Source organism: Lichenostomus cassidix, chromosome 20, assembly GCF_008360975.1.
Source record: "Lichenostomus cassidix isolate B80296 chromosome 20, HeHo_3.0, whole genome shotgun sequence".
In the NCBI taxonomy this organism is placed as follows: Eukaryota; Metazoa; Chordata; class Aves; order Passeriformes; family Meliphagidae; genus Lichenostomus; species Lichenostomus cassidix.
Window position 1 is genome coordinate 2,655,570 of NC_139500.1, and position 59,345 is coordinate 2,714,914.

A 59,345-nucleotide genomic window follows, 5' to 3' on the forward strand; every position below is an offset into this window, starting at 1 on the left:
GTGGATTCCAGCACTAACAGCAGCCTTGGGAGACAATCCACTGCAGAATTTCATTTACAGACAGAGAACTGCCATGTGCAGAGAGTTTCTGAGGTCTTTAAGAGTCAAAACTAGTAGCACAGCTCAAGAGACCCTGGTTCTTGTCTGCGCACAGACCTGGTATGCACATCCTTTTCCTCTTGGCATTTTCATTCAATTATTTCCCAGTATGGACTCCTGCAAATTAAAGAACAAATAAAACTGCTAAGTGGAACACAAACACACTAAATCTTTTTAATTAAGAGATTGAATCTCTTAGTATAAATTCATTTCCTGAAACAAAACTCCAATTATGTAAGATTAATTCTTTCCTCTGAGATTGCAGGGATTTATTGACTAACAAAATCTTCTGTTGCGTAAATGGAAATGTGCTTTTTAATGCAGCCTGCTGCTCAGAGGCAAAACCATAGCATTAGCCTTTTCACCGGGCATTTTTGTTTCAGTTGCACTCTAATCTGCCAGGTTTCTTTCTGTTTGTAACAGGAAAAGGGTGAAATGGCTCACAGCTGAACATGTGCTAAATAACGCAAAACACCAAAGGAGTTTAAACAAGATGAGAAATTAAACTAAGCTCCTCAAAAGCCTGTTGTGATGGCAGGAGGAACTGTGAGGACAGAAATAAGAGTATCCTGCGTGCAGGGCAGTGTTGTGAGGAGCTGTGTGTGTCATTGATCACACAATAGTTTTTTCAAATCATTTAACAGAGATGCACAAAACCCACACAGTTTCAAGTGCAGGCATGTCCTGAGAAGAATCTCCTTCATTCCCTCAAGACACACCCAGCTCATTAAATCCATCAGTGCCTCGCACTAAGCCCCAGGGTTCAATCTTTTTTACTATCCAACCTTTTAGCTCATAGAGTGGGCAGCCAAGATTTCATGTCTATGCATATAGTAGGACTCATAGCCAATATTTCCTACAGTTGCCTCCTCTCCATCCCAATGTGCATATATATTGGTTTGGTTTTGTTGTTCGGGGGGTTTTTTGACTTTTTTTTTGGGGGGGTGTTGGTTTTTGTTGTTTGGGGTTTTTTTTATGGATAAAACTTCAATGTTGCTTTCAGATTACTTTCTTATATCCTGTTGCAATAGGCTATATGAGGGTGGCAGGTTAAAACGTAATAAAATCAGGAATCTGTGCTCCACGTAAATAGCTGGCCATGAGAAACTGCAGCAGAGATGGATATTGAATGACTTCAATCGTCCAGCCTGGTTTTATCAGAACAGGTCATCAACCTGCAGGCTGCCCAAACCTGTTCCACTGCTTCCCCATTGATTAAATATCTGGAAGGATTTACACGTATATCAAATTCTCCATAATCTATTTTATCTTAATGACACCCAAGTTCTTTGTCAAGCTAGGGCAAAAATATTCCCTCCAGTGGTGAGAAAAGATGGTGTATCTCCTTAGTGTATTTTAGAACACTGGATTTCCTTGAAGCCAAATGATCTCAGGTTCTCAAGGGCTGAAATATTAGTGGGACTGCAGGGATATAAAGGAAGTAAAACCTGCCTGTGTATGCTCAGATGTTTAGGAATTTAAAACTTTTTTTTTTCATTTGATTGCAACCAAATATATAGTGGGGGAAAGGAAGGAATAGAGGGAGTGTGTAGCTTCCAGCCAAGTTCTGATGGCCAAAATTCCTTCTGAATCTCAATACCTGTATCATCAAAACAAGACAGAGGGTCTTGCCTGGAGTTGTCACCTGTTCTTGCAATTTGGGGATTTCCACTCTCCTTCCTCTGTGTTTGGGCCCAGCCTGTTTTCCTGCCCTTACTCTCTGCCCCAGGCAGAGATGCAAACATCCTGAGCACTGCATTCCCTTCAGCTTGGTTCAGGCTCTTAAGTGGTTCTGTCTTTTTTCCCATTTTCACCCCCCTTTCATTCTTATTTTTTTCCGTTTTCTTCCTTCCCTTGTCCATGACAATAGGAGTCAGGGGAAGCAATGTGGAGATACGTTAAAAATCTCTTCTCATCATGTCCCGTACTCCCTGCTGTCAAAAGCAGAATATTAGTCTAGGTGGACTTTGGGTTAACAACTATAATAGGTCTTATGCTTTTTATTAAGAATAGAAGGCAGGATGCAATTTATCCCTTAGTTGTCAAACAGGACTATAAAGTGTTGTGGTGTTTGCTCTCCTCTTACTTTTTCATCCCTTAATCCAATCCAGGGAAGCGTGGTAGATGTTTCTTATATTTGGTTGCCAACTGCTCTGAGAAGTTCACACAAAAGCTTCTCTCACCAAGAAAATTTATGTGAGGATTCATGAGTCCTTGCAGCAGTATGTTGAAGCACAGAGACTTTGTTAAATCAGATCCAAACTGACGGATTCAGTACAACAGGGGTGAACTCTCAGGAATGGCTTTCAAAAAAGAAAAGTTTCAAATGCTAGTCAATGTGATAAAGCATAAATCTGTATTTATATACCTCCAGACATCACCACTGCACATTTTCTGTGGAGACAGCAATCAAATGGTCAGAAAGCCCTAGTTTGCCTGTAGGCAAATCTATGTCTTGAGTTTTAACACTGTAGAGATAATTATGTCACCCATGTAGTAAACATTTTGTGTTTTGTGAATTGAGTCTATTGAAAATATTAACCTCTGATCTGTAGAATCTGAGAAGTTGCAAAGGAAAGGAAACCAATTTTCTCAGTGGGTTCTGAACAGCTGAATGGTTGGAACTGTGTTTAGGAAGCACTAAAATTGCTAAAAGCCATCTGAAAAGTGCTAGTGGATTTAAAATCCTAAGGGAAAGGTGAAAACTTGCTGGTGTCACAAAGTGCTTTAAATAGAATATCAGCAGTTTGAGTGATCAAAATTAACCTCTTTACTCTCACACACGTGGTGTTCCAAATCAATGCTTTGATAAATATCACAGCTGATGTAGCAAATACCTGAAAGTGCATGTAATAAATACAAGAAAAAACCTGTCTTGATTATTCAAATAACTGCTGCTAGTTAATCAGCATGCTCATGGTGTTTGGGCCAATGGAGTTTTGCAGTTCCCTCTCAATAGAGTTTTTTTCCAATGTTTCTTTTTAATCCCATTGGACACAGTGATGCAAGAGTGCCCAAACAATTCAGTGAATTCATTATGAAGGACTAATTTTTGATTCTGAGATGACAGTCAATATTGCATTGCAAATTAAGCCCTATTGGGGTTTGACAATACAAAAACAATTCATTCCTCAACAAAAAATGACATTCTGTCAAGTACTAATTGCATACAAAGAATTTTAAACAGAACCAGGTAACAAATGCATGTAACATGCCTGTATGATTAAATGTGTTTAATACTGTAATTTGTGTAACATTAAAGGTAGGAGATATCTAAAACAGTAAGAAACCAGAGAATAGCAATTTTTTATGTTCTATTAGTTTTTTTTCAGCTCTACTCATACTTGGGTGTTGTTTTCATAGTTATTGAGGGGTTTTTGTTTTTGTTTCTCAAAGAATGCCTGAAAAATGAGTAACATTTTTTCCTAATTTTCAGTTGAGCCTCCCACGCTGTGATTTATGGCCACTGCTCCTTGTTCTGTGTTATGACACTACCTACCCAGAACTTGGCTGTCATCTCTGTAACTGCTGTGCAGGCACAGACCAGTCCCTGGCCTCTGCTTTGCCAGGACAAGTAAGCCCAGCACCTTCAGTCTCTCCACTTAGGTCCTGTGCTCTTGACCCAGAGTATCTCAGCACCTTCTGCTGCTCCTTCAGTCTCTCCATTTAGGTCCTGTGCTCTTGACCCAGAGTATCTCAGCACCTTCTGCTGAACCTCCTGTCTATTCACACTGCTTTTGGATTGGGAGAGCCAAAACTGGGCAGAGCGTAACCAGCCCCACCTATCTGAGTTTGTCCAACTCCACCACAAGGTCCTTGCATTGCTCCATCACTGCCCTTCTCCTTGCCAAATTGGTGCACAGAGATGTCTGGGAGCAGGTTGTGCCTGTTCATAGCAGTGTAAAAGAGGGTTTGAGATCTTCAGCCTTTTTCTCCTTGTAATCTTGAGGTCACCTTTCCAGCTACTGGCAAAGCCATGTTTTTCTGTTGTACTTGGCTTTGGAGACATTGGCTCCTGTGCAGGACATACCAGAGGCAGAAACTCCATCCCTCTATTACCACAGAGACAGAGGCATGACTAGAAAAAAGGAGAGTATGACAGGTTTTTCCATGGATGAATAACTTCTGTGCCCTGGGGACTGTAAATAGCTGGTATAAATCAATGCAAATTGGCTATTACTAATCTTGCCAGTAATGAAGTGAGAATGAATGGAGTACAAAGATGAACTTTACATATCGTTAGCACCAATCTGCCTCGCTGCATTTATGGGCAGAGCTCAACCTCGGAGGTCAGTTGGCAAAACTTACAGGTTTTTCTTTTGAAAATTATGATTACAAAAATGCGTTTGTGCTGCACAGAAATGTCTCTCAAATATCAAGTCCATTTGGGGATTTTACAGTAATGAAAACTTGAAAACAATTGTTCCATAAATTCTCAAGCACTCAGCAGCAAATACTTTTATTACAGTGCTTTAGCATCACAGTATATAATTTAATTTGTTTATTACCAGTGTGTCATATGAAACACTGAAGTGTATAATTTCAGAGTGAAGGTTTGCTTTCAGCTTAGCTCTCCAACAGAAAACTGAATGATCTGCAACACAGGAAAAAAATCAAGACTGTCATTGTTACCCCATAATAGCAGAAAATCAGCATGTTTCTTGGAAAGCAGACACTATAGAATTTATGAAATGAGACATTTTCCACTAGGATTGGAAATCTTTGTATCTCTGTAGTACCTGTATTCGAAAGTTTAAGTCTCTGTAAATAGTGGCTTTTGCACAATTTTTTTTAGTTTATTCTACATTATCAGTGACAACATGCCTCTGATAGGAGCACAGTGACCTCTCAGGTTTGTGTTGTGTTGTTTTCCTCTCCTCACAAGGAGAATGAGTGAAATATGAAAGGGAAACGTGTCCCTGAGAGATGCACACCACTGCAATGAAAATGTGGGAGTAGAGAGTTACAAAAAAGTGGTCAGCCACCTTTCTCCAGTCACTGAATTTGAAGGCTATGCCCTGGTTTTCGAAATGTATTCCAAAATTGAAGTTTTTGATGTATAGGCCATCACAATACAGCTGAAATACCTAGAAAATCAATTAATTTAAAACTTAAAGGAGCAGCTCTCTCCTGCTTGAATCTTTCAGAGAGAGGAGCCAATACAGTGTAAGAGCAGCTGGTCAGCAACACCTATTGTTTGCTCACATTTAATGACTAACAAGAGACACCCTGTCGTTAAAATGAGAGTTAGGAATTGGCTTTCCTGATTTGCTTTTTAGCATTCCATAATGTTGCTGAGGCTATGATCTCATCCAGCTCTCCACACCACCTAAGGATCTGGACTCCTTGATGAGCATGTTAATTTTCCTTCTGATGAAATATCAAACTTCACTAAAGGGCTGAAAGATAACCTTCAGTTTAATTTATAGAGAAAGCTCTAGATATTCTTTTCTTAGGACTAATGAATGGTTGACAGTATCTTCAGCAATTTCCATATTTTTTAATTCTTCTCCTTGACATGTTAGGTCTCAATCTTGCATTCCTGGCACTCAAAACTCCTCATGAATGGATCCAAACATGAGAGAATTCCAGTGCAATGAATGAGAGACCCTGGAACACTATAGAGTAGAGGACATGCAGAAAAATGTTGAAATAATGAATTAACACTGTATCAGATTTTTAGAAAGGAACTCTGCTAACGAGTGCTAGACCTTCTTGTCATCCACCTGTTCCTAAGGCACAAACAGGAATTCTTGACTTAGCAAAGGTACTGCTGGCAGCAAATGGCTATTTTTTGCTCATTTGTTACAAAAATAAATGTGCTAACACCAAAACAGCCTGGCTTTTGCAGAGGCACAGAATTGTTGTATATTTCTTTCTAACAAAGTGTATGATGTTATCAGAAGGCTGATGACTGAGATGTGAGATCCAACAATCACAGACTATAGCAACTAATTTTGTTAATATTTTTGCACTGACTTAATTAGATATGAGGGGTTTTTTTAATGATTTAGTTAAGCTGATGCAACATCCTGTAATGGACATAGCCTTGCAGATGTAGAGATGTTTTTAGTATGTAAGTAATCATAGTAAATTATAATAATATATCCTATATTAGTAAATTAAATAAAAAATCTTAATCAATTGCATAATGATCTGATTCAAAATTCCCTTTCTACTTTCTCATTTTGCCATATGTTATATATCAGACAAAAAGTATTTCTCTGTATAAAATAATCCAAGCTTACGACAGCTATGCATGGACACTGTGCATTTCTCTGTGTGGGAAAAGTGACCACAATAGCTATTTCTGAATAAACTATCTGTAATAGCTCCCTGTGTGGATATTCTAGTCTGGAAAAGTCATGGGTCAAATAAGTCATTGCAGAATAGCTGATCCTGCAATAGCAGTTCCAGTCCACTTTCCAGTGTAGAAAAGCCCTTAGTCAACAGCTCCAAACTCTGGTTTCTGCCAGAAGATTTTTCTCTGCAGAGAATAATATAAATTTGTTCTATTGAATTCTTTAAGGGCCAAATTCTGCACTGCAGTCCCCTTGGGAACAATACATGAGATCAGTCAGGGAGAACTTTATGTTACAGGAGTTTGTATTTATGTGCACAGACTGCAGAGTTTTATTAAACAGACATTTCATTAACACCTTCGTGGCGCTGTGAGCTGTACACACCTTTGGCTGTGGGACATCTGTGTGATTCTTCTGTTCCAGTACCTTCCAGATCCCTAAACCAGCAGGCAGAAAGTTGCCTGGAAGAAGATCCATCAAGCCAAACCCAAGGTGTTTGGAGCTGTCCTGGCCAGCAGCAGTGGGACAAGGCAAAACAGGGCAAAACGTCACCCTTTCCTCCATACCCAACTACAGGGGATGGGTCACAGCAGTGACATCCAGCTGACACTTAGAGTTTGCTCTGAGAACAGAGAAAAGAGTGGCCTGTAAATGTGCAGGAAGACTTGGAAAAATGTTTGAACGAGCTACAAGTGTATCATGGAAAGGCAGCACAGATTCTTCACTGAAGGCCAACCAGCAATCCCACTGCATCCAGAACTGCTTGTGCAGCAGCTCAGTAAAATATGTTTTGGCTGTATTATCATTAAAAAAAAAAAACAAAAAACCAAAAAAAAAACAAAACAAGAAACCAAGATAAGATATCTATGCTATTTTTTTATATGATATACTTTTTACTCAGCCTTAAGATATTCAAAAGCAAAGGTTGCCATTTATCCAAAATGACATCACAGTGCCCCTGGCATTTTTGTGGTATTGACCAATTAATGTTAGTAGCTTAATTAAAATCACCAAATGCATTTCAAAGGATGACATAAGGTTGATTTTAATCTAGACTTCCAAAAATGAAGTAGAATGTTAATCAAGCACCCCACCCATTATTTATAGGTCCCGTAGTAGTCAGTGTCAGAACTCCTACATCATCCTCTGACTTCATTTTCCCCAGGGATTATTAAATAGCTAATAACAACTGTCTAAAGTTCATCCCAAATTTTACCTGTTGGCACCAATCTGGGGTCATGACACCACCAGTGCAGCGTTCCCATAAATGCAGCAAATTTAGGTTCAAGTAGATTTAATGTACAGCAGGTGGCATTTTTGTGTTTAAAGAGTAAAATCACACCTGTGTGTTCATGCTTTCTAGGATTTTGCCAACAAAAGGAAAACTGAAAATCAACAAGATATTTTACTTTTTGAAAGCCAGAAGAAATGGTGCAGCTGTTTCCAAGACTGCTATTTTCAAGCTGTCATATGAGCATGGAATAAAAGACATTCTTGCTTTCCAGTTATATTTTAGCACAAATATCTTCCATTTGTTTCTTTCAACATATTTCCCCTTCAACACATTTTTTTAATCAGAATTTTTCCTAATAGGCTGGAGGAATGTCCTATCTTAGTGTGACACCAGTTCAGGAGAGAGGGAGGAATACTAAGATAGTACTTGGCAAGCTCAGACTTCTCAGCATGTAAAAATTATGTGTTCCAATGTTCAGTCCTACAGTGCTTCCTACTTGTAGCTTAATTACTATTGATGAGTGCACATGGAATTTATGCTAAATTAGGAAAAACTAGTATTTAATTTGCTTTGTCTCAAGTATTTCCTTCGCCCTGCCACCAAAAATACTTTAGTACACCTAAAAGAATTAGAAAATGTGGATCTGAAAATTGACAGATGTTTGATGAAAGGTACTTTTGCTTTTAAGAATGATCTGTGGAGTTTATTTCTGGCTGAAAGATAAAACACTGAAAGAAGGGATGGTAACAAAACCCCACTTCCTCTTACAGTGATTTGACTCACCACAGAATAAATATTTTGCAGGTGTTTCCCACTCTGGAGCCAGGTATTCTGCACACACACATATTAGTTTTGAGTTGCTCTTTTAACCACCCATGTTATTTGGAAGGAGATATCCCAGTTGAAGTTCGGAGCTGTTAGCAGTGAGTGACTTTTCATCTCCTATTTCTCTGGGCTTTGCTCATTAGAAAAAGATCAGTAACTTTTCATGTAATTGGCAGGTGACAGATCTGGCTCCTGTTTCATCACAGTGTTAAATTTAACAGTTTCTGAGTGGTAACACTTTTCTCTGGCATCTGTGGTGCCATCTACTGCACAGCTTGGTAGAGGCAGGATGAGAACTGCATCCCTCCACTGCTGCTTCCACTTCCTTCTTCCCATCTCAATACTTCGTGATGGTTCCTCATTTGCTCTCCTAGTAATATTCTTTCTTATACATATTTACAGCTGCATATGAATGCATATTAGAGTATATATTTATACACAGTTATCTGTAAAGGTATATATATATTTATTTATTTATGATTTTTTAAATATGCAGTTGATATTTGGAATTTAATTTTGGCAGGCTTTTTGACGAGCAGATTTTAAAAATGGAAAATAAATAAAGAAAGCAGAATCTAGAAAAAAATCCTGCTAGTTAATTTATTGGTTGTAGTTCACTTACTTATCATATTCTGGACACAAATTTATCTGGTTAGAAATATTTATATCTACAGATATGTGTGCAGTATTAAGTTTGAAGCATGGAAATTTTGTTACTGTTACTTGTTTTTCTTAACTCAGATATAAGCACTGAGTATTTTAGTTGTGTTTTTCCTGTGATTGCTGTTTGATGCTATGAAGAAGAAGTAAGTCATTAAACTGGCTTCTCATAAGTTGATGTATTTAGTTTTGTTTGAGATCTGTTGCTGGGGGCATGGTATAATTTTGGCAGTTCCATATCAAACAAAAATCTCTTGATTTTGATGTTGAGTTGTTGGAAAGAGCTACAGAGATTTTTACATAAATATTTCCGGAGTGATCTCAAGATAGCTGAAGGCCAAAGACTTAAGATGAAAGATCTGGAAATTTCAATGTATTAATTCCCCTTTCTTTGGCTTCCCTCTGTTAATTGAAGCACCTTGTGCTCACATCACCATAGCCTGAGGTTTTCCTTGAATAAATCAATGCATGAATTTTGTTAATTACCAACCCAGGCTGGATTTGGATGGCTCACTCATAGGAGTACCAAAGAAGAAAGGTTAAGTGGCAGTAGCTAATGAAGCAACATTTTAAAAACTACATCATCTAACTTGCTAACAAGTCTAAGCATCACAAGGTTTGAAATGCTGTTGGCTGTGAGCTGGATCAAGCACAGCTTCCAATATTGCTCACTGCTCTGCATAAAAGATGATGTTATCAACAGTGGGCTTTGAAATTTTTTTTCTAGAAAGGACAAACCTTAAGATGTTTATGTTCTGAGTAACTTCTAACACTCTCAGAGTGACTTCTGCAGGGTTTTTTCCTAAATTTACTGTCCATGTCTGGCTGTGTGATTCATTCTGCAAGGGATGCCACATGAAGGACAACCTCAGTTCAGCCATAAACCTTACAAAATATAGCATTTTTTTCTTAAATTCCAGCGTCTCCAGAAGCCAGTGATTCATGACCCTTAGAATTGAGCTTTATTGTTTCTTCAGAACACTAGACCTTAACAGCGTATTGAGAAAGATTTGAAAACATATCGCAAGACTGTCGTAAACCTTCAGAATGCTGAACGCAAATGATAAAAAATAACGTTCAATCTTTAATCTCAGTAAAAGTTGAATTCCACTTTGGGGAAGGAGGTTGATTTTTCAACAGCTGGAGTTGCGCTGGAGTTTCATCTCCCTCAGCTTCCCGCCAGTTGGGAACACTTGTGATTAAGGCAAAGAGGGAAATGGCTGGATGAGGAAATACTGACCAGCTATTTGGCCGCTTTCTAGCCAGCCTGGCTGGATTTATTCCAGAAAGCTGGGTGCTGTGGAATTTGTGGAATTATTTGTGGTCAGCCAGCAGCCCCACGGACAGGCCTGAGGGTCAGTGTCCAGCGCAGGCCTTGAGCGCGGCCTGGCGCGGTGGGCGGGGCCATAGCCTGTCAGTCAGCGAGGGCAGGGAATGCCATTGGTCAGGCAGAAAAAGGCGGGAAAAGCCCTCAGCGCATCCAAAGCAGCCCTGGGTCAGGCAGGAGAGGCGAAGAGCCCTTGGCTGGTCAGGAAGGGCGGGAAAAGCCCTCAGTCAATTAAAAATAGTGCAAAAAGCTCTCAGTTGGTCAGTGAGGACAGGTGGAAAGAACCTTTGGCTGGTCAGGAAGGGTTGGAAAAGCCCTAAATCAATTAAAAAGAGTGGGAAAAGCTCTCATTTGGTCAGTGAGGGCAGGAAAAGCACTCAGCTGGTCAGGAAGGGTGGAAAAACCATCAGCTGGTCAGAAAGGGTGGGAAAAGCTCTGAGTTGATCAGTGAGGAAAAGTGGGAAGAGCTCTTGGCTGGTCAGGAAGGGTGGGAAAAGCCCCAGATCAATTAAAAAGAGTGTGAAAAGCTCTCAGTGGGTCAGTGAGGACAGGAAAAGCCCTCAGCTGGTCAGGAAGGGTGGGAAAACCGTCAGCTGGTCAGAAAGGGTGGGAAAAGCCCTCAGTCAAGTAAAAAGAACAGGAAAAGCTCTGAGTTGGTCAGTGAGGACAGGAAAAGCCCTCAGAAGGTAAGGAAGGGCGGGAAAACCGTCAGCTGGTCAGAAAGGCTGGAAAAACCCCTTGATCATTCTGGAAGGGCAGGAAAAGTCCTCAGTCATTTAGGAAGAGTGGGAGAATCCATTGGTTGGTCAGGAACAGCAAGAAAAGCCCTTAGTCTGCTAGGAAGGGTGGGAGAAGCCCTCAGTCAGGAAGGGCGGGAAAACCTTGACTTTGGTTTCTGGAGACAATTTCTGCCTTTTCTCTCTTCCTCTGTGGTTTGAGCTCAGATCATGAGTTTTCCATTCACCAGAATGGAAGAAGAGAAGTTTCTAATTTCTGTGGTGACCTCTTCTGTTTCTTTTTAACAAGGCTTTTTCCCTATCCAGAGAAGCTGGACTGACCTGCACCAGCCTTCATGGAGGAGAATGGTCTGTGCTCGACTGAAGTGCCAGCTGGGAACAAGGCCAGCTGCAAGGAAACAAATCTGTCTGGTCAGGAGAGCCATGTCCCCAGGTAAAAGATGTGAAAAATATCACCTGTACTCTCTTTCTGTCGTAATGCTTAAGCAGGGAGACTGCCATTGCACCAAACAGGCTCATGCTAAAGCAGAAATATAATCCAACACAAAAACAAATGTGCTCTCAGATTGCAAACGGCAGCTTCATTCCATCAGACTTCTCCAAAAAGTCTGTGGCTACAGACAGAAATACAGAAAACGGTGACAAAACGAGCATACTGGATTACACCAACAAAAAACCCTCTTCAATTTTTAAAGAGTCATTCTGCACACAGTATATCAGCCTCAGTGGCTGGGACAGTCTGGGAGCATCATGAAGGTATTTTAAAAGGAAAAGGAAATTTGTAACTTTATTATTTGGAGAGTTCTTGGTCTCTGGCTCATGACTTCAGTGATACACAGTTTTAAGTTTTGGAGGGTGTTGTTTTATTACATTGCAGATTTTCATTTGTAACTGTTTCTTCCATGCATCTTGTTAGCTTGCTAAGGGTGCTATGAAATGAATATTTTATGCAAGTTATGTTGAAGATCAGTTCTCCTTCTATATAGAAACAAGTATCCACTCATGCTGCAACCTGTTAAAAATGATCAGGCAAACCCTGTGAGCTGTGCAGCACCTTCCCCTTCTGTGCTCAGATGTCACTGTCAACTAAACCACAGTGAATTTTAAGTAAGCATACTTGGCCAGTGTGACATGTTTGCTTATTAAAATTCAGATAATCTCTGCAAAGAGAGACTGAGTATCACCAGGGGGTACATGTAGACTTCCTATCCTCTTCATCCTATTTTGCATTTTACATATTACATTTCCAGTTTCTGTTGGCTAACCAATGGGGGAATTGGGATTGGAACAGAAATCCGGACTTGCAAATTCTGCAGCAAACTTTGAAGTACATCTAAAATATTAATATAACTACAGTGGACAGAATCAAATAATTAAGTAAAATATTTATGAGTATCAAAGCAATGACACGATTTAGAATTCTTACCTACCCATCTATTCTTTCATCCATCTGCCCATACAGATTATTGTTGTCTTTAACAGTAATTTTTGTTGTGCTAGAGCTTTAAATTGCTCTAAAAAAAATTATAATCTAGTTTTAGCAAAGTGGGAAGAGTGTGGAAGCTGATAGACTTAGGATAGTGTAGATTACACTTGTGATTTTAAGGACATCTGAAATGCTGGAGTCAGATTGCTTATGAAAATAAAAAGCATCTGTCATAACACTCAAACCAGCCTGGAGTTTTGCTGCAAGGGAACTGCTGCAAGGCTATTTTGTCTTTTTAGGTGAAAGATACAGACTTTATTCTTTTCACAGTGCGTATGTCGAGACTGAGCCTTCATGTAATTAAAATCCTTAACAGTTTGTTAGGGCAACAGATCAAAAGGTTAATGTGCAGTGGTACAACAGGAAGTATTTGCATCCTTGAACAATTTTTAAATTTATAGCATTTAAAAACAACTTTGCCAAAATCACGGCCAAAGCCAATATTACCTCATTTATAGTAAAACATTAATCATTAGTCACAAACCAGCCAGTTGGTCTAAAAGTTCAGCTGGTGAAAAATTTGATGGTTACAGGATTGAATAGAAATACACTTTAACTTGTGCCCTCTAGTCATGCATCTGGAATGGAAAGGCAAAGATTTCAGGGAAACTGAGCAAAACAAAACTAAAAACCAAAAGTATTCCTCCACATTTCTGAACCTAATGTATGCTGTAAGCAGTTTTGGCTTACATGATTTTTGTAAGAGTGGGGAGAGTTGATCAAAACTTAAAGTAGAACTAGATTTTATCATATTTTCTGTGTCATTTATTGTCTTTGTTTCAGTTCTCAAGTTCTTGAAGCAATAGAAAATGTTATTCAAGGTGTATTCCAAAGCTTGGCCCAAAAAAAAGCACCTGTCCTCACGCTGGCTAAGAGAACAGACTGGAGGAACATAGAGTAAGTAGTAAATATTTAAAAGTCCTGCCTCCTAGTAATATAAATGCCATGAATATGAACTTAATTATTTAACTTCCAGAAAATGTTATTAATACATAATCATTCTATGAGTATTAGAATCAATAAATAATTTTTTTAAGTAATGGACAAATAAAAAGTAATGCTTAGTAACCACTCTGAACAGGCATCATATATTAAGTAATAGCAGACCATAGCATAAAGGGAAATGTAAAACTACTGTAAGAGGGGATGGAAAGGAAAGGGAGGTCCTGTAAACAATCCTTTTCTGGAAGCAGTAGAAACCAGAAATGATAGGTTGTGTTAGAGAGAAAAAACCTGTTTTAGGCTGGAAGAAATTACTGGCAATTCTGTCCTCCAAACCCTTTCAGTGCTTCCTCTTCTCTTTTTTTCTGCTTTTCCTCATGGTATCTTATTTCTTAAAATGATAGTGATAAACTTACCCTTTTATTCTTCTGTGAAGATGCATCTCACCTCTCCCTGCTGTGTTTCTCACCTGTGTGTTGTGTTCTTAGTTCATTACCAGCAAAACAAAGCAAATCAAGTTTGAAATATGTTATATAAATTTCAGATCTTATGCCAGCTTATCTAGACAGGATCAGAGGAAAAGAAACCTGTCCTCATTTGTAGCACACTCCGTGATTTGTAGAATTTGCTTGTGCAACAGTATTTCCCCAAGAAGCTCATTTCAACTGAAAATCCCCAAAACTGAGAGATTAGCTGTTTTCTACAATACATAAGCAAAAGAATAAAGGAAGACACCAATTTATCTCTGACCATGTAAAAGCTTTGGATGTCAGAGGGTTAAAGGATATTCAGATTGATAAGATTGCAGAGGTGCATGTAGGTGGACACAATACAAACATTTAAGGTTGAGGAAGCACAGCAAACTTTCCAGACATAACATTTTGGTGGAATACTCATTTAATGAGAGCAATAAACTTCTGCCAATCAAAAAACCTGAGGGGCCTGAAGGTAATCAGTTAACTGAAAGGCTTGTATGTTCCAGGGAATTTAATGGTTTGTGTCTTGAAAGTTGGACAAAAATGTTTCACTCAGATGTCTGTAAAATTAAAATACTATAACAAAGTTTTGCAATTTTTGGCAGTCTTTGGGGAACTGGCATTCCATGCTAGAAAAACAAATGTGAGCTGTTAGTTACCATCCGAACACATATGGGGGAAAATGTTCAAATTAAAACGAGTTAAGATCACAGTATGTGAAAAATAAGAGTCATCAATCACGTTAAAAAGAGCAGAACCATTATTTCTGGTGGAGAAGTGTAATCTCAAATATGTGTTAGAGAAAACTACTCTGCTGGAGTAAGCACAGTCCTGGGAAGGATTGCAGTGATGCAGGCTTAGCCGGAGAGCGATTCAGGGGAGTCTTAATTACAGTTTTCCTCCTTTTTGGTTACAATGTTGGGAGCAGGCAAGGGAAAAGCGCAAATAACTTTTAAATGTTGCAACACGAAGGCAAAAAAGTTACTTTAAAGCTGGCGGGCAGATGCTACATTGGGCTGTCCCTGCGGATTTGTGCAGCGGGAGTGCTCTGCCACCCAAAGGAAGCACTGAGCAAAATCTTGGACAAACGAATTGGAGAAAACGATGTGGGTTTAGATCAAATTAAAGCCACGCCACCGCCAGTACTTTTTAAAAGTACACACGAAACTCTGAAGTAAAAAAGAACTCTTTAAAGATAGGACTGCCATATCATAAGGCACCAATAGAATTTTGAGTAAAATAATGAGGTGTCCCTAAGAAAACAGCTGATTCTTTTGGTGAAATGTGCCCCTTCAGATGAGAAATGGTGAAGCATGAAATGGTGGAGCTCATTTAGGTTTAGCAACTGTTTAAAGAACAGGATGAACCACCTTTTTGTTTCCAAAAGTTAATAAAAGAATCCAGTTGAGTTATTCTGATAATAATTCAAGGGCATAAATTAGATCATATTATTGTATTCTGAAATAGTAACACTTTTTTGTACATTCTACATCAGGAAGTCATTTGTATCAGACTTGATTTTTATTTTAATAATGATTCACATTTTTTCCTCTCATTTATTCCTTTGTTTTCATACCAAGTAATAATTGGTGCTGATATATTAACAGTTCAAAACATGTCTAAAATACTTTTCTTGTCTCCTTTTGTCTGGAAACTCATCTACTTTATGCTTTAATTCAGTCTTGAAGCATCTTCTTGAGAAACTCTTCCCTGCCTTTTTCCTTTGGCCGCTCCAGCCCCACCCAAGCTGCTGGTTTCTGTGCTGAGTCTGAAAATAGCATTGATGTATTTGATTATAAAGGGGTTTCTAAGTCTGAGTTACCTTGCAGAGAACAACTTAGGTGCACTCAGTGTGTTTGCAGTTTATTGTATTTGTTTGCAATGTGTCAGATTTAAAGAGTCTGTAGGTCTACAGATGATACCACGGTGTACTACAAGACAAATAAGAAGTGACTGCCCTCAATCAGCAAAAAGATTTGGTAAGTTAAATAAAAGTCCAAAGCAGAGTTCTTGGGGGATTTTTAATTATTATTATTTTTTATTATAGTTCAAAACTTCATAAAAAATAATTAAAATATTATTCACTTTAATTTAGAAGTGTGTGGCTGATATAACTTGATACTATGATGAGACCTTCAACTTTTTCTCTATTAAATTATAATGAGTGACAGTGAAATTAATACAATATTCCTAGAGTTTCTCCCCTCTGTTCATGGATATCAACTAAAGATATATTCAAAAGGTCTTAATGTAAAAACATTACCCTTCTTCAAAAAGCTGGCTAGCAAAGGAATCTTGGAATACAGACAATAAACTCATTTCTTCTTCTAACTCAGTCATTTCATTTCTTGGCCTTGACATTAGAGCATACATTCCCTCACTGAACTCCCTCATTTTTTCTCATTATGCTAGAGATTAATGAGTCTATTGATTAGTACAGTCTCTCTGTATTTTCACAGCACATTAAAATACATTTCAAAGTTTTATTTATGAGACACAAAAATGGCTTCATATAAAGACAAATTATTGTACATGCATTTCTGCAAATGGATAGAATATTTTGTAAAATGTATTTTTTTTTTCAGCTCTGATGCTTAAAATATTATCTATGATCTATAAGATGGTGCAGAGGAACACTTATGCAACTAAAAGGTAACAGAGTCAATTTCTGCAATTTCAAATAAAGTTGTGTTTTAAGTATGTTTTTGTGAAAAACAACCTACAGGATGCAAACCTGTAGGATTCCTGTATGTAGAATGCTTTAGGTTTATCTGATTAACCATGCTCTTTATAAAATTCTCATAAGCCTGCAATTTATAAAATTCTCATAAGCTGCCTGTTTCAGCATTATAATTACAAGTACAATATTTTGTCTTGACAGAGATATATATTACTCAGATACTCTACTGTTTGGTTGCCAAAGGATTGTGGACCAACTCATCGATGACATTTCTTGCATGCTTAAGATACCTCGGAGGAGTCTACATATTGTAAGTGGCTTTTTATCAATGTTTTTGTCATTGTTTCCAAATCTTATCAAACTGAATTAAACTGACTACATTGAAAGGGGAAATATCACAATAAGTTATCAGCAGGAATTACATAGTTAAATTTAAAAGTCTCTTTGGTGCTGATTAAACCTAATTGTGGTTTATTGTGGCACTCAAAAGGTTTCTTTCTTCACAGAAAATTCATAGAGTTTGCTTTTTCCAAAGAGTTTGGGACAAAACTGCCAGCTAAAATCACAGGGACTCTTACCATCTAGTGAAGGCAGTGCTTAAACTTCAGAGCACAAGACACCTGTTTAGCAGTTTATACTCAAATGAATTGCTAACTTGGGGTTAAATGAACGCTTAAAGTACATCCGAAATGTAACAACTTGTCAAATTTACTTGTATCTCATGCCTTACAAGGGTTCCTTTGTATTTAAGTTAGTTATTGTAAGTAAGCCTTTATGTCCATGAGGACAACAACATTACTTAGTATTTAAAAGGCTGATGGCAGTGAATTGCTGCTTAGTACCGGTCAGAATTCTTTTCAGAGATTTCTTGCTTTGTCTGTGCAATATAGTAACATGACAGCCTGTAACTTCCCATTTACTCTGTACAACTTACTATTTTTTCCAGCTGTCTACAACCCAAGGTTTTGTTGCTGGTAATTTAAGTTACACTGAGGAGGATGGTACAAAAGTGAATTGTACCTGCAGTGCAACAGTATGTATTATAAACCACAAATAGCAATCCTTAGCATCTGCCTGTACAAGAGATCCTGTACTTCAGGTTACTGTGTACATTTATTACACAAACCCCTGCTTGTGGCAAATTGAGGCATTACAACCTGGGTGAATAAAACAGATGAAAAATATTGCTTGACTGTATTGTATTCTGAAGCTCAGTTATAGACTCAGCAGGAATAAATCTTTGGAAATGTTTTTTAGCACTACCTTCTGCCATGGGAGCCTTGCAGAGCCAGGTGTATGTATGATGTATCTTAGGCTTTATTTTACATTGTCCTGTCAAATGAGTGCTCTTGAACCAAAAAATCCTGGGCACTCTGAACATATACAGCATTTCTGTCACAATAGATTGAATTCTGGCAGAGTGAGAAAATGAGTCAAGAGTGGTTTAGGGAGATGAGATTCAACTGGCCTAGTCCTGAAAGATTTTCTACAGCAGTGAAGAGTATGAAAGCAGAGCTAGAACTCAGACATGCTGACTACTGTCACAATTTTTGGAAAAAATGTATTCATTGTAAGCCTTAGTTGGTCATTTCAAAATTGAAAGATAACCTTAGCTGCCCATTATACTTTCTTTGTAAGCAGAGCATGAAGCCCCCTGTTATTATCTTCATACTTTTAATTGCTGAGTTGTTCCACCCTGGCACCAGAGGTGATTTACAGTCAGAAGTTAAAACAGACCACACACTTCCATATACACATTCTCTGTGACCAAGTTCTTCCCCCAGTTCCTGTTTCCTCATCCATATGCTTGCCAGATTGAGCCAATCCTAATAGGAGATGGAAAGTAAACATTACCATGACTTCAAGTTGTTGCTCTAAAATACTTATAAAATCAGGTTATACATCTGTAAAAGAAAGGATTTAATGGTCTTCCAAAAAGAATGATTAAATGTTTTAAGTCTGTGTTAAATTTGCGATCTTCACACCAGATAGACTTTTTTTTCTGGCTAAGACAGATAAAACATTCATCAGGATATTATTGTTACCTCCATCATGTCCATATGATGAACAATTTTCTACAACAGTGGAACAAACACTTTTGAAAAGCATTTTCTTATGAAAGGAGGATTCCTAGACCACTACACAATAGTGGATATGAATGGTTGAATATGCTCACAAAGAGGTGAAAATGTCAGAAATGATCTTGTATATGGAGGAGGAATGGCTGTTTCAGGATGAAATCGTGTTCTTCATTACCTAATGTTGTTATTTTAAAATATATCATTTTCTCTATTTAAAATTATTAATCTCATTTTTGTTGTTTTAGGCAGTCCCTGTGCCATCTAATGTTCAAGGAATTAAAAGTATCCTTTGAGCAAGAACTCTAATTGTAGACAGAAAAAAATAAAGTAAAAACAAGGAATATTCCAAGTTAAACAATGTTCTGGTAATTTTTGCTTTGCTTGTTGGCTCTGAAATTGAGTCATGATCACTGCTTTTGGCTCCAGAACAGGTATTTTGGAGCAGTTAGTTTTAATTGATTGGTGTGATCATTTTACGTGCAGCTAGCCTTAACACAAAAGATTTAAATTCACATGCCAAATTTATGTTAATTGTAGAAAAAGATGCAACTTTTCAGAGACTCCTGGATGATGACTTCTTCAGTAAAGTGTCCCCCTGTATCATGATCACGGTATGCATCTTGCATTTCATATCCTCCAGCTACACCTAATTTAAAGGATACCTTAGCTTTATCTATAATTCTGCTCCAACTTGGGCAAAAGTCCATAACAAAATTAATAGGAAACATATTTAACAATATTTTTTAAATTTAATTATCCTCATAAAAATATGAAATACACATTCTAAAGACTTACTTCCTCCAAACTTCTCCTTAGAGCTTGGTAGCTTATCAGCTTCCTGTGCTGCTAAAAAGTTGCTGCTCAGTCTCAGAAAGGCTCAACTGTTGAGTGACCTTTTGTCCTTAAGGATCTGGGTTTTGCAAACCCAAATGAAACAGAATTGGTTGATTTTGGATTGCACTGAAAGAGCTACGGAGCCAGAAGGATTAACAGGAATGTGTAAATGAAATATGCATACAATGAGGAAAAAACATTTCCCCATTCCTAGGGGAGATAAGCATTTCTACTATGCCACAAACAGTCCAGTTCCAGTCAGCCATAGCAATAACTTGGTTTATAATGTTCCAATAATGTCAAAAATATATTTTTGGGATAAAAAAATGGCCTTCTTACACCAGCTCATACAGACACCATGGTCCATCTATACATCAACTCCCAGACCTCACAAATCAACCCCTTGAACAGAGGAATGTCTGATACTTGTGCAGTGCCCATAATCCAGAACACCTGCCCAGCTGCTCCCAGCCTGGCCCTCCCTCTGCACTGAGCCAAAATAGCAGCATAGAACTTTCCCTGCAAAACAGCTGCTGGAGAAACATTTCTGCCAGCAGCATTTTGTTTGCTTGCTTTTAAATGGCAAATGTAAACACATATGTAGCCAGATGCTGTTTCAGTTAATTTGAAACTGTCTGCTTTTCTTTTATTTCTTTAGGGAAGAGGCGTACCAGATCTTAATACACGACTTTTGGTCAGGAAGCTGTGGGATTCTTTTCAAATTCCTATTTTCACCCTTATGGATGCAGATCCACATGGTAAATCTGTAGAGGAAAGGAAACCAAATTTGTTTAGAATTATGGGAAGGAACCTTATGGAAAGGTTCCGAGAGCCCAGAAATCCTACACAATCAGAAGGTTCTGTATCTGAAATTAGGGAGATTACTGCAAAATGAGAAGCAGCCACTTAAAGCAATAGAATTAAGATGTATGAATTACATATATAAAGGATAAAGACAGACATTTTTAATAATAGATGTTGGACAATGTGTAAAAGAGAGCTGATTATCCTTGGGTTTGAATTGACTCTACACAGATGGGATGAAACATTTAACTATTTGAAGGTGACATATTATCTGAGATTATTGTTTTGACATAAAGTATATGTAAGAACCTCACTAATCATAAAGCCATAACTGTTATGCCATAAAACTGAATTTTTAAACAGTCTCCTTACACATGCCCGTTGTGCAGACAGACACTTGACTTTTGGTATTCTGAAACCCAGGTGTAGAAATAATGTGCGTCTACAAATATGGATCTGTGGTGAGTATATTTTTTCCCCTTCAAATACGTTATTTTGTAGCCCAGCCTGGAAGCTGGAATGCATGAAATGCTATAGCCTTTGTCAGAATGGGTTTTGTAACCATTTAACCATTTTTAACCCTTTAACCATTTTGTTTCAGCACAAAGACATGGTTTTTAGGCCTTGTGTGTCTGCAGAAGCAGCTTCTCCCTGCAACAACAAGAAATTGGATAGTAATGGCAAATGTGTCATTTAACTATATTTCACAATTTTTCTCTGCTGCACAGGCAGTTTTCAGACAGTCCAAATAGAAAAGGGTTCACCATTTGACTTTGTTTCTGCCTTAGAAGAGGAATGAAGGCTGGAGGGACCTTGGGAGGAGGAGGACCTAACTTGAGAGATGGGTGATTCTCCACAAAATGATGTTATGTTGGTAAAGATTTTATTCTGGAGTGAGAATTTGCTTAGGGATACTTGTGCTAGCGTGGAACATTCTGGAAGAAGAGGCAGAAGGAACAAGCAAGTATTATGTTACATGGCTACAGACAAGGTATGGAAACACAATATGGAAGGCAGGCAGACAGAGCTGAAGGCAGATGGCAGATGGGGGAACTCTTCAGGAGAGGAATGGAAAAAGAACACCCCAAGTTAAACTAAAGATCACTGAATTTTATGACCTTTCTTATTTCAGTCCATGTCTTTTGAGGCCCATCATCTCACTGTTCCCTCTATCAAGTGGCTTGGTCTCCTTCCATCTGATCTCAAGAGGTGAGTTATTTCCCCAAAGAAACAAAAGTATCCTTTTGCTTCCCAGAAAGGAAATGCAGTCTGAATTATTGCACAGAAATCCATTTAAATTCACTATTCTTTCCATGCATTATTTTGGCTTAATATCAAGAAATAAGTTGGACAAATACATTTTTAAGTGTGTGAGAAAATTTAAGAATTTTATTTCCTTTGCAGATTAAACATATGCAAAGATGTCCTGATTCCATTTACAAAACAAGATCAAAACAAGTTAGCAAGTATTCAAAAGAGACCTTACATTGCTTGCCAGCCACTGTGGAAAAAAGAGGTTTGTAAAAACCAACTGTTTTCTATTTCTTACTCCCCACAGGACAAATCCTGTGTCTGACAAGCTCTTAATACAGCAGAACCAGTAAGGTTTTGTAGCCCTAAAAGGAGGCAAGATTGAGAAACCCCATGCCCTGGGATATCTCTCTGAACCACTTTACAGTTCTACATGCACCTCCAATGAGTGGATGGAATTTTCTTACTTAAATTCCTACCTAACCCTGGATCACACCGTTGATTAACAAAACATTAATTTGTTCCTTTTTTTTTTTTTAGCTGGAAATTATGGCAGCATCTAAACTGAAGGCTGAAATCCAAGTTTTAACTTCTCTCTCATCAGATTACCTGTCCAGAGTGTATTTACCAAACAAACTGCAGTTTGGTGGGTGGCTATGAATGCTGCTTTGCAATTGAAATGCTTTTCTTAGGTAAAAAAATTGCAGAGACAGAGATGCATCTGTCAGCTTCTTGTTCGTTTCTTTATCACTGTATCTAGGGTATAATTTTCTCTTTTTCTTTATTCAAACCATAGGAGAAATTATGATTTTTGCAGAATACTGCTACTTTCATTCTGTGGTTTCTGCTGTGAAACAGTGCCAAATGCAATGGTTCACATAGAACAGATAATGAAATACGTTCTTTCTGGCCAGAAAAATGTGAAGTTTAAAAATGTATCTAGAAATTGTTTTGCCTTTTGTCTTAAAGCACAGCATGATGCTGTATCAAACTTTTTTTTTTTTTGAAGGGAGTGAAAGACTTGGTTAAGATTTCATTGCACATGCCTCCTTTTGGAAATTATTTTAGGTACAGCATTGTGGGGTTTTGTGTTCACTGTAAATTTAGACGTAAAAGCCAGAAATAATTCTTTATTACTGCAAATCTCAAGCAGCTGTAAATCTTCCAGCAATCAAATTACTATTTGTCTTTAATGAACAAATAAGAAAGCAGATGTTACTGATTTAGAATTCAATAAACAATCCTGTTAACCATGCACATCATAACAGAATCCCTTGTTCATTTTATTTGTTTAGTTGGTTCTAAAACAGTAGAAAAAAAATCTTGCAGTGATTAAAGCGTACAATAATTTTTATGAAAGGGAGTCAGACTGGCTGCATAGAAAACACCTCCAAAATTGATCTCCACAGCCATCAGCATGGATCTTACAGACGATATTTTCAGTAGATTTATCTAGCTGGGTTTTTTTACGGCTACGTCACCAGCATTAAATTTCAATGAAGTGTCGTTTTTACTAAGTGCCCACTGGCAGCGTTACAGCTGATGCTGGCTGCTGTCCAGGTGCGCTGCACTGCGATCCCGGCGAACACAAGGCTGGTCCAGCGGCAGCTGCACGGCAGGAGGGTCAGGTCACCTGCGGCTGGGGACATCCCTAAAGAACTGCCAACGCACAACCTTTACCGCGGCTCTGCGAGACAACAGCCGAGCGACCTGCTCTAGATGGGGCGGGGCGGGGCCTGGAGCAACGCCCCGCCCACCACGGTCCGCCCCGCCCACTCCCTGTCCTCCCGCTCAGTGCGCAGCCGCGGCCCCGCCTCTCCCCTTTCGCCCCGCCCTGTCCTCCCAGTGCGCAGCCGCGGCCCCACCCTGTCCGCTCAGTGCGCAGCCGCGGCTCCGCCCCTTACCCTCGCTCCTCCCCGTTCGCCCAGGGCCCAGCGGCTCCTCCGCTCCGCCCTCCCCGCTCCGCTCCGCCCTCCTTCCCCGCCGCTCCGCCCTCCCCTCCCGCCCCGCCCCGCCCCGCTCCTCCTCCCCGCCCCGCCCCGCCCAAGGCACAGCCACGGCTCCGCCCCGCCCGCCCAGGGCGCAGCCCCGGCCCCGCCCCGCGGCGCCTGCGCAGGAGGCGCGGCCCGTCCCGCGCTTGCCGCTGGGCCGCGTCGCTGGTCCCGGGCCGGAGCGGGCCCCGCAGCGGTGCGTGAGGGCGGCCCCGGTGCGCGCCCCCGGCAGGGCCCGCCGCGCCCGCCGCAGCGCCCGAGGGGCTGCCGGGCGGGGAGAGGGAGCCCCGCGGAGCGGCGGCTCGGGGGTGGGCGGAGAGCCCCGCTGGGGCGTGCAGCGGGCCGGGCCGGGCTCCGCTTCCCGGGGTGCCAGCGAGGGGCATGGCGGGGCTGGCTCTGGCACGGCACGGCCCGAGAGGCAGGGTGGGCAGCCGGGAGGTGCGGGGGCTCCAGCAGCAACGAGAAGTGTATTTTTAAAAATCATTATTATATTTTATTTGGTATATTTGTACATCCCTGGGTGCCTCCCAGGGGCGTGCCGGTGTGATGGCTGCGCTGAGACTGCCTGGGCACGCTTGAGGGCCTTGCAGGGCTCAACCTTCTGCTCGTTTGCAGGGCAAGGATGAGTCTGTTCGGGTCAACGTCGGGCTTTGGTGCCGGAGGTACCAGCATGTTCGGCAGCACCACAGCAGATAACCACAACCCCATGAAGGTACGTGTGCCAGCCCCCGTGCTGTGTGTGCTAATGTGCCACAGCAGGACCTACTGACTCGTTTATACAAGTAAGAGCTCAGTTCACAGTCTTCAAATGTGGCAAATGTTGTTTTCCTCTTCTCCTTTATAGGATATTGAAGTAACATCTCCACCTGATGACAGCATATCTTGTTTAGCATTTAGTCCTCCAACGCTGCCGGGCAATTTCCTCATTGCAGGATCATGGGCAAATGATGTAAGTACTCTCAGTCAGACATGCAGATGAATTGTTCCTAAACTGTATAATGGGATCCTGAAAGCTTGTGAAAACCTAACTTGTTGAAGAACTGCAAAATTTATGTCTGGTATCAAAGCACTAAGTTTGACATAGTTGATAAATCATCCACTTTGACAGTGCAGTCCCAAAAAGATTAAATTATTGATGAAGTTATCAGACAAAGTTAGTGAAGTTTCTTTGATTTGAAGGATGAGATCCCAGCTGGCCCGGGCACGGAGGGAAGACAAATGTGGCCATGTTGTTGTGTTTGATCTGCTGGCTGGTGGCCTGCAGCAAGTGGCTTCTGCCCAGCTGAGGACTGAGGGTTCCCTTCACAGTGGTGAAAGGTTACATGTTAACAAGGTACTCTTGAGGTGGAGCTGAAGTTTGAGTTTTGGCTCTACAGGTGAAAGGAACATAAGCAGAAAAACAAGGTTTCAGTAGTTCTGAAAAAAAACCCAGACTTTGGTGTTTATAACCATACTTTTTGTTGGATAAACTAAGGCTGGGATCTTCAAGATAAATCTTTGAAGTTCCTGTTAATGTGTTACATCTGCGTTTGTTTCTCCTGTTCCAGGTTCGCTGCTGGGAAGTTCAGGATAATGGACAGACAATCCCAAAGGCTCAGCAGATGCACACAGGGCCTGTACTAGATGCCTGCTGGAGTGATGTATGTTCTTATTTAAAAACAAACATGCAATTTTTACCAAAACCCTAAATAAATTGCTGTGTGGTTTGCAGGCAGATGAGTGCTACATGTAGCTGCAGCCCATGGTTATTGTTAAGAGTTACACTGTTGTAAATGTGTCCTAATTGGATAGACTAGCATGGGTGTAAGAAGGCTGAAAGTGAGTTTAAAAGTTAGGAATGTATTAAAAGCTAGATAAAAGCCAGCACGGTTTGGTCTTCTATGACATAAAAAAATTTGATTTTATGTTTCTTCTTTGTCTTGCAATCCCTGTACATGTTACATTGATGTTACACTGTTTCTAGAAGAGAATGAGACTTGACAGTTTTCCAGCAGAGCCAGTTAATCTCTTGGTTTTATTCTTTTTTATTTTTTTAGGATGGGAGTAAAGTATTTACTGCTTCCTGTGATAAAACTGCCAAAATGTGGGATCTCAACAGTAATCAAGCAATTCAGATTGCACAAGTAAGTAAAGCCCAAAGTACTAAATGTGCTTTTCTGTTTTTATTAAAAGCTACCTTTCTAATTTTTGTGTTTCTTGAGGCAATAAAGTGTACCTGAATAGGTGATCAAAGAGATTTAAATACCCTGTGCACCTGTTTCCTCTGTTTTACCTAAGAGAGCTCTTTTCACTGCTGCATTAGAGGGGAAAAAAGTTTTAAGAAGTCATTCAATTCACTTCACAAATACCAGCTTTCTGCTGCAACAATAGCAGGGATTACAATTAACATTCTCAAATTTGAAGTTAATGTCTTTTTGTAGAATATGTAGTTATGGTGGCTAGAATTAGTTACCAGTTATAATTTAAGAATAGTTAATCCCTTTAATGATTGCATCTTACATGTGTGTTTGTCCTTTTTTTTCCTCAGCATGATGCACCTGTGAAGACTATCCATTGGATTAAAGCACCAAATTACAGCTGTGTGATGACAGGAAGCTGGGATAAAACTTTGAAGGTATGATTTTTACCTGAACAAATAGACACAAAGTGTGCTAGTAATTTGTATGTAAAAATATTTATGTGAAGTGAAAAGATTTTATTAGGCTCTAATAGTTAATGGAATAGCCTCATTTCACAGAGAGGTACACTATTCTGACTGTAGCAAGAGTGAAAATAACTTGGTGCTGGTTATATTCTCTGTCCTATAGTAATTTAAGTGTATCCTGAGCTCCAGGTGTAATTTTGTTTGTTCCTCTCTTCCCCTCAGTTCTGGGATACTCGTTCACCAACACCTATGATGACTCTGCAGCTCCCTGAAAGATGTTACTGTGCAGATGTGGTAAGTCAGGATGTGTGGTAAACTTGTGCCAGCTGGCTAACTGGGAGGAGGAATATGTTTTGGGGGCTTCTGTAGGATAGTACTGAATGCTATTAACACAATGAATTAACCCAAGTGTCTCTTCCAACCTGTTTTACAACCTTATCCAGGTTCATCCAATGGCAGCTGTGGCCACTGCAGAAAGGGGTCTGATAGTTTATCAGTTAGAGAACCAACCTTCTGAATTTAGAAGAATAGAATCCCCTCTTAAACACCAGGTAAATAATAATATTTGAGTGTATTTGTGCAGATTGTTGACATTCTGGGCTTGACTTTTTTGTAAAAACTTGAAGAGTTTCAAAATCAAGTTATCTTAGCGTGACAGTGACCTGGTTTGCCATTGATGTTGCTGATCTTCACAAGGATTTAGAAATTTAAATACTGTTGCCCAAATTCTCAACAGAGTTTGATCTATCTCTTGACCTTGTTAGTGGTTTTGCTTTACCTTGCCTTGATGTCTTTGATGTTTTGTGTCCCTGTGGAAAAGATGTCTCTGTCTAATACCCCTTTGTATCTTTTTCAAATTCAGCATCGCTGCGTTGCTATTTTCAAAGACAAAGTGAACAAACCAACTGGATTTGCCCTTGGAAGTATTGAAGGAAGAGTAGCTATTCATTATATCAACCCCCCAAATCCGTAAGTGTCACTTAAAAAACATCTTCTCTTTATTGCTCAGCTCAAGATGATGAAAATAAAAAGCCTTTTTTTCTTTCTTTTTTAAAAATTTTCTACCTCTTTTCCAGTGCGAAGGATAATTTCACTTTTAAATGTCATCGCTCCAACGGAACAAACACATCAGCACCTCAGGACATCTATGCTGTGAGTATCCAACTTGTACCATGTATGATATATACACTGTACACTCCTAATGTAAAATTGGATAGGAATTGTTTGTTCTTCTTGACCTTTTATTTTGCCTAAAGTTGTTTTAGACGTGTTTAAAGACCTGTCATAGTCATTCTTTAAGAGGAAAGGCAAAATTTCATCCTTCCCATAAAATAAGTACTAGATCAGCCTTTTATTGAATCTTCTTGTCAACAGGTGGAGTTGACACTTGTTAATTTTGCAGATATCGAAACAATAGTTTTGTAATGGCATTATGCATTAGATTTTTAGGTACTACAAAAACAGATGGTGCTTTTCTTGTTGCTTTGGTGGCTTTTCTTTGGTTGGCTTTTGAGTTTTTTCTCCAAAAATATACCTGAAAAGTTTTTAAAAATTAAGAGCTGTATCTAATTGAGATTTTCTGTATTTACTCTTCAGCACATCTGCTGTGACTGTTCTCATCACTTCTTGCTATGTGTGGTTTTACATGTTGTTTTGAATGATTCTGCAGGTCAATGGGATAGCATTCCACCCTGTCCATGGTACTCTGGCAACAGTGGGATCTGATGGGAGATTCAGCTTTTGGGATAAAGATGCACGGACAAAGCTAAAAACCTCAGAGCAGCTGGACCAGCCAATATCTGCTTGCTGTTTCAACCACAATGGCAATATATTTGCTTATGCTTCCAGCTATGATTGGTCAAAGGTAAGAATGTTTAGACTCATGGTCACACTTGCAGTTGACAGCTAAGACTCTATTTCTTGTGAGGCTTTTGCTGTTCTTTATAAATAGTAGCTGAGTCTTTCTGATTTCTAAGAAAACTTAAAATGGCCATTTTGGCCACCTGATGAAAGCTGTGAATTTGTGATGTTTTAGCTTCAGCTGGACAAGATTGCTAAAGAATGCTGGTTTGCAAATGTGGATGAGCAAAATGTAAATTCCCTGATTCAGAGGTTGCTGTGGTTGCTCACACACCCTGTGCTGTCGTGGGGCAGTGTGGCACCCTAACAGCTTCCCCCAGATCTTGTGAAATGCATATCACTGCTGCTTGTGCAGGAAAAAAAGCTGTGACCGACTAGAAACACTTATCCCAGTGTTTGAAAGCCATGTATGAAATTTTCACTGCCACTCAGCTTTTTGATGGTGCTTATTTATGTATTTCTCCTCCAGACTTTACAATGCAGCAGAACCACAGCAAACCATAATCTGTGAAAAATCAATACTTCTTAATAGTTTAAGAAGCAGGGTAGCAGGCTTGAAATGTAACTAATTTTCATGGTGCTTTGGGGATAATGTTCCTTGTGGTTTTGAGTGAAATGAATGCAGAGATCACATAGATTACCTTGACTGCATGTCACAATCCAATCCTCTGCCCACAGTAAGATATTTGTTGTTGTCAGGGCAGATGAATTCTTCAGTTCTGATGCTTGGGTAGACTGCAGTGGTATCTTTAAGATCTGTAAACCAATATTAAGTAGTAAAATCAGTAGGTGCTAAGTACTAACCTTCGTTCCCAGAACCATTTCTTGTCCATAGCGTTGGTAATTTCCAGCTTGCATGTTGGACCTCAGTAGCTTTATTAGTGTTTACTCTCTCTGATTTGGATACTTAGGTATTAATTTGGTCCTGTGTATGCAAATGATAGGAATATGCAAAATACTATATTTGCATTTGCAGCTGAGGACCAGAAAGCTTTGTAGTTGCCTATAGAACTTAGGCTTCACTTTGAAAAAATGTGACCTTATGTCATTTAAAAGCCAGAAAATATACAGTGAAGCTGGGTGGCCATTAAAGGTTTAGTTTCTTCTCTGCCTAGAACAACATTTAAAAGAAATCACATCCAGTCTTTACACATCTGTGAAGTAGAACTCAGAGATATATGGCTATTTTTTAATTAAAAATACTTTATACTTTAAAAATACGTAAAAGTCCCTTAAATTTTATATGCATGCTTCTTCTAATCACCAGTGTGGTCCAATATCTGGTCTTAAAGGCTGTAAGTTTAAATCTTAATAAACCAAACTAATGGAATATTCATATTCTTCCATTCTAAGTAATGCTGGTATTTCTTCTTTGAAGAGAGTAAATGTAGATTATTTTTCTCTTTAGGGTCATGAATTTTATAATCCACAAAAGAAAAACTACATATTTCTGCGAAATGCAGCAGAAGAGCTGAAGCCCAGGAATAAGAAATAGTGAGTCTGACTTGAGCTACTTGTTCTGCCCTTCCTGCCTCTGCCCTTCTGCCATCTGTGCCCTGTTGCACCATGGTTCAGTCAACTTTGGATCACAAACATTTAGCAGGAACTGTAAAAATCACACTGAATGTTTTCTGACTTGCTGGAGAGCATTTTCCAAATTAGATGCTCTGATGTGTATAAGAAAGAGAGGCTCTTTTAAAGTATTGACATGACTTAACCACTCTGTTCCACAGCAATAATGGAATTGCAGCAAAATCAACATCTGGGTTAGATATTCCTGCTTTGAAGTGCAACCATTTGTATCTATGGATTTATTTTGTTAGTACTACATTAAAATATGTCAATTATAATCGTTCTGGAGAAGTTGTATAAATACTGTATTTTTTGTAAGTACTTGGAGAATCACCAGTAATTCTTCTCAAAGGAGGCTTGTTTTTTCTTATTAATAATTCAGGGGTTCTTTCATTGCTTTCTGGTTTTTAAAATGGAAGCATTGTCTGCTGTATGCCAGGAAGAAATGCCTTGCAAATCGTTTTCCCTCCTTTTTTAGCTGAATAGGAAGGTGTAAAAGGGGCCAACAGCAGTGACAGAAACTCAAGACAGAAGATGGGCCCAGTGCAAACTTTAGATTTTTCTGACACTCCTGCAGTGGACATGACTTTTGAGCAAACTGCTTTTTCTAGTTCAGAGGAGAAATTGCCAGTGGTGCCAAGTGGTGAAATAGCTCAATGACACAGAGTTCAGGAACATGAAACCTTTAAAGGTTTTATTCATGACCAAACCAATGTCTGCAAAGTCCCTTTGACCTAAACTGCTTTGAAGCTGACACCTAGAGTTAAAAGCTGAGTTTTTTACATCTCTCTTAACATGCTTTTGTCCTGTAACAGAGTATTCAGGACTCAAAAAAAAGACTCATTTTTGTATTAACTAGAATGTAGTGCTGGGAAGCTTCATCCTGATCAAAAATGCTGTGAAACAAAACGAGTGGGTCTCTTTCTGACTTGAATCTACCACTGTTTACTTTTAACTAGCCAGTTGTATACATGCCAAAGTTTTCTTTCTAGAAGTGAATGCTTATTATTCCTGTCTAACTATTGTTTGTTTGATAATGACTGAATAAACAGGGGGATGGGGGCAGCATGTATAGAAATACATGTCATATTGTACAAATTCGCTGTAAAACTGTTATGGTTTAATGCTGATGGTTATGGATTCATGCTACATTTCAAATAAAATTTTTACTAAATGCTTTTTTATATTCAAAAGTTCTGTTACAATAATGTGGGTGAGGTAATGTGCTTCACTTTCAAAAGCAGCTTCTTGGCCTTTCACTGGAATTCAGAGACATCTGCTGAAAGTCAGGTCCTTTTCCTCCAGCTGCTTGAGGTGGGAATCCAATGCATTTTCCAATTGCTGTTTTACTATGAATGATTCCTGTGGGTTTGCCTGAAAGAATTGGGAGAACTGGTGTGAAAGGTCTTTTGTTTCCTGAGAATGAATCAAGTTCATTGCTATTTCAACAGGCAAACACCTGACAATGTGAATATAAATGAATCATAGACTCTTCACACTCTCTCTTCAGACTCTTCCCTGTGTTCATCAGCTTTTGCTGATTTCTTGTTTGGTATAGAGGAAAGTCCTTTAAATACACCCAGCTCTGCTTTGTTGAGGGAAAACCTTTTTCTGTTTTATTTCTCAGAATAGTTTTGGGCTTTTTTTCCTGCTACCTCGATGTTTTACATAGTTTTAGGTTTCACATTCATGGACTATTTGTTTTCTTTAAGGTAGGAAAGAGTTCCCAGCACTTGTTTGAGCAAATGACCAGCTACTGATACATTTATTTGGTTTCTGTTGATTTTTTTTCCTAAGACTGTGATTGTTATGCAGCAATCTTTGGTTATTAGCACATTTTTTCCAGACTTCCCAGTCAACTGAAGGCCAAGCAACTGTAGGATCAAGATTAGGTGTATGTGATCACTGGTGTGTGCAGAACTCCCACTGGTGTAAACAGGGAAAGAATGGAATGTATCATTGTTTCTTGCTTCAAAAAAATCTCGTTTTGTTTAAATACTTACCAATGTGAATGAGTGAGAGAAAATAGATGAGTCCAGCAGGTACATTCCTCTGGAATCCAATGGAGTTGCACCTACTTCAGTGGACACCGAGGCCAGCACTGGTGAGTCTTGTTTCATAACACATTATGTGTTAATATGTTGAGTGCTTAACTCTGCTGGACTCAATTTCTTTGTCGGTGAGGCTTCAGAATTATTTAGTCATCACTTGCTACTTGTTCAGACTAATTTTAGAAGGACATAGTTTCCATTATGTTGCTGTGCACATTAGATGTGCTCAGCTGGGAGGAGAGACAGACTTTGAACTGAATTGTTTTCCATTACCCAAGTTGAAAGAACACATTGGCAATTTTCTTCCCTGGAACTATTGTGAGGTTCTGTTGTAAAGTACACACAGCTGTATCCCTTGAAGCATCAAAAATAAGTGAGAGTTTATTCACACCCTTTTAAGTGTTAGTGCATTTCTGGAAATGTATTAACTTGCTATTCTATGGGAGTTCCTGTCCAAAAAAAGTGAGTGAAGAATGTAAGATTCTAACATGTACCCAAAACTAACCAGAGGAACGCTTGATTTATAAAATAAGTTTTTTGGAAGTTTGCTGTCAACGTGTTTTATTGCATGAAAATAATCCTTGGCATAAAGAGCAACTCAGTTAAACCCCTCAAAATGGGAACACTTCAACACTTTCAGATGAGTTTCCTCCTGCTGCTCTCACGTGTCACTGGTTTTGCACATTGGTTTAATGAAATGTATTTCAGAAAACGAACTAATTGGCAAAGTTTGTGTGCTAAAGCCTTTCACAGATGAAACAAGACATGTTTGCACAATGGCAGGCAGGCAGTGTGTATTGATTTACCATCTGTCAGAGGAAATGCAATCCTGAATCGGTGAGTACTCCAGTTCAGCTCCTAGGCCAGGGAAACAGGTAATTTGGAGTTGTTCAGAGAGGTGGGATTTGAGATTGAGGTGGAATTAGGTGTATGTGGGATATTTCAATAAAAGCCTGGTTCACTTTATTGGTGAAGTGCTGTTTGCAGATGAGGTGTCTGGGCAGCTGCCCATGGTGAGGAATTGTGTCAACCCACTGCCATAAGGTTTGCACTGTCTGGCCTTTGAAAGGATAGAAACCATTTATTGTCTTTTCCTGCTCATTTTGTAGAGATGAACGAGGACAAAATGAAATGCTGTTAGTTTTTATGTCTTCAGATTGGCCAAATAAGTGTCACTTGCAGTCATTTGGGTAAGACTGATTGATTTCAAAAGTCTTTCATGCACATTCACTGTGTAAAACATTTCCCCTGGTTTGTTCAGCTTCACCAGCCAGGTGATGATCATCATCTACTGCTGCAGACACAATAATGACAGGAACCAATTCACAACAGGGATTTTCAATTCCCCAATGACTTTCTCTCCCCCAGCAGTTGCAGGATGCAGAGAGTGCTGCAGTTGGAAGCTGTTGCTGTAACTCTGCCGTGGTGCCAGGCGATGGCAGTGCTGATGGCTCCTGAGCACAGCTTTCCCTGCAGCTGGGGCTGCAGCATGACTGGAGTTCTGCATGGAGCTGGAATACCAGGTACAGTTATTTGTAATAGCAAGTTATCCCAAAACACTCAGAGAACAGAAGAAGGTGGAAATAATTTCTGAGATTTTCAGGAGTGTATTTGGTATCCATAGACACAAACCAAGTTTTTAGAACAAACTATGAGATGCTCTTTTAACTGTTCAGAGACATCTGACCAAGTAGGTCATGTATTTGTTCCCCTTCTCAGAGGGTCCAGGCTACAAGAAATTGTAATTTAAATTCTGTATTATGCTGCTTATAGATTGTACCATATTGATGCTACTTGTAGAAATCCTGTGCCATACTAATGATAAATTCTGTGCTATGCTAATCAGAATATCCTGCTAAGAAAACCTTGGTTGTAACTACAATTTAATGCTGTCTTTATTCTGCCAAAGACCCCTAAAAGAATCCATCTCTCCCCTTAGTGTCATGTGTAACAGGTGTAACCTAAAAGAAAAAAACAGTAATATCTGCCAGTTTGATCTCACTCCTTCCTCAGATGCAAAGCAAGCTTCCATGTGTTTGCACCATTTACCTGCTTCTGAAATGGGGAATGTGCTACATTAGTAACTCACATTTTTAGGACTTGGTTGTAAGGTAATGTGAGACTGAGGCAGCATCACAAAGGGGCCCATGTGCCTTGGGAACACTTGTGCATGGGCAGAGCAATTCCAAATGTTTGTGTTGCATCAGTTCTGCAAATGCTTTTTGTTGCAGCGCATAAAAGATGCAATACCTGTCAACGTTAGCTTTGTAAAGAGAGACCGTTTTCTTCTGTTGACTAATTATCCAGTGAATGTATTCAGTTTGAAGGGACACTTCAATAATTTAGCAGGCATGTGCCAGGTAATATAGGAGCTTTTGTCTTACTGGTGGCACAGATATTGAATGGTGTGTAACCCAATCCCTGGCTTTATGTGTTCAAGGAAGTGTTTGGTATAGCTCCTGTATCAAGTGCCACTGAAAAGCAGGCTGAGATAAGAGATTAAGGTAATGCTCTTCCCTGGGCATGGGGAAAGTTTACCCTTTACTGCCCAGGGTGTCTTTTGCAGGGAGTAGCTGCTTTATATGTGTGAGGTGTGGATATGCTGAGATCCAACAATGAGTTTGTTGTAACAAAGGAAAAATGCTGGAAATTACATGTTAAATACCCAGGACAGCTAAGCCTCTCCTTCTTGGTGGTGTATTAACAAATCCTTCATAGTTTGATAGGGAATGCTTTCTGTCATTAATGTTTCTTAAATGCAGATTGTTGCTTTGCTGGACTAGCTAAGAGGAGTGATAATGCTCAATTCCTCTGAATGCTATAAAACAGAACTCCAGTGATTTTCCTCAGCTCCTCCCAAGATACTCACAGTTGTCATCTCCCAGAAAGCTGTAAGCTCAGATCTCCTTCCTTTTCTGACCTACTGCCAACTGGTTCAATCACCTGCCTTTCCTTGCCTATAAAATGCAGCTCACTGCTGATCTACACCAAAGGGAGACTAATTTTATTTAGAATTTACCATGATTATTGCACTCAGCAAAGGGCAGAGATAATGCAGTAGCTCAAACTATTCTCAAGTGACTAAAACTGGAGTTCAAATACAACCTTTGCAATCTTTTTTTTTCTTTGGAAGGACAGCTGTCTGCCATGCTCCTGCTGTAACAGTGGGATTTATATGGAGTCAGGTATCACTTACTGACAGGTAATTGCTTTCTGCAGATACCTGACTCTTTTCCTTGGAGGTCTCTCTTTCCTAAGTAATGCTCATTCTTGGTCTGCAGCAGCAGGGTTGCAGGCAGCAGTTGGTTGTTTAGGCATTAATGTTTAATTTATGGAACAGTATCTATATGATTGTAAAGAAGAACATTTACATTTGTGGAGCATTGTCAGACTTAGAACTCGACAATGTAGCATTTCAAAAACACTTTCACTGGGCTGAAATGGCTTTTCACAAAACCACAGAAAGATGGCAAATGTCTATTTAAAGAGAACAGCTTAGCAAAACCTTTTTCACTGAACCCTTCTAGCTTTTGTTCAGCCATTGGCTGCGTGATGCAGTTGGAGTAATTCTGCAATGCTGACCTGTGTCTTTCACAATGGCTGAGGTCATCCAGTTCATCATCAGAGCACCTTTCTCTGGTGGTCCTGCAAACAGCAGTAGGGAGATGAGAGAGAGGATGATTGAACTCTCCAAAGGATTCTGAATATGGCTTGGCCAAGGGAAATGTTTCCCACTAGTGACCTACTTGCTCAAGTAAGTCTCACTGTTAATAGGGCTCCTTATCTTCATGCACAGTGCTGTCACAGCTGCCCTTCTGGTAAGGAAACAGAAGAGTGTTTTTTTTCTCCTTGTAGGCTGATGAAAATGTCCTTTGAGGTAGGACTGGCCTTGGCACGCCCAGGCTGGCAAAAGGAAAACCATGCTCCAAGCAACAGGATGGGTTTCCTGGTTTATTACTGATCCATACGCTTTGTTCATGAGTTTGACTTCAAAATACAGACCAGCTGATCTGCCAGCCTGTGTCCTTCTGAGAATGCATGTACACCATGCCCTCTTTAGTCTTGCACTCTTCTCTATGTGCTTAGCCACTGGCTGAAGGCATGGTGGGCACGATCTGGGCAGTGTGAGTTAGCAGAAAGTGGTCTGCCTTTGTTTCACTTGTCATGTTCAGCTGATGTCACTGTCCTGTTGCAATGCTGGGGACATTGTGTTGCTGGCAACTGCCTGTTGAGCTGTTGATGGCTTTTCCTCATCAGCAATCAGTGCTCCAGCTGATTGGATGTGGCTGTTGGACTGTCAGGAGCCAGATGACATTGCCCAAGTGAGCTTTGACCCTTCCAGTCAGTGACTGAGCTGCCCTGCTGTGCCACCATTGTAACTGATATTTTTTGTGAAAGGCCCATTTTGAACTTTTTGAGATCATGTGGGAGCTGGAATCATCCTGGCCACATTTCAGTGCAGGTAACTGTGGTTTTGTTTTTAAATACCTTTCCAGGTTCCATGGATAAAGCTTCTGTATCCAAAACTGATATGCTGGTTTGTTGCCTTGACATTCCAGTTGTGTTTATATCTTGTTCAGAGCCACTGCAACGAGTCTTTGCTGCCTGGTGTTTAAATAGAGTAGACATGGTAACTAGAAGGCTCTAAGAGTTTCTAACAAAACCTTTAAGGAAGGTTAATTACCATGCCATTTTTTTTTTTTTAATATGGTCTTCTGCACTTGGCCAGGTTCATTGTGGGCATTAAATACCTTCCAAAAGTATCACCATTGGAAAAGCAATATCAGAGTGGAGTCTGTGTCAGTAAGGACTAAAATACAGCAACCTGGAGAAAAGGACCACAAGGCTCAGGAGGTGATCCATGGGTGAGACCTGGGTGTGCTCATGGCCAGTGGGATAGAAACTGAATCTGCCCCAATGCTGGATGTGTTCCAGCTCTGGAGGCACTTTTCTTTCCCTGTTAAGAGTATCTGTTGTGTCCATACAACTGTGCTGCACACCCCAGAGCTGAGACATCTCGTTTAATGCTCTTCTCTGTCCTGACTATTCCCTGGCTGGAGTGGGTGGACAGTTCCTGCTCAGTCTGTGCTACCACTGTCACGTGCACTCCCATGAAAAGGTCATGAGATGTGGCCCTGGCAGCTTTGGCAGAGATTGTTAGAAGCCCTCTGGCATTTTCTTTTTTTAAATCAGAAAATACCACTTAGTTTTAACATAACAACTCCACAAATATTTGGGAAAAAAGAAATTATTATTGCTGTTTGCAAAGGCCTTACATTTTCTGCTTCCTTCCTTTAAAGAATACTAAATGATTTATTGCTCATTTTACAATGTAGTTTTATGGTTTTCAAACTTTGAAAGTATGAAGTTACAATTAATATTTTCCCAAAGTACAACATAAAATCGAAATAGCAAAAATATTTGTTTAACTATTTTGAGATGTACAGTTTGCAGTTTGACTCAAATGGAATGTTTTTTTCTAAAAAACTTTTTAAGGGAGGAAAACCCTTTTGATAATTAAATCCCAGCCTGAGAGAGATATTTCCATTAAAGAGAGACAGATTTTCTTTGCAGGAATTCAGGCAAGGAACAGGATCTTTAGTATCTTTATTGGAAGTTGTGTTTAGCGGGTGATGACAAGTGGTTTTATCTCCTTGTCTTTCTTTCCTTTACCCCTGTGCTGTGCCTTTCAGATTTGGGGATACCTGAGCCAGTTCCTTTTCCTCCATGACATCACCAAAGGAAAACCTGAAGAAATGGGCAGTATTTTGGCCCATTTATTTAATGTTCTGCTGGCACCACCTAATGTTGTCAGAACAGAAAAATGTTTTCTGGATCTCTCTTTATCTAACAGCTTCTGTTCCCCAGTGCTCGATATTAATGGAGGAGTTGTGGTAGAAAATCTGGATTGAAACTTCTGTCCCAGAAACCGCCATGAGTTGTTTGCTTTGTCCTGTTCCTCTTCTGTTTCTAACCCTTTCTCATCCCTTTCCTGACTTCTACGAAGCAAAGAAGAAACCAAGATCAGCTAGTGAAGGGTTTCCTGAATTTATTGCATAATTTAGTGGCAATATGAACATCTGCACTTTCCATTAGTCATTCTCTAAAAGGTCAGAGAGAGATCACCCCCAAGGTCACAGGAAAGGCAAGGGTTACCATTGCTCTAGGCCAAGACATTACAATACTGGTGATGACAAAACTATTTGGCAGAGATGCCAACAATGCCAGAAAACAAGCCACCATCCTAATCAAGGGCAGTATTTTGATTGCTCAGAAAGCCAGCCCAGCTCCCTGCTGTCAGACTGTGACAATCCCCAGCTGGCAGCCCCAGGCTGATGGGCTGCAGCCCCAGCCCAGTGTCATTCCAGCTCCCCAGAGTGCAGTGCCAAGGCTGGGCAGAGTCTGTGCACACACAGCTCCCAGGAGCTGTACCTGGGTAAACAGCAAACTGGAGAGTGTGGAGGAGAAATTCCCCATGAGCAGAGGAGCCAAGAAATGTAGTTTGGACCCCTCAAGGTGGCTGCAGCACATCTTCACCACTGCAGCTCCTTTCCTTGCTGACCTAGGCCTTCCTGCTCCCAAGCAGGTGCTTCATTCTTCCCCTGACACACATGAGTGGCACAAGGGCATGTGGAAGGAAAAGTGCCAAGCTGTGCTCTGAGAAACTCCTAGGAAACAGGGATGGTGGCACAGAGAGCAAAGCACAACATTCCTGAATATAGACATTCTCCCTGCTGGCAGTTGCAGAGGTATGAGCAATGTGATGGCACAGCCTCTTGGTCTCCTTGGCCATGTTATGCCTTTATTTTCATCTAGACTTACATCCAAGGCTTGCAGTGCACTTCCCATGGCCTGATCCTCCAAGCAGTTATGAGCTTTGCAATTTCTCCCCTGAGTCTATTCTTTCTCAGAAATCCTGTTTGCAATTAGCATGATTTTGTTTACCCTTTGTCATGGCACAGATACACAATTTTCATTTTGTGAAGGGACATCAAGTGGTGGGCAGGAAGGTTTGGAGAAGTAGAATTGGGCTTTCAATGACATTTCCTTTCCAGTACAGTCAAGTCAGGTGTCCCATTTGTTGTTCTCTCAGTCCCAGAGTTACCAATGTCCATATCCATGTGGCACCAACATTATTATTATGTTGTTTTAAATGCAGGTTTCTTGCACATTAAACCAGACCATTCTGTGCCCACTAGAGCTGATGGTCTGCTTGTGTGTAACCAGTGTAGCCAGCAAAAGGAAACAGAATTCACTCAGTTCTGGAATGTTCAGAAGAGGAAATAGTCCTATGGGAAGATTCTTACAGAAGCAAAAGCCTATTCAAAAAGCAGCCCTGATTGGCAACATCCTCTGCTCAACTATTTTGTTACAAGTGGCCCAAAGCAGAATGATTTTAATTTTTTAATTCTTGTTGCAGCAGCAGCTCTGGGTTAAGCAATGGTTATGGTGTGCTCAGGGCACCAAACCAGAAAATCTGAGACAGAAGGCCCAGATGCAGAATTTCCTGCTCTAACCTAAACCAAATGCCCCTGAATTCAGCTCCCCTCAAGATCTGCCTGTTCACAGCCTCGCTGGTGGCCAGCATCCAGACTGAGCATTAGTAAAACTAACAAACCAAACAGTTCCCACAGTATGTCCCTTGCTCTCCAGTTAACTTATTTAACTGTGCAGCTTCTAAGGGGATGTTTCATCTGCTGTTGTTGCAATAAGCGGGTATCCATGGCAAAACCCAAGGGCACTGCCCTACAGCAATGAAGATTTGGCTAAGCAGCAGCAGGAATGGAAAAAAAGTCAGATCTCCACAGTAGCCCTGCTTCATTTTAAAATTAAAGTCCATCAGTTTGCTGAGAAATGAGGCAGGTTCTTCAGTGGCTTGCAGGTCAGACCTGGGGTGTTTCCATTCTCCTAAAGACATTAGGGAAGAAAGGGAAATGCTCAGACAAGTATTCAAGGAGAGCACCACAGAGCTTCACTGCCAAGGGAGGGACAAGAACAGAAGGGATTTTGGGGCTTTGCAGAGGCCAAGGAACAGGGAACATTTCCCCTGCTGCTGTTTCCCCATCTCTGTCCTGTTCTTGTGCTCCCAAAGGTATGATTTCCTGACATCATTTGATTTTCTTCCGTTACACAGGGACCATTTCTACATGGTTCTGTACCTGGATAGTCTTGCAGTGCCACTTTCTCTAGGATTTTCAGTGGAATCCAAGACACCTGGTTTGGTGATGTGCAGCTGCTCCATTCCACCTCTTGGACAATGCTGCTGAAGTCCACCAGAAGGAGGCTTTGTGTATCACTTTTGCATAAGCCTCAAAGAGTATATTAACATGTAAGTAAAAACCCAGTGAGTCCTCTTAACTGTGTTGAATTACCACAGAATTAATCTTCCCAATCTGAATGAGAATAGGATGCTCTGGAATTGCAGTACAACTCCTATACATTAAGGATATGGATGGTTGTACACCCACTGCAAAAGATGACTTTTCTCCCAGCCTGCTCTTTGACCTGAGTAGTTTTATTCCTTCATGACTACAAAGGACTAAATGCATCCCTACAATAGAAAATATCAGATATATGTTCCCCTTCTTGCTTCCAGTCTGCTCTGACATTTGTGCTAAGCAAAGTCCTGCTTTCCCCAAGGCAGCTTCATACTCTGAGACATGCCTGTCTTTGCAGGAGCTGTTTTTGACCAGAGAAAGCTGAAACATATTCTTCTCAGATACTCCTACTGTTGCACTAAAAGCACAGGGAGATGTCAGCAAAGTGGCTCTGCCAAGCTCCTGCAGTTTTGATCCGATGGCTGGATTTTATCTGTTGGTGCTTTGAGGAGGAGGATGGTTGCTTATCACAAGAACAAGGAGGAAAAAAATAAAATTAATTAAGTTCCATAAACTCATCCTCACTCACTTTCTCTTCCCTTTCCTGCTGTGTTTGTGGTAACAGCTCATTAGAGCCTGTGTTTGCAATAGCTGCACCATGAGACAGGAGATTTCATTTCCCGTCCTGCTTTCCAGGATGTGGCAGAGCTGAGGCAGCCTCCCCCAGCCATGCCAGCAGTACCAGGGGGTTTGTGGTGTTCACTGAGAGCAGCTTTTTAGCCTTAACTCCTTTCTCATTCTGTTCTGCCTGCCAGAGAACTCCTGTTCCTGCCTCAAGGGAAGACCAGGAGCTGGGATATCACCTTTGAGAGATGTGGGGCTCATGCTGGAAGAAGAAAAATCTGTTTTTCCCCCCCTGCCCAGCGTAAGCATCAAGAACAGAAATACTGCTGGTCTCTTTGGAGAACTTTGCCAGCCCTGCCTGCCCTGCAGAGGAGCCAGAGTCTGGTTGGATGATTTGAATCTTTGCCATCATTTGGAGCAGAATGAAGCTCTGTAAAAGGACAGTGACTGGATGCCAACTGGGTTGTCATTAGCTCGGGCGGCCCAGGAAGCAGCTGATGTGCAGTTTGTGGTGGAAGTCATGCAGACAGAAGGGGTGACTCAGTGGAAGAGAGGCCCCTGGCTGGAGTGCGACCCCAAAGGTGTATTCTTGCTGTTGGGATGGACAGCTGGTGGCTGCACAAACCACAAAGTCTCCCTGGACCATCCATTTGCAGAAGGCTGTCAATTTTGCAGTGATGTTGGGTGCTGCTGGCCCAGCTCCATCTTTCTTCCACAGTAATCAAAGGAAATGCACCCTAGTCTTGAAGTCTGGTGCTTCAGGACTGAAAAGCTTAATGGCTTTCCTCAGCTTTTTTTTTTTTTTTTTCCTCTGTCTTTTATGAAGCATAGGGTGTTTAGAACTATGGAAGCGGTGCAAGAAAAATATTAATGAATAACTATGGAGTGCAGACATTAATGCATTCCTTTCTCTTGAAATAACTGGCTTTTCTCTGTGGGGTCCATAAGAAAAAAATGTCTGCAGAGTCTGAACCTGCTGTATAGAAGCCAAAGTAGATGGTGATTTAGAACTTCACTGCGTTTTGGTTTTTTGTGCTTTTTTTTTTAATTTTTTTTTTCTAAAATCTTATCTCTGCATTTATCATGTTGCAAAAAATCTCTCTGAGAAACGATAATCCTAAAGCACAGGGGCAATTCTTGAGATCCTGGGTGATGGAAACTATGAGCAAACAATGATTTCTGGGATCCCCTCCCACACCCCAAACTCCAGCTGATGTTGGAGAAGAGGAATTACAGCATTGCAAGCTGTAATTCATCAGAGTTCTCCAGCGGTGGGTTCTGAAGTACCAAGTAGCTTTTCAGCTTTTGTTTTCCTCCAGTTATGGGCCAAGGGGATGTGTGGAGCAAATACAGGGCTCTGCTACAGTAACAATGCTCCCAGCTTTGAATCACAGGTCAGAGCTGAAACCTGCAGGTCAGGTCAAAGGCAGCGGCACTTCACTGCCTATCCTTTGACGGAACAAAATGCAGAAGGAGGAGAGCTGAGGAGAGCCCCACTGCTGACTAGCAGTGGAAATGGGAACGGTGCATCCCGGCTGCTCGGGTAGGTGTCCAGGTGCCCAGTGGAGAAGAACCTGCTTGAGAAGGATCCTTCTGCACCTCTGCTCACTCCCTGACCCCCTGGCTGTTCCTCCTTAGCGATTCGGTTCAACACCACCCCTTCCTCCTGCCTCGGCTTCGACCGCGCCTTTGCCACCCCGCGTGCCACCAAGGCTGCCAGCCGCCGCATGGCTTTGTCCCCGCGCCCAACGAGCGGGGAGCGAGCCGGGAGCGAGCCGGGAGCGAGCCGTCGCCGTTGCGATGGTTGTGCAATAGGCGGTGCGGAACGCCCGCCGGCCAGGCGGGATCTTTGGCGGGCTCCCGCCGGAGCGCTCCGCTCGCCCCCCCGGCTCTCTGCCGGGCCCGCCGGGACTTGTAGTGCGTGAGGGCACGGCTGAGGGGCGGCGTGGGACCCCCGGAGCGCCCGGCGGGGTGCGGGGCTCGGCGGGGCTCGGGGGGCTCTGCGGGGCGCGGTGCCGGCGGCTCTCCGTGCGGGGCAGGGCTCGGGGAGCGGCCCGGGGGCGGCGGCGGGGCAGGGGCGGCGGGGGGAGCGGAGACCCCCGGGAGGCAGGCGGCGGGCTGGACTACGCGCCCCGAGCACCCCTGCGCGGCGCGGCGGGGCGGGGCCGAGCGGCCCTACAAAGGCGGCGGCGGCGGCGGGGCGGCCGCTACTCACCGGCACCGGCGGGCTCGGCGGGGCCGCGCTCGGGCTCCAGGCGCGGCCATGAGGCGGCTGTAGGGCCCCGGGACCCGCCGCCGCTCCGCTGCCTTCGGCCGCCGCGGGGGGGCTCGGCGGGGCGCGGCTCGGCTCTGCTCGGGGTGGATGCCGGCCGGGGCCGGCCGCGCCCGGCACCATGCACACCGTGCAGAAGGACACCACCTTCACCAAGATCTTCGTCGGGGGGCTGCCCTACCACACCACCGACTCCTCCCTCAGGAAGTACTTCGAGGTCTTCGGGGACATCGAGGAGGCGGTGGTGATCACGGACCGGCAGACCGGCAAATCCCGAGGATACGGCTTTGTAAGTGCCGCTCCGCTCCGGGACGGGGCGGGCGCCGGCTCTGCTCCCTGTGCGCCGGGGAAGGGGCAGGCAGCGGAGCCCCGGCTGGTGAACCCTCGATGTGGCCGGACAGACCCCCTGGTGTGGCCGGACAGACCCCCTGGTGTGGCCGGACAGACCCCCTGGTGTTACCGGACAAACCCCGGTGCTGGGCGCTGCGGAGCGCCGCCCGTCCCGCGGCTGCCGCGGAGCGCTGGTGCCGGGCCGGGAGGCTGTGCCCGCTGCGGGAACAAGGCGCTCAGCCCGGACAAAGGCTGGGCTGGGGGCCCGGGAGGAGCCCCCCGTGTTGGTCGAGGCCGTGCCGTTCGTTTCAGCACCGATGTCCGTGCGGGGCTCAGCGCCGTGCCCGCATCCCGCCCGCTGCTGCCCTGAGCTCTGCTCCGGGGGTTTTGGGAAAAGCCCCGCCAGCTTCTTCCAAAAGGCACGGGGAGGAGGTGGAAGGGCAGGGGAGAGCAGCTGGCAGCGGCCCAGCGGGGAAACTGGGCGCGGGGGGAGCTTTGCCCGCTTTGCCATGGAGTCCCAGCAGCCCTTCCCATCCCGCCGTGCAGAGGGGAGTTCGGCTCCCGATTGAAAATAGAACAATAAATAAACTCCGCTTAGTGCCTGTTGCTGGAGTGTTTACAAAGCGCTGTTGCTACAAACAAGGCTGTGCTTGGTTCCAGGTGACCATGGCAGACAGAGCTGCTGCTGAAAGAGCTTGCAAAGACCCGAACCCCATCATTGACGGCAGGAAAGCCAATGTGAACCTGGCGTATTTGGGAGCAAAACCGAGGAGTATTCAAACTGGTGAGGCATCCGGGAGATCCCATCTCTCTCTATTAGAATAACTTGTAAGACGAGGAAACAAGTTCCTCGGGCTGGCATCATCTGATCTGACGATGCACATTTATCTGTCCCCCATAGTTCTGATTGTTGGCTGAGGACGCTGTGTCGTCCAGTTACCTCTCTGCTGTATCTCCTTCCTCAGCCCTGCTGCACTAATGTTACTCATCAAAGTTCATATAACTGAGCTAAAGCTGTTTTCTTCCATGGTTGATATGTTTGCCCGTTACCCTCTTTGTTACGTGAGAATTAACAGTAAGATCCACTTCATCATTTCTCCCTTTGCTTTAACGACCGCAGCACCCAGTGTGTAAAACAAGGCTTTATACCCCATTGTCTGTTCGATAACAGCACATTCACACTGGGCTTTCATCATGAATTCCCATCTGCTCCTCGTGCATATCACACACGCATGTTAAATTTAACTTGTTTCTAAATGGGGCTCTGAATGTGCTCACATGCACAGCAGATCGAATGCAAAGATGTGTGGTGTAATTCTGCCTGTGTGTTACGAGTTGAATGGTACAATGGATGCCATTCATTAATATTTCTTTTTTTTTTTTCTGAACCTTTTTTTTAGGTTTTACCATAGGTGTGCAGCAGTTACATCCAGCCTTCATTCAGAGACCCTTTGGGTAAGTGGAAATGTTTCCTAACGGTCTGTTTGAAATCAAATTCACAAATCAGCTTCCTTCCTCATTATTTAAAATGTGTGAAAAAAGCCTTCACTGTCAAGAGTGGACAGTTTCAACAGCTGTTGTTAATGTTCAGAGTACTTTATTTCTGGTGGAGATTTCAGAAGTTTTGTGCGTTTGTCAGCTTTAATGTAATTCCCAAAGATCCTTCTTTATCCCCAGTAAATCTTAGTCATAATAAACCCAGTGCATTGCTCACTGCTGTGCCAACTTCAAGAATTCACAGGAATTCAAATAAATGGAAAATAGTTTCTCTATTATAGTATTTAAGGTGTCAAAACAATTAAGCAAATTCTGTTCTCATGTTTCTCAAATAAGATCCTCTGCTTCCTCTGTGCCGTTTCCCACGTAATAACGCTTAGGATACAGTTTTATCCTAGAAAACAAATTGCATTGGAAACAAAGTCTGTTACTTAATGAAAGTAACATTAGGTCAAAAATTGATTTTGGACAGATGTTATACAAGGCTTGAATAGTCTGCAAAAGTGGGCTTTTGTCTGCTGTTTTCAATAGCTTATACCATCCCTACTCGGTTAGAAAAGTCCTCTTTTTATACATCTAATAGGATCTGGCAGCTGCTCGGCAAAAGACAAGTGTGCTTCACGAGAACAATAGTGACTGTCATACTGCCTTCATTTAACTGTTTAATGATTGATGCAGCTCTTTTTTTACACCATTTCAGAAAGTGAATATTGATAAGGTTTTTTATTATTATTTTCTAAGAGCATTAAGAAAGTAGGTGCATTTTTTAAAGCTTTTGAGCACTGCCCTGTTGTGGTTTTTTGTGTGACTCTAATATAAATAGATGGGATTTTGGCCTTTGTCAACAGCAATACTTCATCCCGCTCGTGTTTTTTTGGGGTGTTTTGTTTCTTCTTTTTTTTTTTTTTAAAGAAAAAAAAATCTGCCAACAATAAAACTTTCATTCCTCTGCCCTTATGGCTGCAGTTGCCAACTGCCTGGATAATCTCATTCTGATGAGTTTATGGCTGTAAGAGGCTGTGTTGCCACAATAGTGCACACCCAGGGTACGTGTGCTGTGTATGGTTCAAACACACTGCTTTCCACAAGCAGTTACAGCTCTGGAAAGCCTTGAAGAACATGTGCCATGAAATGAAGAGTCTCCCTTTTTATGGGAGCAAGAGCCACATTAGTCTGCATAGACAAGATGCTGCTTTTTAACATCTCTCCTTCAATGGGAGTGCTTTTGCAGCCCCCAAAGCAGCAGTGGCACCTTTCAGATGAGAGAGCCCGGAGACTTCTGCATGGCAGTGCAGGAGAGAAGTTGCCAATAAAAGCAGCCTCTGGTGAGTCCTGCCACACTTGTGAGCAGGGAAGAGCAAAATGGTGAAGTCTGTTAAACTCCTCGTGTTGGCAGGAGCACCTTGCAGATTATCTGCAGTTCTGTGGGTGCCCTTCCTACACCGCAGCCGCAGCTCTGGAAAACAATTTATTTTTTTTTTTCCAACAGTTTGCTTTTGGTTTCACATCCAGAGGTGTGTGGGATTGACTGATTACATGTTCCATGTGATCTAGGCAGTTCCTGTTGCAGCTCTTAGGCATTGGTTTCATCATTAAACCAGCAGAGCTGCAGTTAGCACATACAGCAGAGAACACTATAAATTATTTATCAGTTGCCAAGAGACAGGAACCAGGAGAATGGAGGGCTGGAGGGAGGGGATTATATATCATTATTTGCAAGCATCAGTAAACAAGAATTTCATTGAATTCAGTCCTTGCTGCAGCAGAATCGTTGGAAATGTGGGTTTGGCAGAATGTTTTTACCTGAGCACCACCTTCACCTGAGCACCACGGCTGGGCTGCTCTGTGGCTTCTGAGCAAAGCCTCAGGTGCTCAGTCAAGCAACAGAGCTTGGCTGCCACTTCCCTCTTTGTCTCCTCAGGAGACCAACAAAACTAAGAGCCTGCCAGACTCCACTCTTGCACTCCCTTGAACCCACAATTTCCTTGGCCCTCTGTGGGATATGAGGGTAGATGAGGAGTTTATCACTGAATTGCTGTTTTGCTCTGCACCGTGCAGAGTGGATCCTGAGCTTTCCCAAAGGAAGCTCAGTGGCTCGGCTGCTTCGCCCCTGGTGTGAGATGTTGCCTGGCTCTCCCTGCTGCAGTTCCTGTCTCTGCAAAGTGTTTGTGCCCAGGGGTTGCCATTGTGGTTTCCAGAAGATGATTGTTGTGGGGCACAGGGTGCCTGGCAGGGCAGGAATGAGTGACAAACCGTTAACTCCCGGGCAGCTAACGAAGGCAAGCAGCCAGTCGTGTCCCAGCATCAAGCCACAGAAGGCAGGTTTTGGTGAAACCTGAAATGAATGGAAACTATGAAAATTACCCAAACATCACTGGGGATTATTTATACACTGAAGGCTTCCCCCCCCAGCCCCAGACACCTCAATGCAGCTGTAAATATTGCCCGGGCTATGCGGAACAGAAAGAGAAACCATGAGGAACCTCTCTCCTTCCTGCTGTCCTGGCAGGGGAGGCACTTGCACAGCAGAAAGCACAGAGTCAGTAGTAAATCCCGTTTGGAGAAGTAGTTTCTAGCGTGTTGTAAGCAGAGATCTTAACTGTAATGCAAGGCAAGGGATGTGTCTGTGTCAGGGTGACTTGGAGATCCTGCTTCTGAGTTTAGGGAAGCAGCATTAGGCCTGGGGCTCAGCCTGGAGCTTGCAGACTGTGCTGTGCTTGGAGGCACCTGGCAGTGCTGGTGTGTCCTGCAGCTGCCACACTGAATCAGGTGATGTGGCAGAGCTGCTCGGTCCCACCTCTTGGTCCTCTCCTCTGGGGCTCTGGAGCTAGGTTGGAGGCTGTGCTGGGAACAGGGATTCCCTGGTTCTCCTCTGCTTGCTGCTCTGGCCACGGGCAGCATATGGCAGATGCATTCCTGTGGCTGTGCCTCAGCGAAGGAGCTATCTGTGTGGGAGATCTACCAGTGCCTGAGTAAGTGACTGAGCTCTTGCAAGCATAAAGCTGTCTCTTGTGGCAGGATCCAGCTCTTTCCATGTCTGCACACTGGATGTCATTGCTCCAGAGACCCCATCTGTGTGTAGTCACTTGTTTTGGTGGCCCCCTGCCTCTGGCCCACATTTGGTCTCCAGCAATGTCAGAAAGAGTTAAACCTCTTTGAGTTTAAAATTTCATGCATTGATGCTGCTGCAGTTAGGAAGTGAAGAAAGTCCCTCTTTGTGTCAGCCCAGCCTCCCTCGCAGCTGTTTATCCTTAAAATTTCTCTATTGGGTTAAAAACAAAAGGAAACAAACTTTCATCTTTTCTGCGGTTATGCTTATAAAAGGGAGCACGCTGGCCGTGCTGTGCCCAGCCTCTGTCAGCTGGCATCCCCCTGCTCCAGCTTCCCACTGCCCATTGCCCGGAGCTGGAGGATCCCACCCTGCTCTGCTGGGCTCATGTGGATGGAGCACCCAGCACCTGGTGTTGTCCTGTGCCAGTAACATGAAAGCTTGGGGGGGAGAGGGGGGATTTCCTGAGAAATGTCCAAATCCGTTTTCCAAACGGCTTCAGCTGCTGGTTCTCATGCATGGTGACTGCTGTTCAGACCAAACGCTTGCCAGTCAGAAAGAAATCCCTTCTTTATTCTTTATTATATTTTTTTAATTTTATTTTTTATTTCTTTTTGTGGTTTTTAAGTGCAGACATATCTTTATAAGCAGAACAGATAGCTTTGGGAATTTCCTTGAGCATCTACTTCGAGATGGCAAATGCTGGTGTCAAACCCAAGGGTTTGGTGTGCCATTTGTTTTGGGTTTGGGGCACAATTCGCTCATGCTCTGCCTGTAAAACAGTACAAAAGGAGAGCGTGGTCTGATGCAGTGCCCTCACACCTGGCTGTGGGAATGTCCCAAGCTCAGAGCAGTGACAGACCTGTTGCAAGGCACAGGTGAAGGATCTGAGCCATTCCTGGGCAGTCAGTTCACAGGCTTGTGTGTGATGGAAAGACAGGCTGAGCTGGCTCTGGCTTTGCCTTTACAGCACATAGCTTGGGCTGTGCCATCTCCTCTGTGTGATTCCATTGTCTCTGCTGGACTTTCTCTTCATCCTCCTCATCAGCACAGACCTGAATCCTTTCCCCTTGTTGCAGGAGCTGGGCAGTGGCAGACCCAAAACCCCCCAGCCGCTCTGCCTGGTGCCACAGAGTCCCAATGTGGCAGATTGATGCACACGTCTGAATTTCCAGAGCAGCCCAGCTTGTGCTTGATCTCATGTTTCCTTTGAGCAGCTGCTGGCATATGGGCCCCAACTCATAGTATTAAGCACATGCCCAGTAATTCGAATGATGAATGCAGCCCTGGGCATCCTGCCTCAGAGCTGAGGGCACCAGCCAGGGAACCAGACAGTTGTTGTGCTGATAATTTGGTAGCAAGGACACCGGGTCACTTCTAAATATGACTTTTATGAAGAACTTGTTCCCCACGGATGGGAGCAAGCTACATACCACAGCTAAATATACCCCATGATCACAAAAGATGAAAAGTTGTGGACCTCGGAGTTAGAGCTCAGTCTCCTGTTTCTCAGTCTCCAAGTGCTGTAAACAGGGTTGTGCTGTCCCCTGCAATTTCCCTGTCACCAGCTTTGAGCATTTTAGCTCTCTCAGGTCAGAGTTGAGCTGCAGAGGCTGGGAAAACCACACTGGATCCAGGCATTCCCCATTATTCCAGCTTGTGGGAAGGTGTGGAGGGGTTAGGTTGGGATGTCTTACATGTTCTGCTACAACAAAAGCATGACTGATAGCAGAGATCACAAACTCTTAAAATGGAATTTCTCTCTTGGCTGAGAAATTACTTAATGACTTGTTTTATCAGTGTAGGCCTTCTTTTGTCAAAAAAGTGAGGTTTCATTGCTTCTTCCTTAGCTGAAGCTTTCTACTTCAAAACACTTCATCTCTCCAAGAAAGGGATTTTGATAAATCAAATGTGTGGATGGTTTTAATTAAGGGTCAGTGGAAGGGACCACGTGTAAAGAAAGTAAGTCTGTTAAAAATGGAACCAGTTGAAAGTAGTCACTGTAATGTATATGATTCCCAAACTTGTCAGATACTTCAGAAGACTTTAGAGATATTTCTGCCATTGATTTTCTCTAAACTGCAGAAGAGAATTGGAGAGCTCAGTCAAGGGCAGAATTCTGGGGCTTCCTGGGTTAATCTGTTGGAGACCCTGGTTTTCCCTGCCATCCTCCCAGCGTCCTCATACTGATGTTGAAGGACTCAGGTTCCTGGTGTGAAGCAGTCCCTGTTTCTTCTGTCAGTTAATTTCTGGTTTGGCCGTGCTGATAACTGGAAAGGGGAGGAGTTTTTCCTTCTCTGGAGAGCTGACTAGTTGCGGATAAACTTCCATGTGGCTTTTTCCTTGGTGCCAGATGGCTCTTGTTTCAGGCAGATGTTATCTCCTGCTACCTGAGTGGTTTTCAGCCTGCTTCTCCAAAAGTATTTTTGGTCTGGCCCACCATGCCTTTGTTTAGGATCATGGGTTTTTTTTTTCCTTCTTCCTTTGGGTGTGGGGGAAGCACGATGCAGAGGATAAAGCTGCTGAGCCTGGCTGTAACTCATGGTGGAACTCAGCATGTTGATCTCAGACTCTTGGTTGATCTGAGGAAAAGGATTAGATCTTTGTGAGATGTACTCCCACCTTTGGTCTGCAGCCTCTTTTTTATTTCTTTCTGGGTTTTTCCCCCGCTGACTGCAGTCTGGGACAGTCTGCTGTGGCACCTTGTTCCTTGGTGATTGCCACTGGTGAGGTGACATCTGCTCCCAGCAGGGCAGCAGGAAACTCAGTTCTCAACCTGTTTGCACAGGCTGTGGTGTAAATCTTCTCAGAGGGGCAGGGGAGGATGAGGAGAAGACAGACAGGCAAATTAGTTAGGAGAAGATCAGAAATTGTGTTGATTGCTTTGCTCTTTTGTGTTTGTGTCATGTTGCAGCAGGTGAGGATAAATCCCATGGAGCTGCAGAGCTCATCCTTGTCTGACTTTGAGCTGGCTGGGATAGCTGGCTGATGAGGCTGTTGGCATTTCAGTGCATGTTTAAATCAGCTTTAGTAGGGCCATTTCAGGAGCTGGAGGTTTGTCACGGATGGTGAGGGATCATGGAGTGGTTGGGGCACGGCAAATGTGCTGATCTGCACCCAGGTGTTGGTGGATAAACTGTGATCTCCTCCTGGAGTGAGGAGATGGCAGGCAGGGACCCCCCAGCCATGCCCCAGCCTCCTCCTCATGTCTGGATTGAGAGCAGCACCTGAATTTCTCACATTTCTGCAGCCTGTCACCGTGGCTGGGGCCCGTTTGATCCCTGTGGCCAGCCCTGCCTCTACTGCACACACATTTACTGACAGTGTCTCCTGGAGGTGAGTGCCTGCTGGCTTGGGAGTGTCCTTCAGGAACGATTCCTTGGAGTGTGAATTGCACCAGGATGTGTGCCTGCATCTCCAGCCCAAGTGTGGGGTGTGCTTCCCAGAGCAGCTTTAAACTCAGGAACCCACTGAAAAATAGACTTTGGGATCTCTTGGAGGTGTGACAGCACCAGGGGCTATGCTCAGCTGGCTCTGCAGTGTCCCCAGCACCTCCTGCCATCACGTGCTGGGGCAGTGTGGGTGTCCCTGTGGCAGCTAATGGGTCAGCTCTAGTCGAAACTGAGGCCAAATTCCTGGGGTCAAATGCCAGAATTTGTGCCTTCGCTGGCAGACACAAAGGGCTCTGTTTCTTTTATTCTTCAAGGAATAAAAGGCTGCTGGTGGTGGTGGCATTTGTGTGCTGATCTCTGTGAGGCTGCCAAGAGCCCTGTGCCCCTCCTCGTTTCCCAAATGTTTGTGTGATGCCGTGTCCCTCCTGACAGAGGGGTGCAGCTGTCTCCACCTCTCCAGAACTGACAAAACCAGCTCCCAGCAGGGCTGCCAGAGATCCAGGGGATCAGGAACTCCCACCTTGCTGCTCTCTCAAACTTTCCAGCTCAGCTTGAAGCAAGCAGCACCTCGTGGCTCGCGTGTAAGAAGTCCTGCAGGGTGGCAGAGAGCTGAGAAAGTGCAGCTAAAGCACATTGTAGGTGTAAATCTGATATAAAATAGTCAAATATATGAAGTGTCTCTGAGATGAGTTCTGCTGGAGAGAGCTGCTGGTGAGAGCTTGTTCCTCAGTATTGGGGGAGAGGTGTGAGATACATTTCCACCTGACTCATCCCTTCTTCCTGGCTGCCCCAGCCAGCCCTGCCCTGCTGCTGTGCTGGGAGAGCTGGGTGATGGCAGGTTTTAAAAGGGACATTTTCATCTGCCTGGAGCCGAGGGTGCTGTCCCCACTCACCTCCCCTGACACGTTTGAACATCCCCACCCAGCCCTGCACCAGAACGGTGCCCCTTTTGCTCTGTCCCCAGCCAGAGCAGGACAGAGCCGTGTCCCCTCTGCCAGTGGCTCTGTCACCATCTCTTGTCTCAATTCTGGCTGCTGGGACAGCGTGGCATGGTGCCACAAGGTCAGGCTGGCACAACAAGTGCCCTGCTGAGTCCCTGCTGTCCCTTCTGCTGTCTCCCCTGCTGTCCCTCCTGTGCCACCGCCAGGCTTAGGTTTGTCCATGCTCATGGTGTTGGGTGGCCTTTGCCACCATTCCTTGTGGTGCCAGCAGCACCTCGTCCATCTGCTGCCCACAGGATGACTTTGGTGTGTGGTGGCCACGGCTGAGCACTTGGTTGATGTTTTATAATCACACCGTGTGTGTTTCTGGTGAAGTTCTCTGCTGGCTGGCAGGGCCCATCGTGGGGGATGGAGGAAAACTGCAGGGAGGGAGGAAGGGAAAGGCATCTTGAAACACAGATGTGACTCATCCTGTAGAAATTCAGATTAGAGTTTGCTGTTTTCTAGAAAGAGAACTCCAGAACGGCTTGCTTTTTTAAAATTTTGTTTCCTGAAAGATGTTTCAGAAATAATGGAAGAGGGGAAAATATTTTAAGATTTTCTGTGGATGCTAAATGGAGCCAGCAGAGAGCTTCATCCTACTGCACTGGTTTGTTTTGTTTGTAGCTGCAAGTCATCAAAGTGACCTTACTTTGGGTTGTGTGTTTTGTTTTGATCGACGAGTTGCCATCTGTCCACCTAATTCAGAACACCAAACTGCATAATATCTTGATTGAAATTTCTAGCTGAATTACTAAAATCCCACAGACCAGGAGAACCTTCCCTTTTACATTTACAGTCCCTTTAGAAGCAGATCCTGGAGCTGCTGAGTGTGATTTTCCAGTGCAGTACCAGCTATTGAGTGTGATGTGTGTCTGTGTATGCACTGGGCTGGTGGGATGGATTTCTGCAAGCAGAGTTCAGGAGTACTCACTGCCTTCCAAGCTAATGATGCTTTTTATTCCAAGTAGCACTGAAGAGCTGGAATTTTTCCTTGCTGAGGGGAAAAAAGTAGTGCAGGATGTTGCAGATTTGTTGTCTCCAAGCCCACTGAGGAGCTCCATGCATGAAAGAACAGCCAACAGTACAGAATTTCTTGGGATGAGCAGGGAATATCCACTCCCCTGATGGCAGCACGACCCCCACATGGGCTGGAGAGCACTTGGGGGGCAGCAAGGGACATGGTGGAGCTGCTCCAACAGGGTGATGGTCAGGCTGGCTTGCTGGGAGTCTCTCAGAGTGTCCTCCTGGTCATTTGGCAGGCTTAGGTGGAAAACCTGTGTGCAGGAAAAGTGCAGCCCCATCCTCTGCTCCTGCTGCTGCATGGTTTTTAGTGGATTTTGTGGTTTTCGTTGCATTTGTGGAGTGGTTTTGACTTTGTTGAGCCCTGGAGTAGCAGGCAGGCTGGTGGCAGGATGTGACATGTAGGGAGAAGCAATGAGCAGCCAGAGCATCCATCCCCAGGCTGGGATGCAGGATGCTGTCTGAGCTGCTGACCTACAAGCAATAAGCCTGGACAGTCTGCTCATGCCATGCCCAACCTCAGTGCCTGGGGGTTATAGCTCTGACTCTGCAGAGCCTTTCCCCACAGCCTGGCAGCCCCAGAGAGCACTGCTGCACCTCTGAGTTATTTAAACCAAAATGAAAGAAAAAATCTCCCAGCAACAGGCTGAGGAACCTGATGGTGGGACTCAGCCCTGCTCCTCAAACAGACCACTGCCACTGCCTGGTGTGACATTTAGTGCCCTTGGGCTGAGCTGGTGCCTAAGCTCCAGCTCTGACTCAGCTGTGCTGGCCTCAGTTTAGATCAGAGCTAAACAAAAAGGGATTCAATGGATTTCTGCTGCCTCATCTCATTCTTGTTACCCACAGGGTGATGCTGGGTATGGTGTGTTTATGGACTGAGGTCCCTCTTGCTGTCCAGGGGTGTCTGTGGCCTCAGAAGAAGGTCTTGCACTGAATCAGCCAAAGGCTGAGGAGATGCTCACCGTTGTCCATCCTCCCTGGTGCCCTTGGCATATGGAAGAACCCTAATTCTGGAGGCAGTGTTGCTGTGTGGGGAGAGAAGAGCAATCACTCTCTTGTCATGCAAATTCTCTCAAGCAAAAACAAACTGCATATGGGAGTGGGAAAAGGAGAGAAAACTCAGTTCAGATGAGCACTTGTTTGTGAGAAGCCTTTCTCCTGCCTGCAGAGCAGATTAAACCGTCCAGCTCTGGTTGTAAAGCAAATGGGAACAGCCCTGGAAGTGCAGGGTAGGAGTGACCAGCCCCAGGTGGACCCCAGCATGTGACTGAGGTGGCTGAGGTTTAGGATGCTCAAGTGGAATGAGGGTAGCCATGTACAGCCCTGTGCCTTGTGAAGAGCCCGTGGGAGGCTTTTAAAAGTGGTTGTGTTTGAAAATGTGCTGTCACACACATCCACACAAAAATCCCCAAAATATTTGAATCTGCATAAGCCCTCTGCAGAGTTTCGCCTTGGGGGTTTTTTTTGTTTGCCAAAACGAGTTGGGTTTAGAGGCAGGGTGGCACAAGCTCTTCGGGGGATGGCTTTGGTTCATTCTGTGGTTCAGCAAGCAGTGGCCAAAGGGATCTTCTCCACCTTTTTGGTGTGTGTGGCTCTGACCTTCCACTGGTACTGTGCCATTTGCTGGTGATAATTTGCATCCCCATTTCTTAGAAAAGCCCCAGAGGTGTCACCCTGCTGCGCTCTCCAGGCCACGTGCAATTCCTCTTTTTTTTTTCTGGCTCATGGCAGAATTATGTGCATTTATGTGGATGAACCTAAACCTTCAGGTTTGCACAGTTTTTGCCCTTGTTTGAGGCCTGACTTGACGTGAGCCCTTTGGAAAATACAGCCCTTTCATTTTGACGCTTTTTTTTCCCCTTCCCTTTCCTCCTCATTAGCAGTTTCTAGCAAATTAGTGGGCACTCCCGCATTAATCACCTCCAGGATCTTTCCATCTATGGACTTTAATTGACTGTGACATTGTTAAGTTCCTCTCAGCAGCACAGCTACCTCAGGGCAGGGGCAAACCTGGGAGGAGCAGCACTTTGGGGATCCTCATGGAAAGGGCAGCGGAGATGCCAGGGGCAGATGTGACATCTCAGGGACACAGGAGTGTCACTGCCTTGCCAGCTGCTGGGGAGTGTTAGTGGAGGGAAGAAAGCAGCAGTAATATCTCGTGTTTTACAACAAACACCCTGTAGCATTGCCCTAAATAGCCAGTGTTGTGGAAACATGGTGTAAGTGTGTAGTAACTGATAACACCTGGCAGGCTGGAGGGCCTGGGGCAGTGCCTGGGGACAGTGGTCATTCCTGGTGGGACACATGGGGAGTGACTCGTTGTCCCTGGAGCCAGGAGGTGCCCAGGGACACCTTCAAGACACCCTTGTACACCCTCAAAACCCGCCAGCCAGGCTTGGGTGGTGGGATCTGGAGGATATGGGAGGCAGAAAGGCTGGCAGGGACAGGCAGGGCGTCAAGGAAATGTGGTGAGCCAAGGACTGTGTTGTGTATTTCCAGGGAGGTTATTTTGGGGAGCAGCAGCCTGGATAGTGGGAGATACAAGCCATGAGGACCAGGATGTGTGTATTAGTTGCAGCCCATGCTTCACCTTGCACTACTCCCCCCTCGGGCTCTAGGGGTTTTTCACTTCTCATCCCCACCCCGGGCAGCACCGCTGGGCAGCACCATTCCCACAGCTGGCACACACGAATTTGGGGGGCAGAGGGGCCGTGCAGGCTGGGAAGACCCCAACCCCTCACTAACCCTCTCCCTTTCCCTCCACAGACTCACTCCTCACTACGTTTACCCCCAAGCCATCATCCAGCCCAGCGTGGTGATCCCCACCCCCGTGCAGTCCATCACGTCTCCCTACATCGACTACACGGCCGCCAGCCAAGCCTATTCCCAGTACACCACAGCTGCCTACGACCAGTATCCCTACGCTGCCTCCCCTGCTGCTGGCTTCGTGGGCTACGGCTACACGGGCACGGTGCAGCCCCCCATCAGCGCCAGCACCCCTGCAGCGCCCGCAGCCTTCGTGCAGTACCAGCCGCAGCAGCTGCAGCCTGACCGCATGCAGTGAGGGCAGCCCTCGCCCTGCCAGGACAATCTCTGCCCGTGCAAGGAGGAGACTAGGACGGCAAAATGCAAAAAAAATAATAAAAGAGACAAAGCGAGCAAAAAAAAAAAAAAATCGCCCCTATTCCCCCCGTATGTAGGTGCATATCGATACCTGAGCTATTTATAGTGTTGAGGGCAAACCCGAATCCTTGCAGTCTGACTGTGCTTATGAAAGTGGACTTCTGGTAAGTTTTTTTTTTCCTTTTTTTTTTTTTTGTTTTTTTTTTTTTTGTTTTTTTCCCCTCTCGTTCGATCCGGACAGACACTGTCTTGAGGATGTTCTGAAAGCAGCTGAGATGTTTCACGGGAAAACGACAGATTCTTGCACGCCTGGCGGTCTGCTTCCATCACCTGTGGTCTTCTTTCCTCCCCCTTCCCCGCCAGCTCTTCCTTCCTCATCCAACCTGCAATCCTCTTATTTTACTGGTGAGGTACAGAGGTACTCGGAGAACATGGAAAAAAAAAAAGCAATCTTATTTTTTGGTTGTACAAAAACTTTGTAATACTCAGAGATGCCTTACAGAAAAAAAGAAAAAAGCAAAAGAAAAACTATTTTTTAATATTTATTGCGATTTTATTCGCATGAGCTGTGAATTGCAGACAGAAGAATAGTAGTAAGTATCTGCCTTGTTTAATTCTCATTTTACTAAATTATTGTATGTAGGTAAAAGTTCTTAAGTAATTGCTGAATCACTTCAACATGCAAAAGGGAATATTGGCTTGAAGGAGAGCAGAATATTCCTTTAGTCAACGCACTGTACTATTTTCTTATTGTAATTGTTACTCTGTTAAGATTATCTCAAATTTAGGTATATTTTTAAATGCAAAAAACCAACCAAGAATACTGAACATTTTGTCTACTTTGGTAGATCTTTTGTTACAATGCTGCAACCTATGGAGACATTTACAGTATTTATGTAAAGGAGATTTAGGGGCTGTTGGCCAGCAAGGTTTAGGAGAATATCATGAGTGGAGCAATAGAGAAAAAGCTGTTATGTCACTGAACAAATGGGTAAATGTAACCTTTTTATGCCTGTAATCCAACAGCCAAATAAAGGAAGAGAACAGGCGATGTCAGTTAAGTGCATTTCTACAAAGACAGCAATAAACTATTTTAACTTTTAAAATGATTCGATGCTGTATGATGCCATGTTTGCTTGGCTGCAGTACTTTGGGGTTTACCACCTAAAGGTGTGGCCATGCTGGGCTTCCCCTGGGGTGGGCTGGGAGTGCTTTGTCCCATGGGAAGAGCCCTGCTGCCACCCTGGCAGGCGTGGGGTGATGCCACCATCCTTGTTCTTGCCCTGCATGTCCCCAGGCAGCTCTGGGTTCCTGAGGTGACAGAACCTGTGGGTTGGTGCCAAGTGCTTCCTCACACTGTGGAGCAGAGGGTGGGAGGTGCTGCCATCCCTGTGCAGCTCCATGGCAGTGAGGACAGATGGGATCTCATCCCAGAGTTCTCTGGTCACTTTCCTTGTGTTATTTGCCTGGAAAAAGTTGGGTTTTTTTTTCTAAAACTGAATCCATCTAGAAATAGGTGGTCTGCCAGAGCCCTGGTTAAGGGGATTTTCTGAGTGTGTCTCAGATCCAGCAGAGCCAGACTGTCACCCTTGAGCCTCCTTTGCTGCCCCACTGCTACATTTGACTTTCCCCAACGAAACTGCTTTAGAAGTTTGGTGCTCAGGTTTTGACAATTACAGATTTCAAGGATCGTTTTGTAAAAGTAAATAAAATGACTCTGTTTGATCATGCCAGTTATCTGGTTCATCTCCACAAAGGTCACGCAGTCCTGGTGCCAGCAAGGGCTGTGTTTTTGTTTTTGGCACCAGCATCTGCTGCTGGTCCAGGTGGTGACGCCTAAAGCCATCCTGGGGGAAGAGGATGCTGTAGGATGAAAGCAGAGGCAGTTGAGCACCGTGGCTGCCCTGGGGAGCTGGAATGCCCCCAGTGGGCATGTCTAATGTCACCAGTAGCCCTCAGAGTAAACAGCCCATCTCGATGAATGGAAACAACTCGCTCCTGCCTCGCCTGTGCTGCGTGAGAATGCAGATCCTGGTGGGGCTCTGCTCATCCTGCCCGGGGTTTTGCTAACAACCATGTGGGTGACATTTATTTCCTTTTTAAGTAATTACTTTCTGGATATGCTGTGGGGCTGCCAGAGGAGTAAGAGCCGAGCTGCATCCAGCCCAGGGCTGGCAGGAGAGCAGCCTGGCCCGAGCCCTGCCTTTGAAGTGCTATCGGGGCTGCAGATTATTCAGCAATTCTTCTTTCTCCCTGTCAGGAGGAGCAGGGAGGGGAAGGGTTTTGTATGGAGGTGCTGGGGAGCACTTGGCCCCAGCCCAGCAGCACTGAGGTGCCTGGCACTGCTGAGCTGGGCTTTGCCTGCGCTGGGGACCCACATCTCCCCTCTCCATGGGGACAGCAAGGCTGCTGAAAATCCATTTGTTGCTGGACAAACCCATGTGTGCAGCGTGCTCTGAAGTGAAAAGGGTAATGGTGTTCCATTTAGCTGTCTGATTTCCTGAAAGGTGGCCAAGCTGCCAGGAAGGATGGCACTCCCAGCGCCCAGCCCTGCCGGGTGCCATTCCTGCATCCCACTCTGTTTTGCTCCAAGCTCCTTTGGAGAAACAGCCACATCAAAACAGCAGCCCAACCTGCTGCCTTCCTGTTTGCAAAAACATGCATGTGAGATCGCAGGCAGCCGGGCAGAATAAGGAACTCTGCCGTGCTCCTTCCCCATGGGAGCAAGGCTGTGCTGCCAGCTGGGGCTGAGAGCCTCCAGAAAGGAGCCCAAGCACTTCCCAGTCCCCATGCTAGGCTGGGAAAATGGAAAGAGCTCAAAGGGTTGCTGTGTTAGCAGGACAGGAGATAAACTGCCGAGGATGAGCAGTGGGGTGTG

At 43.4% G+C, this 59,345-nt stretch overlaps 3 protein-coding genes and 1 long non-coding RNA gene across 8 annotated transcripts; all 4 read left to right on the plus strand.

Annotated features, from left to right (window-relative positions):
• The first annotated feature begins 10,596 nt into the window (after positions 1–10,596).
• Positions 10,597–22,971, plus strand: SPO11 (SPO11 initiator of meiotic double strand breaks). 4 transcript variants are annotated; one of them, XM_085079222.1, is made up of 14 exons: positions 10,597–10,721; positions 11,491–11,617; positions 13,454–13,567; positions 15,979–16,067; positions 16,674–16,740; positions 16,970–17,078; positions 17,715–17,801; positions 19,095–19,131; positions 19,351–19,460; positions 20,342–20,441; positions 20,911–20,948; positions 21,620–21,696; positions 21,892–22,003; positions 22,279–22,970. In XM_085079222.1, exons 2-14 carry the CDS (start codon positions 11,520–11,522, stop codon positions 22,396–22,398), a joined length of 1,158 nt encoding a protein of 385 aa, XP_084935348.1. In that variant the 5' UTR covers positions 10,597–10,721; positions 11,491–11,519; the 3' UTR covers positions 22,399–22,970. The 4 variants fall into 4 exon arrangements, with proteins under 4 accessions (XP_084935348.1, XP_084935351.1, XP_084935350.1 ...); XM_085079224.1 differs by having other exon boundaries at positions 10,612–10,707; positions 22,279–22,971; XM_085079223.1 differs by having other exon boundaries at positions 10,621–10,721; positions 11,474–11,617; positions 22,279–22,971.
• An 824-nt stretch (positions 22,972–23,795) lies between these two features.
• Positions 23,796–30,979, plus strand: RAE1 (ribonucleic acid export 1). Its single transcript, XM_085079246.1, has 12 exons — positions 23,796–23,925; positions 24,345–24,441; positions 24,574–24,678; positions 25,277–25,369; positions 25,766–25,852; positions 26,257–26,343; positions 26,596–26,667; positions 26,817–26,924; positions 27,236–27,342; positions 27,450–27,525; positions 28,043–28,237; positions 29,642–30,979. Exons 2-12 carry the CDS (start codon positions 24,352–24,354, stop codon positions 29,726–29,728), a joined length of 1,107 nt encoding a protein of 368 aa, XP_084935372.1. The 5' UTR covers positions 23,796–23,925; positions 24,345–24,351; the 3' UTR covers positions 29,729–30,979.
• Positions 30,980–31,309: 330 nt separating this feature from the next.
• On the plus strand, positions 31,310–41,813 carry LOC146428541 (uncharacterized). Of its 2 annotated transcripts, XR_014855992.1 has the most exons (5): positions 31,310–32,731; positions 33,228–36,318; positions 38,443–38,605; positions 39,991–40,185; positions 40,990–41,813. It is a non-coding gene; the product is annotated as an uncharacterized LOC146428541 (long non-coding RNA). The 2 variants fall into 2 exon arrangements; XR_014855991.1 differs by lacking the exon at positions 31,310–32,731 and having other exon boundaries at positions 32,834–36,318.
• Positions 41,814–42,993: 1,180 nt separating this feature from the next.
• Positions 42,994–57,576, plus strand: RBM38 (RNA binding motif protein 38). Its single transcript, XM_085079247.1, has 4 exons — positions 42,994–43,359; positions 44,061–44,184; positions 44,801–44,855; positions 56,111–57,576. The coding sequence occupies exons 1-4, from the start codon at positions 43,192–43,194 to the stop codon at positions 56,406–56,408; spliced, it is 645 nt and encodes a 214-aa protein (XP_084935373.1). The 5' UTR covers positions 42,994–43,191; the 3' UTR covers positions 56,409–57,576.
• The last annotated feature ends 1,769 nt before the right edge of the window (positions 57,577–59,345 follow it).

Excerpts from the sequence above, each read along its gene's own strand:
- SPO11 (XM_085079222.1), top strand. The coding sequence starts at position 11,520 with ATGGAGGAGAATGGTCTGTGCTCGACTGAAGTGCCAGCTGGGAACAAG. Across the intron at positions 16,068-16,673 it reads TCAATCAGCAAAAAGATTTG|CTCTGATGCTTAAAATATTA; the intron begins GTAAGTTAAATA and ends TTTTTTTTTCAG. Across the intron at positions 17,802-19,094 it reads ATTGTACCTGCAGTGCAACA|GCAGTCCCTGTGCCATCTAA; the intron begins GTATGTATTATA and ends TTGTTGTTTTAG.
- RAE1 (XM_085079246.1), top strand. The coding sequence starts at position 24,352 with ATGAGTCTGTTCGGGTCAACGTCGGGCTTTGGTGCCGGAGGTACCAGC. Across the intron at positions 25,370-25,765 it reads TAGATGCCTGCTGGAGTGAT|GATGGGAGTAAAGTATTTAC; the intron begins GTATGTTCTTAT and ends TTATTTTTTTAG. Across the intron at positions 25,853-26,256 it reads AAGCAATTCAGATTGCACAA|CATGATGCACCTGTGAAGAC; the intron begins GTAAGTAAAGCC and ends TTTTTTCCTCAG.
- RBM38 (XM_085079247.1), top strand. The coding sequence starts at position 43,192 with ATGCACACCGTGCAGAAGGACACCACCTTCACCAAGATCTTCGTCGGG. Across the intron at positions 44,185-44,800 it reads ACCGAGGAGTATTCAAACTG|GTTTTACCATAGGTGTGCAG; the intron begins GTGAGGCATCCG and ends CCTTTTTTTTAG. Across the intron at positions 44,856-56,110 it reads TTCATTCAGAGACCCTTTGG|ACTCACTCCTCACTACGTTT; the intron begins GTAAGTGGAAAT and ends TTCCCTCCACAG.